The 60,664-nt window shown below is 43.2% G+C and overlaps 1 protein-coding gene across 1 annotated transcript; it reads right to left on the bottom strand.

Moving 5' to 3' along the window:
- Positions 1–13,585: 13,585 nt before the first annotated feature.
- Positions 13,586–41,596, bottom strand: synpo (synaptopodin). The gene is made up of 4 exons (XM_018745212.1): positions 41,509–41,596; positions 31,861–33,221; positions 18,118–20,105; positions 13,586–14,734 (listed from the first exon to the last, which is right to left on the bottom strand). Exons 2-4 carry the CDS (start codon positions 32,009–32,011, stop codon positions 14,183–14,185), a joined length of 2,691 nt encoding a protein of 896 aa, XP_018600728.1. The 5' UTR covers positions 32,012–33,221; positions 41,509–41,596; the 3' UTR covers positions 13,586–14,182.
- Between the last annotated feature and the right edge of the window lie 19,068 nt (positions 41,597–60,664).

Below are 60,664 nucleotides of genomic sequence, written 5' to 3'. Positions count from 1 at the left end.
AGTTTGGGTTGTGATTTTACAAGAGAATAGCTGGGGAGAAATCAAATTTTGTGTTAAAGGTTTCTTGGATAGCTGCATTTAAAACACGACGGAGATGTCCCCAGTATCATACTGTAACAACCTGCGTTATGGTGAGTTTGGGCGGGAAAATGTGTTTATTGTAAGTAGTTGAATTATGGGAAAAATGGAATTAAAAATCATGCAACATACTGATGAAAATACTACCGCTAAAATTATCGATTAGATTAGCAAATCTGATTGTGAAATGAGCGCAGACATAGATCAAATTGCTTTTGAGTGTAGTTCAGTGGTGAGATTTGTCTTAGATTCTGCGACTCCAGCAAAAACTAAACTTATTCAAACTGTAAGAAACTCGTTGTGGTTCAACGAATCAACTCATGCAACTGTGAGAGAAAATTTCATCAGTTGTTCATTTTACTTTCTGTAAGGTTCTGCATTCGTCTTTAAACTATGGATAAGGGATTGTGTGTAATAATTGCTTGCAAGAATATGTAATACACCCAGTGTTGAAGATGCAAGGCCACACTAATAACTGCACCTGGTCTGCTGCTGCGCAAAGATAAGGTGGCAACATCACATGAAGAAACTGTTCCCGTGGGATCGAAAGGAGTTAGCCTACCCACGCGTCTACATGAAGAACAAGGCACAAGGCTGAACAGTTATATTAGCGGAAATTTACTAACCCCACCCTAGACTGTATAAATATCTGTATTCTGCTTGTCCCGGGGTGACTCCCCAGGGTGACTCTCTCTGGGAGGCTCACCCATGTGCGCGCACAAATAAATGGACTTTTCTGCAATCTGACTGTCTTGCTGAACTGAGTCTTTTCTTCCTACCACGCAATATAGTTAGAATTTCGTAAGTTAGAGCATAAATGGCATCCAGCTAAACTGAACATTTATTATGTAGCCTGGTCCAATTATCTAAAAAATTGTATTAACACACTTTTTCATGCCAGATCCCAATACTACAGAAAGTTAATTGATGAAAATCAGAAGAACCCTCATTTGTTGTTTAATACCATTGCTTACTTAACAGGTAAACACAAATATAACCAATGTATTTGTCATGGTTTCCACACGGGCGGGGGCACCAGACCCAGTTGCAGTGCACATGGTAGTTTCTTTCAGGGAGAATCCGAGGACGTGGTCAAAAGAACTGGCAAGGGGTCACCGAGGCGCAGACGTAGTACCGAGGAGAAGCTGAAGACATAATTCGAGAGATAAGCCCTAGGTCAAAGATACTGAGGAGATGAAGAAAAGAACGAGGACAGGAAAGGGATCAAGGGTCGAAGGACACGAAGGCCAGAAGAGAGCCAATGCTAATACTGAAGACAGGTACGCTGAACTAAGGTTCCGCGCCCTTTGAGCTCCCTTTTATTTGCGCATCTCGTGATCCGCCGCAGGTGTTCCCAGTTGTGTGGAAGTGGAGGGCGTGACAGCATTTCTGCTTCTGTTACTAATGATGAATTTCTGTCGTTTTTAATTAATAAATGAGAGATTATCCAGGCATCCATCGTGCTCTCTAGTTCGGTCTTAGCCAGTGTAAGCCCTTCTGATGATGATAATATTTGTTGCTATTTGTACCATTTCAGTAGCTTTGGCGTAATAACTTTAGATGAAATTACCATGGTTATTTGCTCTATGAAAGGTACTTACCTGTGCTTTAGACCCAATCACCACAAAATTACTGATAGATGCAGTTTCTGTGCTTGCAGAACCTATTGTCAATATTGTTAATACGTTACTACGTGTTCTGAATGCTTTTGAAGTCGCTGTTATTAGACCCCTAAAAAAATCGGATCTAGATTGTAATAACCCAAATAATTATAGAATGATCTCCAATCGACCATTTTTATCCAAAATTTTAAAAAAGATCGTAGCTTCCGAAATTGTAAAATATCTTAATCATTATAATATATTTAAAAAATTTCAGTCTGGTTTCCACACTGGTCACAGCACTGAAATGGCACTCACATATGATATGTTGTTAATGTTATTTTCATCTCTTCTGATGCTGATCACATCTCTGTTGTTATGTTACTGGACTTGAGTACTGCGTTTGATACTGTGGACCATAGTATCCTACCGAGTAGACTTGAAAACCTGGTTGGATTAAGGGGTACCGTTCTGAAGTGGTTTGACTCATATTTAGCTGGCCGTGAACAATTTGTTTTGAAATCGGATGACTGCACCCCCTCCATCCCAACTATGATTCGATATGGTGTGTCACAGGGCTCTGTGTTAGGTCCATTATTGTTCTCAATTTATATGTTACCATTCCATTCATATGCTGATGACATGCAGCTAAATGTTCCCTTTAAGCCTGATGACCAGTCACATGTAGTGTTTTCAGCTAATTGTTTAACCGATATAAAACTATGGCTGAGTATATTGTTTTTATCTCTAAATGCCAAAACAGAGGTACATGCTCTGACTAAGTCATGCTTCCTTCAGTTGAGAAATATAGCTAAATTAAGGTGATTCCTATGTAGGCAGAATGCTGAGAAACTGGTTCATGCTTTTGTTTCAAGCAGGCTGGAATATTGTAATGCTTTATTGTCGGGTTGTCCATACCAGACTATATTTAGGCTACAGTTGATACAAAATGCTGCTGCGAGAATTGTCACTAGAACTAGGAAGTTCAACCATATAACACTGGTAGTTAAATCGGTGCATTGGCTCCGCTTATTCTTAGAGCTGATCATAAAATCCTACTTTTGATCTATAAGGCAGTACATGACATTGTTCTTGTTACTTTTGTGAGATTATTGTTTGTTATATCCCAGAGCGATATTTTCATTCATTGGATTCGGGTTACCTTAAAGTACCTGTGATCAATAAGACCTCAGTAGGAGGGTGTGCCTTTATCTATAGGGTACCTAAACTGTGGAATTGTCTACCAGTTACTGTCAGAAATGCCCCGTCTGTTTCTGTTTTCAAATCCAGACTAAAGACTTACATGTTCACTCAGGCATAATTTAATTCCAAGTTTCAAGTTTATTGTCATAGACACAGTAGCATGTACATGTATCATGAAATTCTTCCTGAATGCTTCTCCACAGACCATGGACAAGGACAGAGATAATAGAAATACTGCACAAACAAAACAGTGACAATGACAGTGAGTAGTGCAACAGCAATAGCAATAAATAATGGTAACAGTAGTAACAATAATACCAGGTGATAGCCAGAGAACTCAGAACGAGAGAATGAGAATAAGAATGCTTAAAGTCACAGTGTAATTTATCAATGTGCTTGGGTGGAGCAGTCCAACTCTAGTTACTAAGGGTGGCATATTGGTTAGTGTTGTATATTCTTACAGCAGTGGGGTAAAAGCTGTTCCTGTACCTAGCTGTGCGGGTTCGAATAGACCTGAGCCGTTTTGCAGATGGCAGGGAAGAAAAAAGTGCCCGTGCGGGGTGACTATGATCTCTCATGATGCGCATTGTCTTTCTGAGGCAGCATGTAGTGTAGGTGTCCTTGACTGTTGGTAGCTGTGTGCCAATGATTTCCTCAGCTGTTTTGACCACCCTCCGTAGGGCTTTCTTGTCCTGTATGGAGCAGCTGCCACCCCAGGATGTAATACACCCTGTGAGGACGGACTCCACAGCACACCTCTAGAAAGTGGTGAGGACTGTAGTGGACATCCGGGCTCTCTTCAGACGCCTGAGGAAGTAGAGGCGTTGATGGGCCTTTTTGATGGTCGATGCTGTGTGCTCAGTCCATGTGAGTTTGGCAGTGAGGGTGACCCCGAGGAATTTTACGTAGATGAGTGCCTGAACCGTATCCTGTTTCCTGAAGTCAATCACCAGCGCCTTAGTTTTACTGACATTGAGAGACAGGTTGTTGTCCTGGCACCACTCTGCCAGGAGCCTCACCTCCTCTCTGTAGGCCGTCTCATTGTTGTTGGTGATCAGACCCACAATGGTGGTATCGTAAGCAAGCTTTATGATGGTGCTGGAGCTGTGACTGGCCACACAGTCATGTGTGAACAGGGAGTATAGCACCGGGCTCAGGATGCTTCCCTGTGGAGTGCCAGTGTTGAGGATCAGTGGGGAGGAGGTATTACTGCCAGTCCGCACACGCTGGTATCCACGGTTTTTGATTGGGGAATGAGCGGACTGTTTTATAGGGTATGCAGACACTAACACAGTAGCGGATGAAGTCCGTGACCACTGTGGTATACTCGTCCAGATTGGAGGATGAGTTTCTGAACATGTCCCAGTCTACGGAGTCGAAGCTGTCCTGGAGCCTTTCCTCCGCTTCTGGTGTCCAGCGCTGTAGAGTGCGCGTCACAGGTTCCTCTTGCTTCAGTTTCTGCTTGTAGACTGGGAACAGTAGAATTGAGGAATGATCTGACTGCCCGAGGTGTGGACGCAGCAGGGAGCGGTACGCACCTTTGTGTGAAGCGTAGCAGTGGTCGAGGGTGTTTGAGCCTCTGGTGGGGCAGGAGATGTGCTGATGGTACTTGGGGTACACGTTCCTAAAATCGGCTTGGTTAAAGTCCCCAGAGATAATGAACAGTCCATCTGGGTGCTTGTTCTCGTACTTAGTGACGACGTGGTACAGTTCGTTCAGCGCGCTGTGTGTGTTCCCTTGGGGTGGGATGTAAATTGCACCCATGAGCTCAGCCGAGAACTCCCTGGGCAGCTAGAACGGTCGGCATTTGTTTAGAAGGTATTCGATGTCCAGAGCGCAGTTCTGTGCAATCACTTCCACATTCGTGCACCATGCAGTGTTAATAATAACGCATATGCCCCCTCCTCTCTTTTTCCCCGAAGAATCAGTCCGATCTGCGTGGTAAATTGAGAAGCCCTTGGGCTGGATCGCATGGTCTGGTGTGCTGGCGGTGAGCCACATCTCCGTAAAGCAGAAAACACAGCAGTTCCGTAAATCTCTTCAGAGTTTAAGTCGCCCTCTGAGATCATCCAGTTTGTTGTCCAGAGAATGAACGTTGGACTGGAAAATGCTGTTTCAGTTTTTCCCGCCTCTGTGTCAAAATTTATTAAACTTGTTTCTTTAAGTTATAAATGACTAACAATTTGTGAAGGTATGGACGACGGATGGAAGCAGCAGTGGAGAATTGAAGTAGTGGACCAAAAGGTTTATTTCCCTTTACTAAAAAGTATTCTTCAAACACATAAACCCTCAACCAAGTACAAAACAAACATAAAGTTATAAAGCACATGAGGCCTATGAGCCATGGGCTTAGCCCTTATATCAACATTAATGCATCACTCTCCTATTCACTGCATGAGTGTAACTACATAAGTTTGTATCAATCTCCCTCACTAGTGCCCTAATACAAACCTATATAGCAATAGCTCCGCCCTCTGATTATACCATAACAGCCTCAATTTATTTCAAAATACATTTCCCCCAAAAATTACATCTAAAATAAATACTTAAATACTAAAACATACAAACAATACTAACACTTTTTACTATAAAAAATCCCTACATACATCTTATAAAAACATTTCACACTACACAGTAAAACACCCCTGCCTAGTTGGTTGTGCCCAAGGACTCCCCCCTAGATATACCCCAAATAGTTGATTCCATCAGGTTTCCAACACAAGGCACCAAACACAAACAGAACACCAGACAGCTACATGGTAAGGAAAAGTCTACAGAAATGTTCTTCTAAAAACAATAAATACATTCACTCCACAACAGTACACATATCTTTATAAAAGAAATATTAGTTAATGACAACCAGACAGATACCGGTAGGCCTTTCCCGGCACCCAATCTAGTTCAAACAAACAGTGTTAAATGAAATACAAAACCAGAACAAACAATTTAACAATACAAGATAAAATGCATGTGACAGGCAACAGCAACAAGGTTCAGCGTTACATTGATGGTACTTTGCCGGCATCTTGCTGATTCCTTGGAACAACTTGCCTGTCACAGCTCAGTCTGTGACAAATTTCTTCTTTTTTAAGCATTGTTTCCCTAGAACAAGACCTGAGGAGGCCGACAGGCTGTTACAGAAGTACACCATGCTGACTGAAGATGATGACCAACCGCCGATACGTACCTTGCTGAACGAGACGTTCCTTGCTGAACTGGGAAATCAAGCTATAGGACAGCAACAATGCCATTCTTACCTGTAACCTGATTTAGAAGTCCTATTTAATCTAGAATGCCCAGGACGGGTGGGTGGTCACTGGCACTTGGACCCGCAGCTGATTTTTTTTCTCCCTCGACTTTCAGGTGGGAGTGTTTTTGTTTGTTTCCTCCATGGCCATTTGGCATACTTACGACTTTATAAAAGCATTTGTATTACGCTAGGCTGTTGTGAAGGTGGGGTGCAATGGTGCAGCGGGTTTGGTTGGGTCCTGCTCTCTGGCAGGTCTGGGGTTCGAGCCCTGCTTGGGGTGCCTTGCAACGGACTGGCGTCCTGCCCTGTGTGTGTCCCCTCCCATTTCAGCCTTGCATTCTGTGTTGCTGGGTTAGGCTCCAATTTGCTGCGACCCTGCCTGGGACAAGTGGTTTCAGACTGTGTGTAGTCTATAGTGTCTTTGCTTCGTTGTCTGATGAATTTGTTTCTTTGCTCTATGCCTGTGTTCAAGCGCTCTGTGTCTCTGTGTGAGAAGGGCATGCTATAAAAATAAATTAAAATGAATTGAATTGCATTGCAAGGGGGTGCAGTGGCGCAGTGGGTTGGACCAGGGTCCTGCTCTCCAGTGGGTCTGGGGTTCGAGTCCCGTTTGGGGTGCCTTGTGGCGGACTGGCGTCCCGCCCTGGGTGTGTCCCCCTCCACCTCCGGCCTTACGCCCTGTGTTGCCGGGTAGGCTCCGGTTCCCTGCAACCCTGTATGGGACAAGCGGTTCTGAAAGTGTGTGTGTCTGTGTGTGTGTGTGTGTGTGTGTGTGTGTGTGTGTGTGTGTGTGTGTGTGTGTGTGTGTGTGTGTGTGTGAATTGCATTGCAAGTGTTCAACCACTGGGGCAACAGGGAATGTAAGGAGGTGACTGTGTTTGCCAATGGGAAAGGGTGAAAGCCTGAGAGTGCTAAGAAGGCTGGAAAGGCTGACTGGAGGTATGGGTCCTTGAGGAAAAGGGGCCCTTGGACTGAAAGCACTATTTCATTATGTGCTGGTGTTCCAATAAACATTCGTAATGAATGTTGTCCATGTGTCCTTCATCACTCCATCCAAACCCTGAGCGCAGCACATTACATTGATGTCAGAGTGGGATGGTGCAGGACAATGAGAAGCTGCATTCAGGAGCTGTGGGAGACTGAAGATGAAGAAATGGGTAGTGGTGCAAAGAAAGAAGCCAGCAGAGTGAAAGAATGGTGACCAGCCAGAGAAGAGCCTGCAGCAGTGGAGGTTGATGAAGAGGAACTGTTATGGAGCACGGGTGTCCTGGGGGACCCGAGGGAAGCACACGCTCTGGCAAAGATGGCAGAGAAGAGTAGCGAGGTGCCATTGAAGATGGACAAGCAGGTCAAGTGGGGTCTCCCTCTGCCCAGAGTACAAGCCGAGCATGGGTGTTTGGGAAAGTCCCCCTGCACCCGCAGAGAGCATTGCTTCACCAAAGAGGTTAGACAACGTGCTGGATGGTGCAGAATACCGCACCTCATCCAGGCAGGGCTTCATAGCTGAGGTGAACAAACCCTCAAACACAAATTTGCTCACAGTTGAAGAATTTGCCCCTTTTCTGGAAAAGTGCCCAATCTGCCTGAAGCACCAATGAGTTTTCTCGGAAAACAGCAATGCGGCAGAGCAACTTATAATGCCACAAAAAGAGGAATGTTGGGCAACAAGACACATCTGGTCTCAGGAGCATCACAGCAGAATGGGCGTGCGGTGAGGCAGCAGAGGCGGAAGCAGCAAGCAGGTCAGCCTGCCTGGGTCCTCCGCCAAAAGGTGACTGAGCCACGGAAGGTGCGGTCCGACAACAGAGCAAGGACAGCGTACAACATCAGCGAAGAGTGGACCCGGCATTCTTGCGAAAGCCTGTCGGCTGTAGGAAGCACAAGGTGGTCGATGAAAACCATGTTGGTGCCTCCGGCCTGGCAACATGCATGTGAAGGAGCTGTGCTGGGACTGAGGGAAAGCTGACAAGGGACGAGGATGGCCGCCTTGGCCTCCAGGCACTCTGCCATGGCGAGCTATTTCAACTGTCCCCGCCCCAACAACCAGCGCTTAGCATCCGGGACCTGCACTCCCGACCAGAGGGACATCTGAGACAGTGCTGGACAGTGGGACATTTCTGGGGCAGATAGTAGTCCAGACGCTCCCTTTTTTTTTGATGGGGCAATGTAACTACATGTGTTGCTGTAAGCTTGGGCGGGAAAATGTGTTTACTGAAGTGTGCTGCACTCTGGGTCCGAATGGGACGAAGAAGGATGCATGGACAGCGTTAATTACGAATGTTTATTGTAACACCGGCAGACAAGGAAATAATGCTCTTGGTCCGAGCACCCCTTCTCTGTCACACGGAACAACGGAATGGGGGAAGGATGGACCCAAGTGCAGGATTGTTTATTTAGAACTGAGGGATCAGGCGAGTTCTCATTGCGTGACGGGTGAGGAGTCGGTTGATCAGTACTCAGAGTTGGAGCAAAGATCCAGTAGTCAGAAGCCAGGGAACAAAGATCAGGAACCAGGGACTAAGGAGAACAGAACATAGGTACAGAGGGAACGGTTGTCTCAATGAGATTCCGCAACTGAAAAGGGGAATTAATTGGGGCCAGGTGTTGCTGCTTGCAGCGCGGGTGTAGACGTGACTTTTTTTCCAAAGACCTACACCTCCAGCCAGCCTTCCCAGCCTGCTTAGCACTTCTCAGGCTTCCTCTCTTTTCCACTGTCAAACAAAGTCATCCTCTTATATTCCCCGTAAGTCCCCCCCATGCTATTCATTTACAACTGCCACAGTTAAATCTAATACTATTTATGTTCAGTTCACTTTGGCCTGGAAACAAACATTTTCTCATTGTCAGGAATAAATACATAGAAAAATTCTGTTTACTCAACCAAGTACTGTGTGAAGTTAAACCACCTTTTCTAGACAGTGCTACTGCTTGTAGTTAACATTTTGCCCACATTTATCATTTTATACATTTTGAGTAGATTAAGCAATAATGAGAACACCCACGTACACTCACATACAGTATGTGTACAATATAGCGTGGTGGTAAAATCACCCCATTAGGCAAATTCAGAATTGCTTTGGTACATTTATGAAGCAAACTAAGAAATGATTTCTTTGATATTTTCCTTGTTTTTTCTGATGTTTTTCCAAGTTATTAACGGAATTCCTGAAACTTTTTCGAAACAGAAACTCAAGTGTGTCTGCATGCTTTCCCATGCCACAGCGTTATGTGAAGAGAGTAACTTCAGTTAGCAACAATAATTCGATTTATGCAAGAAGTTGCTGATGAGACATGGCAACCCAGTAACTTCATGAGAACTCAACACTCATTTTAAATGAAACAGCACAGGCATTCAAAACGTACACATACTGTATATGCACATATGTGGAGGGAATGTGTGCTCATCGCCATTAGTCGCATCTGTACTCTGCGGTTAGTGGCATGTGCCCGTTCATGTATGTTGTGACAGAAAAGTGACCATGAAATGGTTTCTTCCCCTTTAAAAATACTGCCACCTAAAAATGTGTTCAGTTCAATCAGAAAAAAAAACTTTCATATGTGGTACTTCAACTTTCACATGGACAATTAGTTATTGAACTATAAGAGAAGTGAAATATGAAGTGCAAAGAACACATCCACTGAAAAGAAGGCATTTTACAGCACTGAAGTGAACAGTGAAACATGTATACACAGATGTATTAGGGATTTCAGCAGTGCACCGTTCTCAGGCAGGGAAGCACCAGAAAATGATTAGTATGTAGGCTATTTATAAGTTCTATATAATACAGAAATCATGTCCCTGGAATTGTTTGGTGTGATGAGTTGTTTCTCAGCTTTTGTTAAATCTATCTGTAATCTGTTCTCCTTTAAGAGGACAGCAAAAAAATGACATCGTTACAGATAAGGATGCTTTATGTAACAAGTGCCGCTGCAGAGACCCAGATATACCTTGAAAATGAAGACTGAAGGGGTTGCGTGAAGGGCAGTAACATTACTGGGGAAACTGGGGACCAGTGTCCATGTGAGTAGGCATTTGTACTCATGGGAGACATGCTATCTGAGAGCTGATCAAGGCTCTGTTGGTCTCCAGAATAATTGAAACAGTGCTAAGTAGGAGACGAGTTTGTGCTGGAAACAGATCCACTCACTTCCATGATTGGATGTGATGAAGGACCCCCAAATTCAACACCACTTTGTGGCATCTGTTAGTCCCACTCTGCAGGTTCTTGGTGTGTTGCTGGAAAGCACCACTGAAGCATACAGCAGGTGTTCTCTTTTTCATGCATAATGGTTTACAGCCAGAGATGGTAGCAGATGTGAGCAGGGGCATGTCTAGAGGGATGGCACGGGGTGGAGCCGGCCCCCCCGAAATGTGATTGCCCCCCCAACGCCACTGGGCTAGAATACTGTCAATCTGACAATGCTCAATGCCATTGGATCAGAGCGCTATCAATCACTGCCTGATTTGCAATGTGGAATCACAGTACATTTTTCAAAGAGGAGGAGAGACAGGAGCTGACCAGAGACCACATCTCTGTTCACGGCATGTATACATACATACACACACACACACACACACACACACACACACACACACTTTTCTGAACCGCTTGTCCCTTACGGGGTCACGGGGAACCGGAGCCTACCCGGCAACACAGGGCGTAAGGCCAGAGGGGGAAGGGGACACACCCAGGACAGGACGCCAGTCTGCCGCAAGGCACCCCAAGCGGGACTTGAACCCCAGACCCACCGAAGAGCAGGACTGCGGTCCAACCCACTGCGCCACCGCACCCCCCCACACCCAATTATATATTTTTAAATATGTGGACTGGGGATATTGTTCTCTGCAGTAATAATATGCATACGTGAACTTCAGATAACAGCAACAGTACTGGAGCTCGATTGCCCTCGTAAAGATGACCCTGGAATAATGGCTTCAAAAGTTCCTTAGTTAAAAGTTCCTCCCGTCCATGGGGCCCCCAAGTGGTTCTTGTTCCCTGCTGTGCCACCTCATTTAGAAAATCCTGGAATAGCCCCTGGATGTTTGGGGTAGCTTGTTTCCCACATAGGCTCTGACACCACAAATGCAAATAAATTTCTGGTCCTAATCAATCTTGTATTTTGGACAGATGTCTGGGATAATTACATTTACATTTATTCATTTAGCTGATGCTTTCTCCAAAGCAGCTTACAATGTTAAGGTTACTTAGGCGCACTCTGGTGACCTCTCAGGCCTGGGACATCAGTTGGGTACCAAAATTGTTCTCAGATTGAAGAGAATAGAGACCCTCCCAGCACAGTAGCATGTTTTGCAGAAGCTCTTTGAGAAGGACATACCCACCAGGTAGTCTTACAATTTTGAGATTTTTGTGCTGGGTCTTGTTTTTCTGTTCAAAGTTTTATTTGTTGCAGCGCAGTTTTTGTCCTGGGAATCCTGTGACCCAGCGATGTCCTCAACAGCAGGAACCTCTGTTCAGCCACGCACATTTTCAGAACTGCTTATCCCATATGGGGGCACAGGGGAACTGGAGCCTACCTGGTAACACAGGACATAAGGCCGGAGGGGGAGGGGACTCACCCAGGACAGGACGCCAGTCCGCCGCAAGGCACCCCAAGCAGGACTCGAACCCCAGACCCACTGGAGAGCAGGACCCGGTCCAACCCACTGCACCACCGCACCCCCTTGACCTGTTCAGCCATGCCAGTCCAATTTTTAAAGCGAGCACAGGTCAGTGAGTTCAATTTCTATAGCAAAAAGTGTCTTTACTTTAGTATCCAGAGCAACCATCTTACATCTGAATTTCTCCAGATTTGCACCTTTAAAAAGCTGAGCTGCCATAACATATGTTTACGCAAAGACCTCTCCAATATGACAGCTTATTGCTTGTCACTAAGCAAGTAAGGACAGTGGCTTCCAGTTTCACTTATGTAGATCTGCCCAAGCTCACTGTTCTCATACTCCCTGAAGCCCTCCTAACCTGCTTGCACTTAAAACAAGGATGTAAAACCTATTTCCTCCAACAGGCGGCAGTGCGCACAGTGTATACAGTGTATACTGTCCAGTGCTATAAAGTACCAGCACAGAATCATGCTGCGTGTCTTACAGGAATTAAACTGAATAACAGCAAACTTTCAGCATGCAAACATACAGTATATTTACATAAAGCATAAAAGTATTACAAGTCTTATTTTTTTTTATTTACTTATGTTTTATTATGTTCTGTTTGACCGTCTCGTTTAATGAGTGCGTGTATGGCCAATTTGTTGAGAAGCAACTTTTTTTAAAAACAAGGAAAACAATAGAAACAGCCGTCATTTATATTTGTATCTTTTACTTTTTATAAAGGGGTACAGTATGTAAAGTTAGAATGTGACGTGAATTTGGTCATGTGCTCATTCTGCGTTCCAGATGAAACAGATCATGTATAAAGTAGACCTTGAACAGAAGAGACATTGTTTCTGTAACTAACACATGTCAGTGAGTAGCTCATTCACCACAAGGTGCTGAGGATCCATGCAGTTCTTGTGCCCGTTGGTGGATGCATACATGACTTCACCATGTCATCAGGTATGTGCAGACTGCATCGTAGCACGGTAACAGCAACACGGAATGGGTCTTTCTCCATGAAGAAAAATACTGGTATATTGATATAGTGGTAAAAAATAGTATCATATGACTATCATAGGAATGAAATGTTTTGCATAGTCCAGGTCAATCACAAGCATTGTCACAAAACTGCTCCTGCCAAAGTAAAATGCAATAATTATAAAAAAAAGAATATTGAGTTTAAAATACACAATAGCATACTTCTCTATGAAATACATAAAGCTATACAGTTTTCCACTTTTTCTCCACCCTTTTGAGCACAGCTGTAGACAACTAATGTGCTTCTCCTGCTAAATTATTGCTCTCTTCATCTTAATTGCCTCCATGGACTCCTTCAGCTGGATTCTTTGTTAGCCATTATCATAGTCATTAGAAATTTAGTCTAAGAGTCATCATCCTTGGTTCTGTTGCTGCTTTAATCTGCTCCAGTAAAACAGGAACCTCCTCATACTGTAAATTATTATTTTAAAAATTTTGTAGACAGTTCATTGTGTCTCTCAGGGTAATATGTGTGCTTTATGTTTTTAGCCTTCTATCAGTGAATACAAACAGGACAATGTATGCAAGTCAAAGACCTCTAAGTCTTCCTACAACTATGTTAGAGTGTGCATATAAAACCAAGTGATATATGGACTTGTAATATGAAATCATGAATAGGTCACCCCCGTACACAAGAAATTCCCTTTCCATCCATATTTAGAAGCCAATGGTCTGACACAGAAAACAAATACAGTTACAGAGAACACACAAAAATCTGTTGTTTCCATCAGGATTATCTTGGCTGACTAAAGGCAAGCGGAAGGAATACAGGTGCGAGACACTAATCTTCACTGGTGTTCATCTTCAAAGTGAGTTACAGCAGCAAAAGCCAATCCTGGTCTCAATTTGCCATGTAACTGCAGCACCTTGTACATACATCTAAATCTAAGTCTAAATCTAAATAGAAATATACATGTAATGTCCACTTCACTTCCTTTTTTGAATTGCTTCAGACATGAAAACTACAAATTACTCACTCGCTCACTTTCGTTAACCACTTGTGCTGGTCTGGGTCATGAGTGTCCAGAGCCTATCCCAAAACCACTGGGCAAAAGGCTGGGAAGGGGGGTGCACTCTGGACGGAACACCAGTTCATTGCAACGCTTCAGAAATGCAGTTTATATAAATCAAAATCCTTCTCAAATTTAAACATCACAACATTTCTTAGAAAGTGGGAAAAGAGGACAAATGTCACAGAATTACATTTCAAAACTGGACACATTTTTAAAAGCATAGATGTGCAGTATAAATAAACAATTGCTTTACTGATCTGCTGAACACAGGCATTCTTGAGTCTATTTTTGGTCCATTCTGTTGCTAAGAAGTATTTGAAATTAGAGTGGAATGTTGGAGTATAAATGTTGCAGTGCATTCTGGGTGGTACACTGTAAGGACTTAGTATGTCTACAGGTCACCTGGGAAGCTCCCCCTCTTCATCCTGAAGCTGCCCCCCCACCCGCGAGGACAGGTGTTATAGCTGCGCATTCCAAGGGACCTGAGGCCCGAGTCCTCAGACTCCAGCGAAGCGTCAGAGTCGGTGAGTGAGCATGTGGCATGAAAACACATGGGTGAGTGTGTAAAGTGGGTTGGTGTGCTAGGGGGACTCATGATGGTGGGTGACTGCGGGTGGAAGGGACTGACGGCCCGGTGTCTGGAAGGCAGGGACACTGGTGATATGGAGACATTAGTCAGCCCCCCTGGGGACGGGCTGTTCTTGCGCTTAGCGGCACTGATGATGTTCTTGGCCAGCAGCCGCAGGTTGGCCTTGTCACCCTGGCTCACATCAGGGGGCGACTGGCACCTGTTCTCCTGCATGGATGACAGCAGAGAGGGTTCCTGCAGGCCACATGAAGGTGATGCTTTAACCACACTGGTAGGTTCCTCTGAGCTGCTGAACAGCTTCAGCTGAAGTGGGGTCCAGGACATGGCAACAGTGGGCAGGGACTCGGTACGGATCTGCATTGAGACAAAAGCTGTCTTTACAGTGTACGTATATTAACAGTGAAACTGCAGAATTTAGTCCTTGAGCTTCATATAATTCCAACTGTCCTGGAATGGGCTAAGTAGCTTTAAACCAAAACAGTCCTTACAGCATCAAGTTCTCTCATAGCTCACTCACATAATGGGGTGCATCAGAATGAAAAATCACTATCATGGGTTGTGGAAGTATGTATGTACCCTCTTTCCATACAACAGGCCCAAAATGGCGACTGTAAAGTCATTTAACTTCCATAAATGTGCCTCACATGTTACTTAGAAAGAAACAACAGGCTACACACATGCACCCAGCCCCACACTGCTGGCTCTGGACAGTACATCGTTAACACAATTGGACTATGAGAGGAAACCAGAGCACCCAGAGGAAACCCATGCAGGGATGGGAAGAAGGTGAGAACTCCACAGACAAAACCAGATTTAAACCTATACCCAAACAGCCCAAGTGCTTCAAGATGCCAGGGGTACCCATTGTACCCATTGCACACCGCCCAGTATAACACAACGACTTAATGTTAAGACTGTAGTGTAGAACATAACCAGCAGGAATAGATCACACCTGTACTGCAGTGACATTTAACTTCCATAAATATGCCTCACATGATACTTAGAAAGAAACAACAGGCTACACACATGCACCCAGCCCCACACTGCTGGCTCTGGACAGTACAACTTTAACATAATTGGACTATGAGAGGAAACCAGAGCACCCGGAGGAAACCGACTAAGCTGAGACTTGTTGCTAAGCTAAGCTGAGACTTGTTGATAACAAGTAATTTCAGCAAAATTACCCTTACTGTCCCTTGAAGTAATTTTATGACTTTCCAAATAACACAAAAAAACATACTGAACTAGTCATTTTAATCTGCCGTGTTCTTCTATGGTTTGTGGAGAAATCTGTGCAATCCCTCTGCAGCTGTGCTTATTGAGTAAAGGCTTTGTCAGATTTGCAGCTGCATGGACAGGTTGAGGAATGTGGTGCTTTCGTGTCAACGTTCACCACGGTAATAGGAGCTGAAGCCGGCTGTTGCATGCAAGAGGCTGGAATTTCATGGCTCATCGAAAGTTTCCAAAATAAAAAGCATTGCATTCCAGGCTCCATCACCTCACCAACATTTTTTCCAGTTCTAATGGCTTCCAGGTCCTGCAGCTCATGCACAAGAAGTTAGGTAAAGCCAGTTTTTTCTCAACTTCTTGAGCTTTTTCTAGGCCCACTCCCTACCTCACCTGCATTACATAAGTGACTGTAAAATGGCACATTTTTTGTAAGTTGTGTATTTCATTGTTAGGGTTACTTTTGTGGTGCAAACGTAGTTGCAGATAGCTGCATCATTTTTATGAGTGGTCTTTCAGTACAGCTCCAGCTCTATGGTGTAGACATATTGCATATTGCAAAAACCTGTGAGAAGCGTCTTCCGGTAGAGCCCTTGGCCAGTTATTACACCAGGGGTCAAAAGAATGTGTTTTCAAGAATTGTTGGCAGAAATAAACCTTTGCTCAAATGCAAGTACAACTGTGGCAGAAGAGACAGTCAGTCAGATGGAAACTTTAGTAATAGGCAGAAAAAAGTAGACCCAGAAAGACAATAAGGAAAAGTAAACATAGCATCTGTCTTCCATTACTGCTTAAAATTGAGACTACAAAGAGACAAGACTTCAGGCCAAAATAAACCACATCTTTTTTTAGGAACACTTTGTTTGATTTCATTTGACTTCCCTATTAATAAGTTCATAATGTACATATGTAGAGAGAATATCAAGGAATATTGTAAGAATAAACCAAATCTATCTATCTATCTATCTATCTATCTATCTATCTATCTATATACATACACAGTATGTTTTATATATACCATGTACTATATATACTGTATATATACTGTACTGATATATACTGTAATATATAACATATGCATATGTCACATACATGTGTGCATATGAACTACAGTATATGACACAAAGTATATGCAGTTCATTCAAAGAAATACACAAGTGGGTTAGTAAAGTGTCAGAAAGACAGGCAAGTCAAAGAGATGATTAGTTTAGAGCTTTAATAAGGAAAAAAGATTCAGAAGTGTAAAATACTTAAAAGATCAAATCTGAAAATAGCATACACAAAGACCATGTTACACCAAGTAAATTAATCAGAAAAATATTGAAATGAATGCTAAATATTATACTAAATAAATATACTAACCACAATTTTCTTTTAGGGCTTATAGTTTTCAGTTTTTCTAACCCTGTCCATTTCTTATGTAATTATATTTTAGGCACTTAAAAGTTGAGTAGTTTCTGTTAAATAAACTTTACATTATTACATTTTTCGTAGGATATACTGCTTCTTCCACATTTGAACACAATGCTCAAAGCATACAAGCTGAACATTTATTTAAGACAACATAGCGATGACTAAAATGAAGCCATAGTGCAAGAGGATTTATAGACTCTGGGTGTGTCTGACTAATGCACTGGACTGAACACAAAGTGAAACACTGAAGGGAGTTTCCACACTCCAGTGCTCTGCTGTGCCCAAATATGGCTTTAAATGAGACGCCTGAACGCTACAGACACTACATCTGCTAAAGTGCTTTTTCAAGGCTGAGCCTCATGCATAAAAATACTTCCATGAAATGTCTTCTATTATAAAAACTGCAGTTTGCTTTCAGACTGACATGGTACTAACAGATAATTTTGGCAGGGTTCTGCTGAAGGACTGCAAGCACTGCAGAGCTTTAAATCTTTAGTGCAAACAGCACTCCACACAGTAAGTAATCCAAGAGTGTATATGAAAGACTCAAATTACTGCACAAATTTTTTCTAAAGCAGTATTATGATCACCGTCTAGTAGAGCCCTCAGGCCCTCTATTTTATCCTTAACTAAAGCACTTAGCATGGCTCTTATCCTGACAAAGCAGAAAAAATCTAGATGGCACTTTCAGTCATAAGTGTCACAAGTTGATAAAGACTTATTGCCAAAAAAAATTCAATGAAAACATCACAATAATCAGAATTATGACTGTGAGTAATGCCATTCTATAGAAATTTCACTGCTGTTTGTAAGGCCTTACACCTCTTGTTTTCTTAGGAAAGAACATGCGCAGTTCAGAAGCAGCTATGCATTTCTCCACTTCAGAAAGTAAAAGGACCAGACCATTTTTATATTGCCCAACAGACCCAAACTTCGTCATCACATTCAATCCACTCAACGGATTCTGTTGTGCATGCTATAATGGTGACTGTCCAGGGTAGTGACAGTGCAATCTGTCAACAGTAGGAAGTATGAAAGTGATATTCATTACATGTTGTAGCATATTGTACTTAAAAGAAAGAAGATGGCCTCCATACCTGAGAATGAATTCCAGCCTTCCTGGCAGAGTACGTGGGTTTCGGTGCCTGGGTGGCATATTTTGGAGAAGCAGGATACGTAGGAGACAGAGCAGAGACAGGAGAGGCAATACGGCCCGCTTGTGCTCCTGGAAGAGCAGCGTTGTGTGGCCTGACTTCCACAGATCCCAGGCCACTGACTGGGCTTTGGGGAACATCGGAGGAGGGACCCTTAGCTGATCTTAATGGATCTGGAGAATTTAGGTGGGCGAAGGGGGAAGTGGGACTTTGATTTTTGTGATTTTTGGATAAAAACATTTCTTTCATGCAGCCTTTTTCTACAATAATGGGTTTGGGAGGTGGTGCCCCTTTTGGTAAAGAACTCATTGGATCTTTGGTTGGGTTCAGGATGAACAGAGATGAGTTAAGCTGGTAAGGTTTGTACTTGGGAAGTTCCATTGCAGTTTTGTTACATCCATTCTCCCATACTGGAATATCTCCAGCTGGACTCTTTTTTGTTGATGATATGGATGTGGCTTTGGCAGACTTTGAGGCTTGAACATTGATTTCAGAAGAACCAGACATTGCTTTATCTCGGTCTGGTATGTTAGATGGAAATACCCACGAGGGTGGTAAGGACATAGTAGGAGAAGGTGATCTAACATACCCTTTCACCACTGATGGAGTTTCGATCACATATTTTTCCATTCTGGATTGTCTTCTGGCAAAAAGCTCTGCTCCCTTTCCTGATGCATTAGTTAGCCCAAGTTCTGGTTTGGGTACAGGTCTGATCCTAGGCTCAGCTTTCTTTAAACATGAAGACCACTGAAGAACCTTAGCCTCCTCTTTGATGACTATGTCTTTGGTGAGAAAATTTGAGGCTTCAGCCCCAAGCGCAAGCAGCTCCTCCTCTTGAATGTGCTCAGGTTGAGACCTTAACTTCTTCTTTTCATCTACTCCTTGCACCAGAGACAGGAGCTCAGGGTTTGGAGAAATTCTAGGCTTCTCCTGAAATGTGAACATTGACTTTCTGTTTGTCCGGAGTGCCTTGCTTTCATCAAGTATACCTGTTTTGATGGGCTCCTGCTGTTTTCTTTCATTGATGAACTGAGGGATGTACTGTGACTCTGGAGCTACAGTTTGTGGGTACTGGGGCAAGCATGGTGAGGGTGAAGTGATATGACACAACAGAGAAGCAGAGGAGAATTCAGGTGGAGGAGAGTGAGCTGGGGTTGAAACTGGAGAAGGTAAATATGAGAGGGATGTAGGAGGGGAGGAAAATTCTGCTGTGAGAGGCTTGGAAAACTTTGGCAGAGTGTGTACTGTTTGGGAGGGTGGTGGTGGAAGACCCATCACAGGACTCCTGGCTTCTGGAGAATGCAAAATATCAGGTGATCCAAATGGTCGAGCTGTCCTATTTAAAATGGTGGTTTTCTGCTTGATCAAGGATAGTGAGCCGTTTGCTGTTTTTTGAGGACTGAGACTGATCTCTCCCATACCCTTGTTGGAGTGTAGAAGTCTGCTGCTACAGTCATCACAAGTTATTTCTTCCAGGAATTCACTTGCAGGTTGTCCTGAGACTTCCTTGTCCTTCTTGTCCAAGGGAACAAAATGTCTGTCTTGCTCTTGATTTGGCACATTTTCCAATTGAAGGACATGCTCAGTTTGAACCTTCATATTCTTATTTGCCTTGTACATGGATGCACTAGAGCACAAGGATGGCCGAGAATCACAACTTCCGTGGTTCAGTTCTCTGTCACTTGTCTTACTGTCTTCCCAAGCCAATCTGTTAAGAGGAGGATCCTTCTCATCCATGGCTTCCTGATGTCTAATTCCTTTCCCAAAGCTCACTAGAGTGAAGGCATTCACCCTTTCCTTGCGCCGATTGAAGAGATGCACACCCCTTGAGCTGACATTTGACGGGATGGACAACTGAGCAGCAATGATGTGGCTCCTGTCTCGTGCATCTTTCAGCTCTTTTTCTGATAAGCTGGCACTTCTGCTGAGGTCTGCAACGGAATATGAAAAAGGTTAATTAACACAAGGCACCAGTTACATATAGGAACAATTCACTGGCACACCATAGATTTTTCAATTGACAAGCAACAGCATCTCACTGAAAAAATTTTTTGAATCCTGTAATGAATCACAGTAAGTAAACTTCCCTTCAGAACTACACAGTTGTTTGAATGAGGACATGTCATTTTCATCATTCATATGTGAGTACTATTCTGTATATTTTAATTAATGTTGAAGAAACGTACAACAGAATATTTTGTAACGTGACAATTTAATTGACTTCACTGCATTTGATATCATCTAACTGAATTTGAATTTGCTTTCCTTAAATTTGCTTTGCAGTCTGTTGTTCTTCATTATCAATAAGGAAATTTGCTTACTGTTGTTAATAAACAAATTAGTTATTTTTTTTAATTATGCTGAGCATGCATGGATAGGAAATCAAGAGGAGGGTATTCAATCTGGGTAAGCATGTGAAGCAGCTGAAGTGCTCAGTTACACAAGTAGGTAGCTCATGACTGCTGTTGTGAAGGTAAACATCCTGCAACAGCCAACTGCAGTGGAAAGGTTTGCATCAACATATGGTGCCAGATTAATGTGCATTTGTTGCAGAAATATCAACACTTTCCTAACGAAAAAAAATCAACAAAACTAACCTGAAAAAACAGCACACAGAATATATTCTGGACATATTTAATTCTGCTATCTGGGTTTTTCATATGTTTGTCTTGTCTTTCCGAGATCTTTGCTGAGAAGACCATTAATAAAAAAGTATTGTTTGTCTTCTGGGCTAAAAGCATCCATTACTAACATTGCAGCCATTTCCTTTTCAAGAGAAGAGTCCCAACAGGCCGACAGAATGTCCTCTCTCGAACTTTAGGTTGCCTTCTGGAATTTACCATAAAGCAAACACAAATTTAATGTCTGTCTATCTATCTATCTATCTATCTGTGTGTGTGGTTGTGGTTCTGTGGCTGTGTGTTTGTGTATCATAGCTTCTCTCCATCATGTGCAGTCAGTCAGTCTGTTCTTTCAAGGTGCTCCAGGTGTTGGTCCTCAGTAGCAGCACTGTATGTGGTATGAAGATAGTCCTCAAATTCTATGTTAGAGCATAGAAAAAGTACCAGAATTCATCTAATTGATCTCAACTCAATAAAATCTAAATGGAAAACCAGCTCACTTTTCAATTTTCTCTTTTTTGTCTCTTTATATCAACTTTATTCCAAACAGATTCTTACAGGCCTTGCTGCACACACTTTGCAAACTTGCAAAACTGAGTTAATAACTTTTAGTCTGCACATTCAGCTGCCTCAGTCTATTCGTCTTTCAGTTTACCTAGGGGTGTGTTGTTTACCTCTGTTGACCTGTGTTCACCTTGGAACATGTTCTTTCCTTATGAAAGCCTCAGGTTGGGCTGCTGATGCTCACTGCCCTGTATGCCACCTCTCTGTGCTGTCTACTCTCTCTCCACTTAACACACTGTTCTCTTACTGGTGGTCACTAGATTTGTGTTTGTTAAATACATTCATGGAAAATTCAAAAGGTTCAGTTGGACCACAGTGACATACTGTTGGTTGTTACAACCCTAATACATTAGGATGTAACATTCCTGAAGAAAAAAATCCTCAGAAAATCCTTTTGTCTTGTACATTTACAATACATTTATTTGTTCAGCTGACATTTTTCTCAAAAGCTGCTTACAAGGATTTACCCCATTTATATCGCTGGGAAACTTTTACTGTACCAGGGTAAGCACCTTGATCAAGGATACTATAGAAGGAAGCAAAATTCAAAACTGTGCCCTCTGAGTGCAAGGCAACAGCACAAACCATTACATTGTCTGCTTCCTCCAGTATTTTACATGGTGTTTTCAGACAGTATTCAGCCCCCTTCACTCTTTTTCACATTTTTTATGTTTCAGCCTTATGCTAAAATTTGTTAAATTAATTTTTCCCTCATGATTTTCTGCCATTCTTCACTGCAGATCCTCTCAAGCTTTGTTAGGTTTGATGGGGACCGTGGACAGCTTTTCAGGTTTCTCCAGAGATGTTTGATTGATTTGAAGTCCGGACTCTGGCTGGAAGGTGAACCTTCGGCCCAGTCTGAGGTCCAGAGCACTCTAGAGCAGCTTTTCATTAAGCATATCTCTCCTTTGTTCCATTCAGCCTTCCCTCAACCCTGACTTGTCTCCCAGCATATGCTGCCATAAAATAACCCCACATCATGATGCTGCTACCACCATGCTTCACAGCTGGCATGGTATAGCGCAGGATTTGAGCAGTACCTGGTTTCCTCCAGATACGATGCTTGGAATTGAGGTCAAACAGTTCAGTCTTGGTTTCTCACAGTCTGAGAGTCCATTAGGTGCCTTTTTGCAAACTCAAAGAGAGCTTTCATGCGTCTCTTACTGATGGTGAGGCTTCCATCTGGCCACTTTGTCATAAAGCCTAGATCAGTGGAGTGTTCCAGTGATGGTTGTCTTTCTGGAAGTTTCTGCTATCGCTACACAAGATGTCTGGAGCTCAACCAGAGTGACCATTGAATTCTTGGCCACCTCTCTTACCAAGGCCTTTCTCCCCTGATTGCTCAATTTGCCCAAGGAGCAAGCTCTAGGAAGAGTTGTGATTCTTCCAAGCTTCTTTTATTTAAGAATTATGGAGGCCACTGTGCTGTTGGGAGCCTTAAACGATGCAGACATTTTTGTAGCCTTCTCCAGATCTGTGCCTTGACACAATCCTGTCTCTGAGCTTTGCAGACAATTCCTTGAAACTTGAACCTCATGGCCTGGCTTTTGCTCAACTGTGGAACCTTATATATAAAGGTGTGTGCCTTTCCAGACCCCCATGCTGGACCTTGCAGGTAGTGGGCCCACATGGCCCCCCCACGATGCCTTTTCGGGCTGAGCCCTGCCAGGTTACGTGGCCTGCCCAGCCACCAGGCACTCGCCTAGGAACACTATCCCCAGGCCTGGATCCAGGGGTAGGTCCCAGTGACCCTATTCCAGGCAGGGTAAACGTTCTCTTGTTTACTTTTTTCATGGAGGTTTTTGGATCATGTTAGTCTGGATCTTCACTCCAGACCTGTTCGCCTTGGGAGACCCTACCAGGAGCATAATGCTCCCGATGACATAGCTCTGGAGATCCCTAGATCACACAAGCCCTTCCGCCACGCAAAGGTCCCAATCAGGAAGGGACATCTAAAAATGTGATAAGGTTTTTATTTTGAATAAATTTGCAAAAACATCTAAAATCCTGTTTCTGCTTTGTCATTATATGGTATTGAATGCAGACTGATGAAGTAAAAATGATTTTAAATGTTTTTAGAATAAAATGGGGGTGCAGTGGCACAGTGGGTTGGACCGGGTCCTGCTCTCTGGTGGGTCTGGGGTTCGAGTCCCGCTTGGGGTGCCTTGCAACGGATGGGCGGCCCGTCCTGGGTGTGTCCCCTCCCCCTCCAGCCTCACACCCTAGGTTGCCGAGTAGGCTCTGGTTCCCCGTATGAGACAAGCGGTTCAGAAAATGTGTGTGTGTGTTTTTAGAATAAGGATGTAACATAAACAAATGTGAAAAAAGTGAAGGGGTCAAAAACTTTTCTGAATGCACCGTATATAATTGCTCAATAATTTTGAATAAACGGTATTAAACATTTTGCCGGATGTGATGTTAAGGTTTTTATCCTTACAAACTGCGCAGGAAGGTGCATGACAAACTGTGCAATAAAATTTATAGTTCACTGACAAATCTAGGTTTGAATCAGAGATTCAGTTCTTCTTCTGAGAAGTTAAGCGGTTGTAACCTGCAAGTCTGCTATGATTAATTATTTTGTGAGGCTATGATCAATGTATGCCACACATTTGTCAACATATTTGTAACCAGTATAAACTGGTTAAACTGAGTCAAATGAATTGTAAATTAATGTGTCATATCACTGCTTAGTGGGTGAAACTAGAGTACTAATAAATTTACTACCAATAAAATTACTATTATTAAATTTACTAATAAATTTACTACCACCATAGGATCCACACCTAAGTTCTCATGCTGTAGGCAGTCACTTGATATGCCTGTTGTACAGACAAAGAGGGATTCAACATTCAGTGGGGGATTTCCCTGGCTGAAAATCACTTTGTCTCTGCCTACCTCAAAAAGCATGAATAATATGGATCTGCTACTGATTTTTGAGACAATCTGGTCTTAATTTTATTACACTCCATGAACAAAGCTACAAGTCTGTAGTCAAAAGTCACAGTGAGCTTCAGACAGCAATCCTGGCCAACAACCACTTTTAAAATATGCGGTGTGTTTTCTGACAAGCTCCCTCTTAAAGCTTTCCTCCCTTTAACAATAGACATCTGCTGACAGATGTTCAACAGCAGGTGAAATCACTTCTTCATTATCTTCCTCCCTTATCCAGGCAGCGTTCTGAGTATGCATGGTTGGACACCCCTGTATGGTACCACGGTTGTACGCAACACAATTTTCATCTACCTAAACTTTTACCAGCAAAAGTCAAGCTTCCAAAACAGAGATTTATAAAGGTAAATCAAAGCACACTTGAAGGATATTTCTGAGGACCCCAGGAGAAAAGCTGCTGAACAATGTGAACAGGGTTACAGAGACATTTCTAGGTTCTGAACCTTGATGGAACCATGGTTAGGTCATGTCATCAAATGGAGAGTCTGGAAAACAGGTGAATAGAAGTGGCCAACCTGACAAAATCTGACCACAAACAAGGCATAAAATCATCAGTCAGTTCAGAAGGAACCCTAGAACAACATCAAGAGAATCTTCAAGTCTCTACTCCATGTTCATGAGTCTACAATAAGAAAAAAAATGGAAAAATTGTATACGGTAGAGAGTAGCAAGGGAAAAAAAACACTGTTCCCTGAAAATAACTAGAAGGCTCATCTAAAGTTCACCAAAAGAGTGCCTAGATACACACACACACATTTTCTGAACCGCTTGTCCCACACAGGGTCGCAGGGAACCGAAGCCTAACCGGCAACACAGGGCATAAGGCCAGAGAGGGAGGGGACACACCCAGGACGGGACGCCAGTCTGCCGCAAGGCACCTCAACCGGGACTCGAACCCCAGACCCCTTGGAGTGTAGGACCCGGTCCAACCCACTGCCGCACCACGCCCCCTAGTGCTTAGATATCTTTCAATATTACTAGAACAATGTTCTGTCGACTTATGAATCAGAAGCTGAAGTTTTTGGATGACATGTGCCTTATTATGTTTGATGAAGACCAAATACAGGCATTCCTCAATTTATGAACTGTCTTTATTTAAAATTTTGGTGTTCCAGCTCTTAGCTTTTTATACCCAATTTTTGATTCACAAAACAAAAAGAAAAACCTAGAGAGTGTCCAAATATTTTTTGAAAGTTGCATGTCGTGCATAAAGCAAAAGTGCAGTAATGTGCTGTAACTGGCATGTCTGCATCCAGATTTCTCCATTTCTCAGTGTTACTTTAAGGAAGTTGAGCATTATAGAAAGTCTATGAAATGCACAGAAGTGTCTCATGGCAGTTTATGCCAAAAAAGTGTGTAGTTTAAGAAAGTTGTTCAGAATAAACCAGAAGTGCTCAATGGATCTCTATTTGTTTTAATGTTTGTTTTGAAGAGAACCAATCAATTAAAAAGAGAAGTTATTGCCCCAGCTCAGTCATTCCAGCCCTGGAGTTTTTAGTGGAGATAGAAAACTGCCCTGGGTTCCAGGAGAGGTCTGAAGTTGGACAGCAAAGGTAGCAGGTTTAATGGATTTTCTTTATTGTTTTCTGCAGAATATCTTACTTTTGAGAAGAGCATCTGCTAAATAAACAAATGTTTTTAAATGCAAATGTTAGTGTTTTATATTGTGTTGAAGCTGAATAGGCTGATAATTACACAGGTGTTTTACAGTGTCCTAGTGATATTTGGGACAACTGGTTTGATGTTTTGGGGGGTACGGTGGCACAACAGGTTTGGCCTGTGCCTGCTTACAGGTGGGTCTGGGGATCAAGTCCCACTGGGGGTACCCTGTGATGAACTGGTTTCCTGTCCTGGTGTGTTCCCTCCCTTTCTAGCCCCGCACACTGCATTGCCAGGTTAGGCTGCAGTTTTCCATGCCCCTGCTTGAGACAAGTAGCCTCCGTCAATCTGTGTGTGGGTTTGCTGTTTTTTCAGATGGGCTTGGAAAGCATTATTTTCCCCTTTTAAAATAATGGTAAATAGGGTTTTGATATCCAAATTTTGATATCTGCACTGTTTTCAGGAAAAGATTAGTTTTGTAAATTGAGGGATGCCTGTACAGTATTTCGGAGTAAGAACCTTTTACCAAGAGTTAAGCATGGTGGTGGCAATGTCATGGTGAGTAGATTTTTTCCTGCCACAGGGCTTGGGCAGCTTGTATTGTTAAAGGAACCATGAATTCCTATAAAGGAGAATGCAAGACCATCAGTCCATGAGCTGAAGCTGAAACTCAGCCTGGCCATGCAGAAAGACAATGATCCCAAACATACAAACAAGTCAACAACAGAATGGCAAAAAAAGTTATGGAATTACCTAATCAAAGCTGTGACCTGACTCTGATTGAGATATTGTGGCAAGACATGAAAAGGAGCTCTTTGTGGCTGAAATCCTACAGATGTTGCAGTTCTGGAGGGGTTGGGCAGAATTCTCCACCTTGGTCAACAGCTGCAGGAAGTGTTCAGATCGAGTCATTGAAACTAAAGGTGATGGAACCACTTACTGACCATGAAGGCCCAATGAAATTGCACATTTCATTGCCTTCCACACCAAGTAAATGACATAAAAACAACACTGGTGTCCTTTTATTCTATTTCAGGCTCCTTTTAGATACTTCTCCAGCTAACAAAAAGTCACTGATCACTTCCCATAATACTGTAATGTGGTCACGGTTAACATGCCTTGTTCATAGGTCTGCTGTGGTCCTGCTGTGCTCTTACAGTAGTAGGGGACTACATATAGCCTTTGAAATGACCATGAGCACATCATATAAACATCCATGAACTTTTTCCATGTCATGTAAAATTAAAGAAAGACAACTAATAAAAATAGCAGCAAGTTCTCTTGCAGTGCCATCCTACTAAGCACAAAGTGTGACAAAAAAGCAAGAGCAGACATAAAATGAACATATTATTGCTATTATTATCTCATAGAACGACCAGTGAAATTATTCCATACGTTACTTAAATTCAGTTATATTCAGTTCATTTTTATAGAGCTCTCTTCTCAACAGTGGAGAAGAAAGCTAAAAAAGGGTACTGAAAATAATGCAAAATTATAGTTACAACACATAAATAAATAACAGTAAAAGCCTGCTGGCAACGAAAGATGAGGGTACAAAATCAGTGCACAGCAATGAGTAAGAGACAGTTGACCAGAAGTTCAGCTCTGAGTTGAAGAAAACCAGAAAATCAAACTAAAGTGAGACTGAAAATAATGGGAAATAATGGAATTGTCCTGTTCTTACCGTTCCGGTGTGTCTCTTCCTCTCTGTGTGTGTGTGTGTGTGTGTGTGTGTGTGTGTGTGTGTGTGTGTGTGTGTGTGTGTGTGTTGGTGGGGGGGAGGTCTCAGTGCAACATTCATTCGGGGTGACAGCTGCCTTAAAGAACTAGTTTCTTCAAGTAAATTATTTTTTTATTTACAAATTATAATCTCATGATTTATTTTATATTTTTAATGCATATAAACCTTTTGGTTTACCTTTTGCTAGTTTTGGAAAACATGGCAGATGCTCACCAGTGGATCATAACTATGTGACCATTATCTGGAATCAAAAAATAAGTAAAGTAAGCAAACGATACTGAACAGCACTGAATTGTACAACATTCTACTGCACAACTCTATACTGTATTATACTACACAACACTAAACTATACTGCATTACACAAAACTGTTATACCGCACTAAATTACCCTGCACTACACTGCATTGTTCCATCGTGGTGTGTGTAGTTACAGCTGCTGCCCTCTGCTTTGATAGTCTCTGCCATGGATTGTGCACTGCGGACGCTGGACGCCAGGTCTGATGGCAGTGTGAAGGCATTTCCTTCCTTCCCACCGGGCAGAAGGAGCTCAGCAATAACCCACAATGCAACATCAGCACTGATTCCAAGAGTCTGGGCACAAGAGTGCAGGAAACTGGGCAGCAGGGTTTGTGTTCACAATAGTGTTAGCTTCAGAGTCAGGGATTTTTTCATTTACATTTACATATTACATAAATCCCAGACACTTTTTCATCCCAGAATCTGAATTGATACAATCTGTTGCAAAGTAATAATTTTTCCTTCTAGAAGAAAAAGCTCCAGTAGAAAATACTTTATACAAAACATTTATAAGTTAAAACTTTAGTTACTTGAGCTAATAGATCAGGTCCTTGTTCTCCTTGATGGATATCAGTCTGGATTCAAAGTTAGTCACTCCATTGAGACAGCTTTCCTGGCAGTGTCTGATGCTCTCCAGTCGCCCAGAGCACTCTCCCTCTCCTCAGTCCTCATCCTCCTTGACCTGTCTTCATCATTCGACACTGTTAATCACCAGGTTCTTCTCTCCTCTGTTAGTCATCTTGGCATCAAAGGAACAGCACTATGATGGTTTGAGTCCTACCTATCTGACTGGACAAGTCACTCATTTTGCCTACCTCCCTGGCTAAGAGTCAGGCGCTGATGATTGATTCAAGTCTATCTTTCTCTCAGCACATCGAAGCCACAACCCAGACCTGCAGATACATATTGCATAATATCCGCAGGATTCGACCTTTCCCCACAATAGACCCAACTGCTTGTCGGTCCATGGTGACATCCCATCGGGACTACTGCAACTCTCTCGTGTGGCCTTCCCGCTACTGCCATCAAACTTCTGCAGCTGATACAGAACGCTGCTGTCCGAGTTGTGTTTTACTTGCCGAAGCGTTTCCATGTATCTCTACTAATTTCTCTGCACTGGCTTCCTATAGAGATCAAATATAAGACCCTGGTTATGGCCTACAAATGCATCAATACAACTGCTCCCAGCTACCTACAAGACTTCATCATTCGCTACACCCCAACCAGACTGGTACGCTCTTCCACATCTGCCTGCTTGGTGGTCCCATGCACGAAAGGCAAAGCACAGAGGTTCTCAGGTATGGCTCTGTTGTGGTGGAATGACCTCCTCTTCTCGTTCAGAACTGCTGAATCTTTGTCCACATTTAAAAAGGACCTTAAAACTCTTCCAGACAGACTTTGCCCACAATCTCTTAAGTTGATGTAAGGTAAAATTTTCATGATCATGCTTGGATCAATCCTTTACAGAGCCACTCCTGCAATGCAACGTAAATGTTTATATGTAACTCAAAAAAAACTGCAAGGCAAGTGATTAGGAATCATCGGTATTCTGGTAAAGTTTTATGCAGCTACTTGTGTAATGAACGATGGTGCATATGGTGAAGGAAACTAACTGTACTTAAGAGTAACGCATCTGCAGCTATGTCCCTTTCTTCTAAGGTAATGCACACATTCTATTTTCTATGAGATCTACGTGGCTTTTGAGAAAAGCATAAGCTAAATGAATAAATGTCAATGTAAATGTACTTAATACCTTTAAAACACGTAGGCTTCTTGCACTTTTTCTGGGATACAAGAGCCGCGTAGTAAGAGAAGCAATTCAGACAGAGAAGCACCCCGATAACTTCAGTCGAGAAGAGGGTTTCAAACTATCAAGGACCTGGACACCTCTCATTTCGAATCTTCATTCCAGACCCAGGCCAACCTGACTGCCTCACATGGAAGCTCAAATCAACGAGCCGATCAGTAACTCGAAAGATGCAGTGCAGGTGGAAAACACAGCAGGGACACCACTCAATGGGTCCACCCGCTACGACCTTCGACCCCAACTCCGCCTATAAATACACCCACCCTCATCGAACACTCCAGTTCACATCCAGTCTTTGTAAGATGTGGAAGCTCCCTGAAGATGCTTCCAACAGCGGAACCGAAATGTCAGAACCAGTTTCCTACACAACGCGGTCTCATCCAGAAGACTTAAAACCCCAGTCAGCTCATACCTTTAATTTAAAAAATGGTTGTTACTGAAACAAGAGGACGTCCAGAGACCACTGAAGCTATAATTTCTAATGTTTATTGAATTAACTGGTTGATTTGTTTTGACAGGGAAGTGATCGTGCTTTATGTCTTTTGAAAGAAATTAATTTGATCCCAAATGGCCCAGCACTACACAGAAACGCCTGGAAGCGATTCCTTGAAAGTTTTGTCCAAGCATTTGTTGATGATATACTATGTTTTACCACACTTTAGATCACTGTACTGTATAATTAGTGCTGAAATGTTGTTGAGCTCACTGTTCTACTCCAGAGGTAACTGTGCTATGCGCTTCCTTTTATTACAAGACCAAAACCACAGCGTATGTCAGGGAAAATGCAGAATTCTGCAGTCTCCTCAACTGTCACATGTTCTCTGTGGACACTCAGAAAGCAGAATGTATAACAGCTCTAATGGATAGTGGATAAAAAAGGGTTTGTTCAGTATTAATGAGAAACACTGTGTCCTAGTGTTACAAATATTTGAGTGGTACATTTTTGAAGATGCAAACATTTTTCCTTTAATTTATGGAGCCTCACCTTGCCCAACCATCCAACTGACAGTTGCACCTGAGCACCAGATGTGGTTAATTAAACATTTCAGAATTCATGGTCAAAGCCTAGCATGTTGAAGCCACACCGAGGCTGTGAAAACAAATGTTAAAGGGTTTTTGGCTTTGAATTGACTTTTTTTAATGAAAAACATTTGTTAGTTTAATTTTTCACTTCAAATAATTGTTGTTCTCTTAATTTAGGGTCTTTTCTGCTTTTTGATCAATTTCACTGGAGAGTTTTGCTTTTGGTTTTGTGCACATGTATTTCTCAGTATAAACACCTGGAATCCCAATCACTATTGCCTCACTCCCTGGAATGTCACAGATATTATTATAGACCGTTTGCTAATTATTGTTATCTTTCCCTTTTTAATCCTTGGAGAAAATATCCGTTCTGTAAAACAAAACAATCATTTATGCATTCTTGTCTTGAACCTATACCAACATGTAGTGGATGTATAAGTTTAGAATATTATTCATATGCCGTATATCATATTTATCACATTACATACGCAATTTAGCATATCAGTTATTTTTAATATGCACTCTGTTACTCCGCTATGCCTTTGTGGCCAAGCTGTGTTACTGTAACTCCTTCCAGCCATTAGTGTCTGACTAGCTGTATATACAGTGGGTGGAGACTCCTCTCTTCTGATCACACAGAAACAGACAATATGATTTCTTCAGTGAAAAGAAGTTTTTCTGCACTGAGTGATAAATGGAGGTTCACTGAGATTAGCAAGGGGCGGATCCAGAGATGCCTGTATCCCACATGTTTTTCTGTGTGTGTGTGTGTGTGTGTGTGTGTGTGTGTGTGTGTGTGTGTGTGTGTGTGTGTGTGTAAAACACTCCCCACTGCACCGGAGAATCTGAAATGCAGAACATGCTGCCACAGCCCTTAACCCATTTATTTAGTGTATGGAGGTACTTATTAATCAAGTAATCTTGTGAGCATAAGTGTTATCTGTGCTATTACTATGTGCTCTTTTTGTGTATTAAAATTCTAACCAGTTAAGATAATTTCAATGCAGTCACTAGGGTGATGTTGAAATTCTTATTTTTTTCAAGTTGAGAAAGAAAGTAAGAGGAAAAGAGAGAACATATTTACTCGTCTTTCTGCCTCGAAGATCACTGCTGCAAGGCCGTGTTGAGTCACCGCTGAACGCTGAGCTCTCGCTCTCCTCCTCATGAGGCCTACGCAGAGTCTCGGAGGTGCTGGGCTTTGACCCAGTCCAGGCCACTCCTTGTCCACTCTCCATCTTGTGGTGGCGAAGCAGTCACTAAAAAGCAGCTTTGGGTTGAAACCCACTTATTTCCTGTCGTGTCACAGCTTTGCCAAAGGGGAGGAGTGCTGCGGCGACGGTGCAAACATGCAGCCGTGCCAAGACTTGCGACACGACGGAGGAAGGCAGATCCAGCAGCACCATCAGCAGGCGCTCTGGACAAAACCAGGCATTCCTGCGTAGATCTTTTTCAATCTGAGGCTGGGATCTGTTGTCTGGCTTCTGATTTTTTTTTTTTTTACCAAGTTCCAGTCATGGACTTGCCACTTTGGTGCACTTCCATTGATTTTGTATGCTGTATATTTCTGGATTTATGATGCTTCTCCAAACTGCAAGAATACTGGATGAGCTCCCAGAAGAAATGCCAGTATTGCACAAGTGCAGTGCACTCCACTGCAGGTCCTGTCAGGCTGAAATACTATCACCTTTGCCAGTCATGTTGAACAGTTTTCTGGAAGCAGTGCTCATGCTTCTCCTGCCCTGCTCTTAATCCAGCAACCAAAACATAACCCTCATATTATAGTTATGCTGAGTCCCTTGTCTTTACATAACCCTCAAATCATAGTTTCTCTTGAGCCCATTGTCTATATGTGCGTTGGACTTTGTAGATGAAAATTGATGATTTGGAAGTGAGGAAATGTTTTAATGGTTCCTGCTTTACTTTCAGCCTGCAGTGCACTTCAGGTGGCTGAAAGTATTTCAGCCTATTAAATTTGAATTAATTGATCCTCATCAAAATAAGGCAAAAATAAAGCATGTATCTCCAGTTTTTCTGGAGTTCACTGGGTGTAAATAGGAAAATGAGGTCAGCTGCTTAATTTTTGTAGAATCATGAAAATAATAAAATAATATTTACATTTTTTCCCAAAAACTCTGTTATCATATGGTCTGAATAACCCTTGTTCTTAAAATTACCCAAAGTTAATTCAAAGAAAAAGTGTGAGGGGTATGTTCTAGACCATATTTGTATGTTGATTTGAGATTCGTTGATCCCTGCTCAGAATGTCTGTTCACTGTCTCAGAGGTTAGTGTCCAGTCCAGCTCCCTTGGTTCCTTCACTGCACTTTTTTCCTTTGTATCATTCGATGGTCTCAAAAAAGGGGAAGATGAGTGAAGATGTTTCTGATGTCAATTCTGTGTTCGTTTCTTCAACTCTACAGTGTGTTAAATGGCAATCCAGAGGTGCCTGAAGGAAAGAAAAAGATTTATTTTTAATACATACATTATATATGAGGATGCAAAGTGAAAAGATTCATTGAAAAAGATATGCAAAAAATGTTAACAGTCAAAGAAGTAAACCAGGGTATTGTCAGCACAGTACACAAAGAGTAAACACATAGATTGATTTCTGACAGAACCACAAGTTTACCAGATCAGAACTTTCTGCTTGGAAGATGTAAAAATTGTAAAAATTTTCAGTGTTCGTTTCAACAGTTTTCTGCAAATCAACATTTTCATCTGAAGATTTAAATGGAATTATTAGGCAAAAGTTGTAGACATTAATTTGGGGATGTGATATTTTGAAGAATCTTATGCTCAGGCTGAAAAACAAATTTTTCTAGCACATTTGAAAATCCATATGTTTTTGTTATTCAGCACACACACACACTGACTGAAACTGCTTGTCCCGAGTGGGGCTGAGGTGAGCCACAGCCCAATCCAGCAGCACAGAGCATGGGGCTGGGGGACGAGGGGACATGCCCAGGATGAGACACCAGTCTGTCACAGGGCACCCCAAGGCTCAAACCCCAGATCCACCAGAGAGCAGGCACAGGCCAAACCTGCTGCACCACCACACCCCTCCTTGGTATTTACCATAGAACTTAAATGTTTGTGTAATGTGGTTAGGGGCGCAGTGGCACAGGGGGTTGGCCTTGTGATGGACTCGTCCTGGGTGTGTCCCCTCCAGCCTTACGCCCTGTGTTGCCGGGTTAGGCTCCCGTTCAGACCCCGTATGGGAGAAGCGGTTCAGACAATGTGTGTGTGTAATGTGGTTAGTAAGAACTCTTGCACTTTAAATTTGATGAAAACATCTGCGCCCAATCTTGCTGTCTTTATTGTGCTCTGGAGCTGTTTTTACCATGCCAGCGAGATAAAAACACAAAACTCCTGTGTTACACACGCTTAGTGTGCTTTGCTACATACACTGAGATCTCTAAATCAGAGCAGAAAAAAGTTCTGCCATGTTTATTTTGAATAATTAATTTTGAATCCACACAACTGAAACATGGGGGTGCAGTGGCGCAGCGGGCTTGGCCAGGGCTTGCTCTATGGTGAGCCTGGTGCTCAAGCCCTGCAGCAGACTGGCGTCCTGCCTGGAGTGTATCCCCTCAGCCCTGTGCTATGTGCTGTCATGCTAGGGTCTGGCTTGCCACAATCCCGCTCAGGACAAGTGGTTGTAGACATTGTGTGTGTGTGTGTGTGTGTGTGTGTGTGTGTGTGTGTGTGTATGACAAATTAAACATTAAAAATACATTTTAAGTTATTAAAAATAAATAATTTTCCTTTTGCCCCATTTTGATGAAGTGAAGGGCCTTGAGTGACACAAAAATGACAGAAAGATGAAGAAAATCTATTCTGGAATAATGACATACTTCAAGAATCAGGAATATAAGGCAGTCAGTCTGCCTTGTGACATTAAAATTGTCACGCCTTTGAACCAAACAATCGCTCCTGTTGTGAATCAGGGCAGCGGGATATAAAAGGAGTCGGCTCACCGGGTCGTGGTATCTCACTGAGACAACCATCCTCTTTGCTCTTATGTCATGTTCTATGTCATCCCTGGTTCCTGTTCCTCGTTCCCTGGCTTCTGACCATTCGCCTCACCCTCTGACTTCATCTACGGATCTTCGCTCTTACTCTGACTGCTAATCGACTGACTCTTTGCCTGTCCCCAACAATGAGAACTTGCCTGATCCCTCGGTTTCAGATAACCTCTCCTGTACTTCGGTCCAATCTTTCCCAGGTCCTACATTCTACGTGACAAAAATGTTAAACAATGGGTGAATGTCGGCTATGAACGTTTTTGTTCACACATTCTCCTTTTAAGATAACTGAATTTCAGTTGATGGCATAATTCACTCTCTTGCACACAAATATGTTACTCCAGCAAAGTTTTTTTCTCTCTCTCTTTTAAACAAAGAATTTAGGAGTTTTGTCAAAGTGCTGTTGAATTCATGTTTCACTTGCAGAACCTGGGGTTGGACTGAATTCCTATTTGTAAGAAGACAAATTTACGTTACACCAATTATCATGAAATGTTCCTTTTGTAAATGATACCTGTAATGGACATGTTTCCGAATTATGTTTCAAATAGACTTTTCTCAGTCCAAGCACTCATACTTGACACTCTTCCTCTCCAGCTCTGCTCATGATTGTCCTGGGAGCATGTGAATGTTGTTATGAAGCATATGTGCTCCAGAACAGTTAAATGTACGGACATCCCAGATCCTGTTAATTCGACACAGGCTGTAATTTATGGAGTGGTCTTTTCCCCCCATTTCCCCTTGGCAACGCAACCTGATATCACTGGCTGTGTGTGAACATGAGGAGCCATGAGGCAAGCCACTGGCTCCTAGTGATTGTCCTGGACCTGTTGCTTGACGTCAGTAGTTGCCCCCGTCTCCTGCTGCTCCAGTTTAAACATATGTTTCGATAATGAAGCTCCATCAGTTATCCATACCGGATCATATCACACATCTCGGCATCACGAGTCCTAATCTGCTGCTTTACTTTAACCACCGTGCGGGTGTCTTTACCCTTTTTGTGCTTAATCATCTGCTGAGCAGCAGCAAGACAGAAGTGGTGAGGCTGCTGTATAAACGACAACTACCTGCATGTCAGACACCAGCAGTCAGTTGCCAGCAGCGAGAAACGTGCCAAGCCCTGTCACCATTATCTTTTGGCCCTGGAACACAAAGGCGTGTAGCGTGTGAAGAAAGCAATCAGCTGGAAGACGGCTTATCATAAGAGCACACGCCTTTTCCTCTGGCACTTCAATGCAACTCAGATTAATGGCACTGAAAATGGGCCCAAATGAGGTCATGGGGCAAATTAATTACTTTAAAAAAGCCATTTTGACAGACTGTGAAATCCAGAATGTGGTTAAACTTTAAAAGGGCAGCGAATTAATAAGTCTTCGCAACATTGCACTTTTCTCATCTGTAACTGAGAAGAGATTAATAGGCTGAATCATAAGTTTGTGTCAGTCCCCCTTGTCTCTCTTATGGCATCATAAAAATCAGTATCAGAACTTGTTATTTTCAGATAGAGCTGAAATATAAAGGCATTTTTGAATCAAAGGTAAAGATGTTTACAGCCTCCTGGCCTATGAGATAAAATCACAAGGAGGAGAGGTCCACTAACACTGCATGGTACTCCTGAGTTCTAGTTGCAAATGATTCCCTGGATCATACCCTACCAAACCAAACGTACAAAGAATCTACTTCTAGAACTAAGTAATCACTTGTTTAATTTCCACAACCCAACAATGAAATCTCATATTAGGTAAAGAAGCCCCAACTATTTGGTTGGGAAAGCATTTGAAGTTTTATTATTGCCCTTTTATTATTTCAGACAGTCTTGTCTAGAAATCAAGGTCAAGAAAGGTCTAGAAATCAAAATCAAAAACTCAGCAGACAAATAACAAGAAAAACTTTCAGCTTTGCTAATCTTAAAACCAAAATAGTATAATATACTGCTATCTTTCATTATACCACATAATGAAATAAGATGCCCACAGAGCAAGGTCATATTGAACCCTTGTAATGAACAATAGATAACCATAGAGCAAGTGACTAAAAATTTGAAGTAACGCAAATTCTCAGAAAAATAAAAACAGGTTTGTGAACAGTACAGGGTTATAACAGCATAGATGTACAGTGAAAATACAAAGAGAAATTACAAATACATCCACATCCATAGAGCGAGGGGTCAGGTCAAAAGGTTAAACTATATCACAGGTATGATTATGCTGCACTTCCTAATAACTTCCAGACGAGTATCCATATAATTGAGAATTCATAAGAATTGTCATGCAAATGAACTGCCAGTTTTTTAATAGGGAGAAATTTTAACACTTAATTTACAGAGGGAACTTCTGGTGTAGATAACAACTGTCACATTTCCTGAATAAATTTATCAAGGTACTTGGAGAAGTTGTGTATTTAAAACACTGCTGAAATGTCCCTGGAAACATCCTATGAAGATGCACTGGAGGAGGAGTAAGGAAAATTCTGTGAATGAGCTTAAAAGTTTTGTTCCTGGATGCTGAGGGACATGCAATCAGGGATGACTTCAGCACTTACAGATGCCCATTCATAATAGCTCCAAGACAAATCCAAAACCTATTCCTTAATCTCCCTCAGCGTACTTTATAAAATAGTATATCATGCAGAAATCAGATAGATAAAGAAGCTATAGCAAGTCCAATGTGATCAGGTTTAATGGCTTTTGGGAAGTGATTCTCCAGCCAATGCACCACAGAGTTCATGAAAATCCTGTTTAAGCAAACTAATCAGACAAAAGATGTTTTGTCTCTTCAGGACGAAGTGGGACATTTAGAGAAGTATGTTCCTCTTCTGAGACACCTGGCACAGATTAGCTTTCCAAATATGAAATATGTATTTTATCAATCTTATTCCTGAGGAGTAAAAGTAGATGTGTAATACTCTCTGAAAGTGTTTTAATTGCCACGGGTTCATGTCTAACTCCACCTGTGGAGTACCTATGCAGCATTAGGAGACCTGTCATTGTATTGTGACTTCATCTGACAGGCCAGGAGGTAGCTGGGATTATTTCAGAATTCATGATTACTTTGGCACAGGTATGGAACAGATTTTTATAATCCATATTAATATTTGCCTTTACACTAGCTGACCGGTTCCAATTTGGCTGGGCTGGTGACTAATTATGATCTTGTTATATATGCTTTAGACCAGAAGATTTCTCATTTTTTCTCCTTTTTTGCTTGTTGTTTTCTGTGATTGAAAGGTCGGTCAATAAAATGTCCTCGAAATTCAGGTTTTTCTCCTCCTCAAAGAGTAGCTGTGAAACTTGGTATTGCAGATGTTCTAGCCTGTACAGAGACAAATTTCCTAAAACATCTGCAAAAAAGAGGTCATTATTCAAACTAGATAAGTTAAACTTCTATTATTTTGTCTTTTAAAAGTGGACTTCACTATACACTGGTCGACGATCTGAAAGCACCATACAGCCAGTCTGGCGGGATGTGATTATATGTAAAAAGTTAAATAATGATTAATAAATACATAAAATGGCTTTTCTTAAAATTAGCGAATGAGGTATATTGAGTTATCGAGAAGATGCTACCTTGGATTGAAGAATACGTCAGGATGAGCCATAGATAACTTCACGTCTACAACTGATTCACTGTGCAAACAAGAAGAAAACTGTTTACTGTCTATGTAATCCCAAGCCCTGCCCAGAAAAATTTATTAATTAATTGTAGCACGCCAAGGCCACGCGGGGAGGGGGCGGAGACAGGGCAAAGCAGCCAGAGCTAGGGCTGATTTCACTCCCTATTTCTTCCACGGTGCCCAGCAGTAGAGGGAAGAGACTGAGGAGGAGAACGAGGCGAACCCGAACCCGATCCCTGAGATGACGCCCGTGTCCAGACCGACCCGACTCTCCCAGCCCCCCTGACCAGCACAAAACCTCTCCCTACCTGTTCCCTGGTCCCCCTTTCCCGTCTCCTTCCTTCTTCCCTGTCTAAGGACAAATAAAAGCCCACAGCAACGGGCGACTGCATCTCCTGTCTCCTGCCTCGTCTCTTACATTAATTAATTTAAATCTTTAAAAATAAGATACACCCTCTGACGCAATGGATGTTGCATGAGTGTGGCAAGGCCTGACTGAAAAGACAAATCAGAAGTGTTGTGCATAACAGTGAAACAAGTGGCTCTATTGTTTGAACAGCAGAGCAGGTGAAAGGGCCTTTGATTTCTCCAGATCTCAAAGCAAGGTGTGACTTCCATCAGTGCCTTCCTTCACCTTGTAGCTTCTTCACACTCCTCTAAAAACCTATTTTACTCTTGGGCATATTTTCACCATGCTGTCATTGTCAAGGCAAACCATGAGATTTTCAGTGGCTGCAAGCAAAATTTGGGAAGGTAAAGCCAAGTTTTTACCATATTGAAAACCAGTCCCTTGCTAGGCAAACTTCCAAAGAAGTCAAAGAGGGAGTTCATTATTTATGTTTTTAATGTCTCATTGTAGTGATGTACTGACATATGATTCCAGGACAACAGGAATAATATGAATTCTATGCTGATTAAACTTAAATTTATTGCGTACTGAAGACAAGATGTTACATTATGTCACTGCATATCATGGCTTCCCATGACACATGACATCTTTAGTATCAGCTTTTGCCAGAAAATGTGAATGACACTGAGGCCGTCACATAAATGCAGTTACACATGAAACACAACTGCAATACTGTCTGCTTGGAAAATACTGTATATCCTTTCAAGTATCAACATAGGACATAAGAATAGTAAAAAGTAGTTTCTTCAAGCTTTTGTTTGACATGTGTTATTGATGACCTTCAGGCGAAGTGGCATGCTTCTTTCATACATTCATTTTAGGACTGGCCTGATATTCATTACTGCTTGGCAAGCACAGGCCAGTAGGAAAATAACATTTCTGAAGAAGAAGGACCTGTTCTCACTGAAACAAAGCCTCATTCAAAAACAGCCAGAGTAGAGTCATTTTGGGATTCTGATTAAAACATGACATCCCTTGTGCTTAATTTTTTGTGAGCTGCTTTAAGGACTATGCTTTGCTTTGCTGTCCTTTGCTTTGTTTTGCTTTCCAAAAGGTTTTGATCACCATCAGAAGCACATGTTGTCGAATGCACACGGCACCTCACATCAATTACTGAAGCAAGGAACTGAAACAAGAACTGCTGACTGTCCTGGCTTAAGATCTTTTGTCTCCGAAGATACTTGAGGTAAGACTGAATATGTTCCCAGGTAAGAGGAAGTTGAAAATGTATTGAATCCAATCAAAAAAATGTATTGTATGCAATCAATAAACGGTGGCCCTATATCTATGGAAAATGCAAGTTGCTAAGAGCAATGACTGTAAAATGAATGGTTCTTTTTCCTAACAATTTAATATTATATATGTGTGTGTGTGTGTGTGTGTGTGTGTGCGTGTGATATTAAATTGTTGTTTATGTCGTTGTTGTTTAAATAATTGTAATTGTAATTGACAATTTTGTTGTTGTTTAAATAACAACAGCATGTTTAAATAATTTTGATTTGTGTCTAAATAACATATCGCAATGTTCACTATTAATGTTCTTTTAAGTTTAGGATAAAAACTTACTGGTATTACTTTATTTTAAAATATCGCTGTTTGATGATGTGCAAATTTTTAAAAAATTATAATCATAATCTGCACAACTAGGCAATGGATACTAGACTTTCATTAAGTAACTATTATTTCAGCCCACATGAAAGATTTGTTTAAAATAATGTCTTGAGGGATTTTTATGATTTTTCCAGACTAGTTTTTGCCTGTTCAATTTACTTGTGCGTTTTAAAGGAAAAAAATAATTACAAACCAAAGCGTAGCATCTAATGAAAGGCAAGATCCGTCACCTTAGGCAGTGTATGATCTCTCTCAAGTAGTCGAAAGGAATAACTTGCATGGAAGTTGTTACCACAACTCATGTACCTCGACTGGATATGGTGTCTGTGTGGTTCTCTGTGGTGTTCACTTACAGAAATGTAAAGGAGCCACACAAGCTTAGGCAAACACACTTCTCCACATGAACAGCTACTCAGTTTTGTCCCAACTTCCCAAAAAATGAACTGCAGTAAATCTTTGAAACTGGCAGAATCTTAGTGTCCAGATCGATACGTGCAATGACTTCTCTTTTTAAAAATGTATGGAAAAATATCTTTTGAGGTTTATCTTGAGTTTACACTGAACCTTCCCGAGTGCCTTGAGATAGACATGCTCTCCAAGCACATTTTTCACATTTTCCCTCTTGTTTTCACAGTCACCTCCTGAGCGAGGTCTGCAATGAATTAACAGCAATCACAACAACTCAAGCGCTTGACCTCACGCTGACATTAAAGTGCCATGAAAAGACGAAGGGCCAGCTAGTGTAGCCAGCACTGTGCATGTGGAACAGTCACACACACACACACACACACACACACACACACACACACACACACACACACACACACGGACCCTGTGCAGAATAACCAGTACAGAGCACAATACATCAAGGCTCACTGTGTTTCTTGCCCTATTCCTATGGTGGTGTTCAGAGCACCGTTACATTCTGTCACCAAGTCCTGTGGCAGCATTCCATTTCGCCAAAATTTGCTGTACGTGCCCCACTACGAGCCATGTCTCCCCACACCGGAGCCCAAGCACACATCTCATGGCTACTGTGGCCTCTGTGGTCGGATGTCTGTGGCTCGAGAGCTCACCTGTACTGTGGCAGCACGATGTAGACCAGCAGGAGACCTTGAGTGCACGGCGTCCCCACACCTATCCTCCTCTGCCTCTCCGTTTCTTGTCCGTGTCTCTGTCGAGGCGCAAGAGGAAAGGGGGTGTGGAACTGCAGCTATTGGAGAACAGTGGCCCTTTGTCTGCCTACATATGGTTTCCTTTGAACACACTGAACACATTACACCGTGTACATATATTTTCATAGTGAAAGCGCGGGCAGTAAAGTAAACCCACACTCCCACAGTTATTTTCTTGTGAGGCAAATACACTCGGTATCATAACTGCAAATGGAAACAAAGAAGAAAGCAGATTTTCTTTTAAACAAAGGACAGGATAACAGAAATAAGTAGAAAGGGGACCATAAATCTTAAATGATACTTTTTACTGCTCCTGTCTGAGTTCTGACTCATAAATATGAAGAACAGAGAACTGTAGCACACCAGTAAAGAAGACATGGAAGTTAAATAATGTGCAAAAGGGACTCGAGATGGATTGTGCACAAACCACTATGATGAATTGCACTGAATAATGAATAATTTAAGAAAACACTGTGAAGCTGCTGGACCCTTCATTCGATATGATGTTTTCAGTGTTCAGCAGGAAGTTTCCCTTTCAGCAACAAAAGAATAAGCAGCTTGGGGAAGCTACTCAGAGACCAGAGGATTTCATGGTGAGCACTGGAAAATTAATTCCTGTTGCCTTTCCTTTTTCCCCAGTGCTACTGATATCATGGAAATGTGTGTCTTTTCCTTGTGTTTCTTCTCCATGGATTTTACTGTCTGGGATGTTAGAAAGGAAGAATAGCTACAAACTTTTCACCAAATATCCATGTGCTGACTTTCATTTCTGAAGGTTTCAGGTTACATGAGTCTTGGGTCTCAGTGCCCTCCATTTATCCTATTCCAGTTCTTTAAAGACGTCAAAGTAAATCACTCTATTGCTTTAAGGCATCTTCAAGAGGTCATTTCAGGAACAGTGACAAAAAAGTGTAAGCTGGACATTTTCAAACCTCTAATTATTTCTAGAGCACTTTAGAGCTTTGATTAATAATGAATTGCTTTATCATACTACAGGGTCACAGTAAGTGCTTGCCATGCTGTAAAAGTAAATTTCTTGTTATTTTTCATAATGGTGCTCTGAGGTGCAGGTATTTTCCCGAAGAAATGTGAAAAAGAAACATGAAAAATCCTGATGTGATGCACAAATTGTATTTTCTATGAGATGTGCGTCGCTTTGGAGTAAAGTGTCTTCTAAATGAGTAAAAGTAAATGTAAAAATCTGAAGTTTTTTCAAGAGTACTTTTGTTTTTGTCCTACCCTGAAACTAAATTGCTGCATACACATTTGAAATAACATGTGGCAGCCTTCAAACAAGTTGTTGCCACTTTCCTCAGGCACATTTATATTTATGGTTTTTCAAAGTCATTTGTCTGGTCTTTCTGAGTAGTAATTGAAAAGAGGGTTCCCAGTGCCCCCTTTCTCAGATTCTATCAGCCCTGCATCATGAGGCCTGCTTGCATGACCTCCACAGGAGGCAGCTGTGTGTGGGAGAGGGAACCAGAGACATTTTAGACAACATTCCATCACATGTGGACTGGAGAGCAGCATGCTTTTATTGAAGCAATCTGGTTGAGATCCCCTTGAAGGAGTCTTGCCGAAGACAACTGGAACCAACTGGTGTAATAAAGATCATAAAACCTTGGCTTTTTCACCGCCACATACATTTACTTGAAAGTTGAACTGTATCGTGACTTTAATACATGTTAAATTTGCCTCATACAATGTGTAACAACCACCTTTGCATTTCTCACAACAGTCAGTTCTACTGCATATACAGTAAAAACGGTGATACTGGACACATTGACTGAATTTAGACAATTGTGTGTCAGCATCTGATGCCCTGTGTCTGTTCTTCATGTGCTTTTGTTTACTTTGTGTTGCTGTACAACCTTTTTTAGAGGAAAATGTCTGCTAAAAGAATACGTTTGTTCGGAAATCTATGAATACACGAGAGAATGGTTTATCTAACCCCAATATGCAATTTAGGCAGTGGTAGATTTGCAATAATACAGTCTAATTTTAATTAATATTCTATTTTCATCTTCACATTTGTGTAGTTTTCCACTTCTTTTCCATGCAAATTTTGAAAGCTTTTTCTCTCCTTCAAATGGATTTTACTGAGTGCTCTGATGTCCTCCCCCAGTCCAAAGACATGCATTTCAGGTGAACTGGTAACTCTCATCTAACCCTTTGTGTGTGGGTGTGGATGAATGTCTGTGCATGTAAGCTCCCTGAGATGGACAGGAATCCCAGCAAGGGTGTACCTTGCATACTTGCAGGATAGGCTGTGGACCACTGTGACCCTGCTCTCGACAAGCAGTTACTGATAACAGATAGGTGTTCATCTTAAATGGAATTAAGCTGTGATTATTAAAACACTGTTTCACCCACAATATTTCAATAACCAGAAACACACACACACATTTTCAGAACCACTTGTCCTATACAGGGTCACAGGGAACCAGAGCCTACCCAGTAACACAGGGCATAAGGCCAGAACGCTAGTCCATCACAAGGCACCCCAAGCAGGACTTGAACCCCAGACCCACCGGAGAGCAAGACCATGGTCCAACCCACTGCACCACCTTTAACTGGAAACAGCTTTCTTAAAATGTCTATTAAATATCTACAACAAGCTTCTCAATTCATATGTAATGCTCTTGCACTACAAAATAGTATCAGAGAGCTTACTTGAAGCTGTTCAAAAACATTCCCTAAAATGTTGTTTTATACTCTTAAAACTGAAACATGAAATGTAAACTGACACTGGACTTGCCAGATCTCAGACTCCTCAGGCAAATGTGATACTTTCCTCAAAATGAAACTTTGTTTCTAGCTCATGCAGAAAGGCATGAAATATGTGGTACACATCCATGCAAAACAGTAACAGGACAATGATCAAAGGTGATCAGTCCCTCAACATAAAACTTGAGGTGAAAAATGATAAATATGTGGCACTTCAGATGCCGTTGTGATTTAGAGAAATTCTGTAAGTGCACAAGAAACACCATAGCAAGAATAATTCAATATTAGAAAATATTTATTTTCATATATGTAAGTCAGTTTCCGCAGGCAAAAATAATGTCAAAATGAAAAAAATCAAAAGTAAAAGTAACAAATGGAGGTACTCGGCATCCTGTCTCTTGGCAGGCTCAGGCAGGACCATAGTCTGGAGAGGGTGTCCTATTGCAGGGAATCCTGTCGGACACCTTCCACCCCGTGACCTGCAAAACCCTGCATGGGCCTGAGCATTGAGGAGCCGAGTAGGAGGAAGCGATATAAGAAGTACGGTCCGTCGCTGACTCTCTCTCTGAGCTCAGTGTGAAAAGCACACAGCACACCAACACCATGTGCCTGACTTAGCGCTCGTCATTCCATTTAGTGATTCCCCTTTCAACTGTCAGCCTCTGGTTTTAGATACTCAGGTATCTTTGTTACTCCCGATCTGAATCGCCTTTTACACACCAACTCCTCGTTTCTTTTTCAGAAAATTAAAGAGGACTTAGGTCCTTGGACTTCTTTACCTATTTCAATATTTGGTGAAATTACCACTGTCAGATGAATGTTTCCTGATCTGAAACAATAAAACTAGAATTAGGCTATTCAAATTCAACAAAAGGATAAGGGTGGGGCTTCTGTAGCAAATATGAAATTTTAATATTGGGCAGCACAGATTGAACAAATTAGCAATTGGTTCTCAGCTTAACCAGAGTCTCTGTGGGTGAGTATGGAGTCCACTTCATGCCACCCGAGACAGTTAAGATCTTTGCCTTTCTTTCAGAACTTATATAAGATCTCATCTTTATCCAAAAACTTTATCATATTTAACACTTCTTGCTTGGAAAGATGTTAATAAAGACCAGAAGATGCATCATGGTCTCCTGTTGCTCTCACTCCAGATCTCCCCCCAGCTATTTCACAAATAGGACCCCAGAAACAGCTGACTAAAAAGCTATTGAATTATACAGATCAATTACTGGTGAATTTCAAACTTTTAAGAAATTATTTCTGCCTTTCCAATTCACACACACACGGTATCTCAAACCGCTTGTCCCGAGCAGGTTCTCGGCAAGCCGGAGCCAAACCCAGCAACACAGGGTGCAAGGCTGAAGGGGGAGGGGACACACCCAGGACAGGACACCAGTTCATCACAAGGCACCCCAAGCAGGACTCAAACCCCAGACCTACCAGAGAGCAGGACCCAGCCAAACCTGCTGCGCCACCGCACCCCCTAGCCTACCCAATACAGACAGACTTGTATAAAAATGTACAACTCCATCAACAACTTTAGAGGCTTGATTTCTGCCTTAGATATCATTTTATGAAGCACTGATACTGGCTCTTTAGATGCACTGAGGGTGACCTGGGAACAGGACCTAAGTATAAAATAAGTATAAATAAATGGTCATGTAAATGTGCTAAAGATTTCCCTGCCTGCTCCACCCTCAGTATCCAGGAACAAAACACCAAATTCATTCACTGAATCTGCCTTCACAGGATGTTCTTGGGGACATCTCAGCTGCATTTTAAATATAAAGCCTCTCCTGGCACTTTGATACAATTATGCTGAGAATGTGGTAAGATACAGAGGTACTACACTGGGTGATCACACAATGATCCAGGACCCTTTAAGAAAAAAAAACTGATTTCCCCCCAACAATGTTGCTGTTAAATCACAACCCAACTCCTTTCTTGATGATGTTATGGTACACAAACTATGTAGTATTTGGTAAAGAAATGTATTTTAACTTTGTGGTCTTCACCTGAGGTTCCTCAAGGCAAACATGTGGATGACTGAAGTGTTTAAATTTCTCCAACTTGAAAAACTGACATTCGATTTACATGACAACTCCAATGAATACTGGAATATCTGGACACCATTCTGGGAGTTCTAAAAATTGCTACATGATCATACCTGTAATAAATTGTAACCTTTTGACCCCGAACCCTCGGTCTATGTATGTGCACATACTTGCTCTTTCTCGATGTACTGTCAATCTGTATGCTGTTTTGTCTCTGTGCTGTGTGTAACACCATTAAAAACAAACAAGCAAACAAACAAATGTTGGAAAGGACCATATTCACTGTGAATGAAGTGGCCACTATATTCTATTGTTGCACATTTGAAAGACAACTTAATATTGACTGGAGTACGAAAACAGGGTAATTATCACAAATTTCAATAAACCATAATTATTAAATGTGATTAATAAAATACATTGGTGCAAACAATAGCTATACTGCAAATTGTGTTTTCTCCTGTAAACATTTTATTATTATTATTATTATTATTATTATTATTATTATTACTTAGTTAAATCCATCCATCCATCCATCCATCTTCCTCCGCTTTTATCCGGGGCTGGGTCGCGGGGGCAGCAGTCCGAGCAGAGTACTCCAGACCTCCCTCTCCCCGCACACCTCCTCCAGTTCCTCTGGGGGAACCCCAAGGCGTTCCCAGGCCAGCCGGGAGACATAGTCTCTCCAACGTGTCCTGGGTCTGCCCCGAGGCCTCCTCCCAGTGGGACAAGCCCGGAACACCTCCCCAGGGAGACGTCCAGGAGGCATCCGGAACAGATGCCCGAGCCACCTCAACTGGCTCCTCTCGATGCGGAGGAGCAGCGGCTCTACTCCGAGCTCCTCCCGGGTGACTGAGCTCCTCACCCTGTCCCTAAGGGTGCGCCCAGCCACTCTGCGGAGGAAACTCATTTCTGCCGCTTGTATCCGCGATCTCATTCTTTTGGTCATGATCCAGAGTTCATGACCATAGGTGAGGGTAGGAACGTAGATCGACCGGTAAATTGAGAGCTTCGCCTTACAACTCAGCTCCCTCTTCACCACAACAGACCGGTACAATGACCGCATTACTGCGGATGCCGCACCGATCCGTCCGTCATCCTGCCGCTCCATTTTTCCCTCACTCGTGAACAAGACCCCGAGATACTTAAACTCCTCCACTTGAGGGAGCGGCTCCCCCCTAACCTGGAGGGGGCAATCCACCTTTTTCCGACCGAGAACCATGGCCTCGGATTTGGAGGTGCTGATTCTCATCCCCGCCGCTTCGCACTCGGCTGCAAACCTCCCCAGTGCACGCTGCAAGTCTTGACTTGATGAAGCCAACAGGACCACATCGTCCGCAAAGAGCAGAGACGAGATCTCGCGGCCACCAAAACAGACACCCTCCGTTCCCTGGCTGCGCCTAGAAATTCTGTCCATGAAAATAATGAACAGAATCGGTGACAAAGGGCAGCCCTGGCGGAGTCCAACATGCACCGGGAACAGGTCTGACTTACTGCCGGCAATGCGAACCAAGCTCCTGCTCCGGTCATACAGGGAACGAACAGCCCGTAGCAACGAGCCCCGAACCCCATAATCCAGAAGTACCCCCCACAGGATGCCACGAGGGACACGATCGAATGCCTTCTCCAGGTCCACAAAACACATATGGACTGGTTGGGCAAACTCCCACGAACCCTCCAGCACCCTAGTGAGGGTATAGAGCTGGTCCAGTGTTCCACGGCCAGGGCGAAAACCGCATTGCTCCTCCTGAATCCGAGGTTCGACTATCGGTCGGATTCTCCTTTCCAGTACCCTGGCATAGACTTTCCCAGGGAGGCTAAGGAGTGTGATCCCCCTATAGTTGGAACACAATCTCAGGTCCTCCTTCTTAAAAAGAGGGACCACCACCCCGGTCTGCCAGTCCAGAGGCACCGTTCCCGAACTCCACGCGATGCTGCAGAGGCGTGTCAGCCAAGACAGCCCCACAACATCCAGAGACTTGAGAAACTCGGGGCGGATCTCATCCACCCCCGGAGCCTTGCCACCGAGGAGTTTTTTGACTACCTCAGCAACTTCAGCCAGGGTAATGGACGAGTCCCCCTCCAAGTCCCCGGCCTCAGCTTCCTCTACGGAAGGCGTGTCGGAGGGATTGAGGAGATCCTCAAAGTACTCCTTCCACCGCCCAAGGACATCCTCAGCTGAGGTCAGCAACGCACCACTTCCACTGTAAACAGTGTTCGTGGAACACCGCTTCCCCCCCTCTGAGTCGCCGGACGGTTTGCCAGAATCTCTTTGAGGCTGACCGAAAGTCTTCCTCCATGGCCTCACCGAACTCCTCCCAAGCCCGAGTTTTTGCCGCGGCGACTGCCAGAGCCGCGCTCCATTTGGCCCGTCAGTACCCGTCAGCTGCTTCAGGAGTCCCATGAGCCAGCCAGGCCCGATAGAACTCCTTCTTCAGCTTGACGGCATCCCTTACCTCCGGTGTCCACCACCGTGTTCGGGGATTGCCGCCGCGACAGGCGCCGGAGACCTTATGGCCGCAGCTCCGAACCGCCGCCCCGACAAAGGAGGTGCAGAACATAGTCCATTCAGACTCGATGTCCCCCACCTCCCTCGGGACCTGGTTGAAGCTCTGTCGGAGGTGGGAGTTGAAGACCTCTCTGACAGGGGCCTCCGCCAAACGTTCCCAACAGACCCTCACTATGCGTTTGGGCCTGCCAGGTCTGTCCAGCTTTTTCCCCCGCCATCGAATCCAACTCACCACCAGGTGGTGATCAGTTGACAGCTCAGCCCCTCTCTTCACCCGAGTGTCCAAGACATATGGCCGAAGGTCAGAAGAAACGACTACAAAGTCGATCATCGACCTCCGATCTAGGGTGTCCTGGTGCCAAGTGCACTGATGGACACCCTTATGCATGAACATGGTGTTCGTTATGGAGAAACCGCGACTAGCACAGAAATCCAATAACAACTCATTGCTCGGGTTCAGATCAGGGAGGCCGTTCCTCCGAATCACGCCCCTCCAGGTATCACTGTCACTGCCCACGTGGGCATTAAAGTCCCCCAGTAGAACGACAGAGTCCCCAGTGGGAGCGCTTTCCAGCACGCCCCCCAGGGACTCTAAAAAGGCCGGGTACTCTGCACTGCCGCTAGGCGCATAAGCACAAACGACAGTGAGAGACCGTTCCCTGACCCTAAGGCGTAGGGAGACGACCCTCTCATTCACCGGGGTAGACTCCAACACATGGCGGCTGAACTGGGGGGCTATTAATAAGCCCACACCCGCCCGCCGCCTCTCACCTTGGGCAACGCCAGAATAGTGGAGAGTCCACCCTCGATCGAGAAGAGTGGTTCCAGAACCCAAGCTGTGAATGGAAGTGAGCCCGACTATATCTAGACGGTATCTCTCAACTTCCCGCACCAGCTCAGGCTCCTTCCCCGCCAGTGAGGTGACATTCCAAGTCCCAAAAACCAGAGTTGGCGCCCGAGGTTTGGGTCGGCCGGGCACTCGGCCCCGACCACCGCCCAAATCACAATGCACCGGCTCCTTACGTTTTCTCCGGCAGGTGGTGAGCCCACCGAAGAGCGGCTCCACGTCGTGGCTTCGGGCTGAGCCCAGCCAGGCCCCGTGGGCATAGACCTGGCCACCAGGCGCTCGCATGCGAGCCCCCCCCCCCCAGGCCTGGCTCCAGGGTGGGGCCCCGGTGACCCCATACCGGGCGGGGTAAACGAAAGCCTTGATTTTTTCTTCGGAAGGGGTTTTTGAACCACGCTTTGTCTCGTCTGTCATCCAGGACCTGTCTGCCATGGGAGACCCTACCAGGGGCATATAGCCCCAGACAACATAGCTCCTGGACTCATTCAGGCACTCAAACCCCTCCACCACGGTAAGGTGGCGGTTCACGGAGGAGAGAGTGTGTAGTTTGAAAAACAGATACCTTGAAGGTCCTCAATTGGTAAACAGTACATTAGAGTACACACCAAATACCAGTGTCATCTGTAACAGTGAAGAATTAGACTCATCCATTCATAATACTCTTTTCCAGTCATCCACCATCTAATGTCTGTGTTCTTTTGTTCATTTTAGTCTATTCTTTCTGTTTGCCAGTTTCAGACATGACTATTTCAGTGATAATCTACCTCTAAGGCCAGCATGCCAGAGTTGTCTTTTCACTGCAGATTACACTGGTATTTGACTTGATTTTTAATTAATTTAATAGTACCTTGATTAAAAAAGTATCAGTTCTTTCAAAAACATGAACATTTCTGTTTGTAATATCTCTTTATGAATTAAATGAAATCCTCACTGAAAACAGCTGGGGCATCTGGTAGCGTAGTGGTTAGAGCTGTTGCTTTTGGACCCACATGTTTGAAATTGCTCCAGTAAAAATTACGCAGCTATGTTAATGTGTAAATAATTGAAAACAACTTAACACTGTAAGCTGCTTTGGAGAAAAATGTCAGCTAAATGAGGTAATGTAAACAAGCCTATGTGTTTATGAATTTTACAGTGTGAGTCACACAATACAGCATGTTTTTGGACTGTGGGAGGAAACACATGCAGACATGGGGAGAACATGCAAACTCCACACAGACTGAGCAGGGACCGAACTCACACCACTCTGGTACTATGAGACAGCAGCACCACTCACCGTGCCACTATGTTACCCTTTTGGGTGTGGGACCACCTAGCAGGCAAAGGTGGAGGAGCGTAGCAGTCTGGTTGAAGCATAGGGATTGATCAGGTCCTGTTCGTATTGGTGACCAGATCTATTGATGGTCTGATAGGCCATAACCAGAGTCTTGAAGCTGATGAGGGCAGCTACAGAGAGCCAAAGGAGAGGGATGAGGAAGGGAGATGTATGGGAATGCACAACTCATGCAGCAGTGTTCAGTATCAACTGGAAAGGTTTGATGGCAGAGGCCAGAAGACCAGATAGGAGGATGCTACAATAGTCCAGGCAGAATATTACTGTGATCTGAGCCAGAAGTTCCATAGTTTGTTGTGAGATAAGGGTGGATTTCAAGTCAAGTCAAGTCAAGTCAAGCTTTATTGTCATTCCACTACATGTGTGGACATACAGTGGGACGAAATGTCGTGTCTCGCAGGACCACGGTGCTGTGTAAAATAAGCATAAATATAAACATGCAACACTAGACCTAAGGACAGCTTTTAGACCTACATAACTAATTTACTAAGTCGATAATCTGAAATTAGTGCAAATATACATATACTATAAACAGTTAACTATACAATACAAGTACTTACATAATAACTGTGCAGTAGAGGTATTTAAGAAGGAATAGTGCAATATGATTTGTAGTGCATTCACAAGTACATGATATTGTGCAACAGAGGTATTTAAGAAGGAATAGTGCAATATGATTTGTAGTGCATTCACAAGTAAACATTTGTGTTATCTTGTTAAGTCCTTGTAACATTGGAGGTTTTATAAGAAAGTGTCTGGTGCATATAGAGAAAATAAAAAACAGTTGGTTTGCATATGGAAAGGAAAAGAGTGTGTTTCCACAGGAGGTATCCAACAGTTTACATGTGGTGCGTGTGATATGGTGGGTTGGGGGGGGGGAGAGTGGATCCTGGTTTCAGGAGCTAAGGTTGTGGATGAGGTTTCAGAGGGTGGCAAGGTGATTGCAATTGAGGGCTCTCACAGCCTGGGGGAAAAAGCTGTTGAGCAGTCTGGCAGAGCGGGCTCTGATGCTCCGATACCGTCTTCCTGATGGCAAGAGCTGGAAGAGACTGTGAGAGGGATGAGTGGGGTCTTTCACGATACTGGTGGCTTTACTGGAGCATCGTGCAAGGAAAATGTCCAGAATGGAGGGGAGAGGGGCACCGATGATCTTTGCAGCTGTGTTCACTGTCCGCTGTAGGGTCTTGCGGTCCCTACATCTGATTTTGTGGATGTTATGCAGGATGTATCTGCAGGACCTCGTTTTGGCATCAATGTGCTGGGAAAAGCAGAGATGTAAGTCAATTATTACTCCCAGGCTCTTAATCAATGAAGCAGGTGAAATAAGAAAGTTGTGCAGTTTGCCAGACAGTTCTTGACAGGATGACAAACCAGCTGGGAGGTAAAAGATCTCTGTTTTGGAGAGGTTAAGTTGTAGGTTGCGATCAGACATGTAAGGAGAGATGTATAAGGCTCCAGAGGGAAAAAAGAGTAAGACTTGGGTATTTTCAGCAGTGATAGCAGAATCAACGGGAGGTGATAATAGGGCTAAAGCAAAAACATGTTGATGGAGAAGAGTAGGGGGCCCAGCACTGAGCTCAGTTGAGCACCAGTTGAGAGAAGCTGAGGTGATGACTGGGAACCATACTAGATGACTTGATAAGGTTTTCCTAATAAATGTGACAGGCCCATGCTGCAGGAGGGGTGAGGAGGTGGGAGGTCTTCCAACAGTGAGGGGGCACAGAGACTGTAGCCAGAGCTGTCCAAGACAGGAGAAAAGAATCCAGTCGTTGACAGTGTCAGATGCTGCAGACAGATCAAGGAGGATGAGGACTATGGAGAGAGAGGCTGCTCTAGCCAACTGGAGAGGATCTGATACTGCAAGAATTGCAGTTTTATTGAATGTCCAGCTTTGAATCCAGACTGATAACAATGAAACAGATAATTCTGGGTGAGGAATAAAGATAACTGGTAATTGGTTGCTTTTTTTGACAAAAATGGAGAAGGGAAACTGGCCTGTAGTTGTGGACTGGGTCTGGATCCAGAGAGGGTTTCTTTAACAGTGCCGAGATGCAGGCAGTTTTTAAGGCAGATGGGAAACAACAAAACGAGGGTTGTTGGGAAATGTCCTGTAGAAGAGATGCAGGGATGGTATCAAGGGAGTAGACAGTGGTTCTGTGTGACAGCAGGACATAAGAGATTTTGCCTTCTAACAGAGAGCAAAACTTCGCAGGGAGACCTGGAACATACAGGAAAGGTCCGTGTCAAGAACTTGTCCAGGGTGGAGTTGTCACGCCCCCCTCGGCGCAATGAGGATCACCTGCGGCAGATCAGGGGACAGGCGCATAAAATGGAGGCTCAGAACGCACACAGACGTGGAACCTTGCTTCAGCCTTTCTTATTGCTCTTTGTGTGTGTTCATTGCCTTACCTACCTTCCTCGTTCCTCCCGTTCCCTACCCTGTTCTCCCATCTCCTCTCCTGTCTTTCTCTTGATTTCATGGATTCCACGATCTCTTGCTTGTTTTTCGGATTACAGCTTTTGGACTTTCCCTTTGGTTTTGTTAGTACATCGGCAACCCTTGGCTTGTTTTTTTGACCACGGTGTTTTGGATTCCCCTGTTAAACTCTGGCGCTCTGCACTTGGGTCCGACGGCTGGTCCGGTGTGCCATCATGACAGGAGTTAACTTCATCTCTGAAGAATAAGGCAAAATCCTCAGCAATGAAAGAGGAGGGGGGGGCGTGGTAGCACAGTGGGTTGGACCACAGTCCTGCTCTCCGGTGGGTCTGGGGTTCGAGTCCCGCTTGGGGTATCTTGCGACAGATTGGCGTCCCGTCCTGGGTGTGTCCCCTCCCCCTCCGGCCTTACGCCCTGTGTTACCGGGTAGGCTCCGGTTCCCCGCGACACCGTATGGGACAAGCGGTTCTGAAAATGTGTGTGTGTGTGTGTGTGTGTGTGTGAAAGAGGAGGAAGCAGGGGGCAGAGTAGGGTTTTAGCCAAGGAAATATCAGAATTAAAGGATGCCAGGAGTTTTTGTAAACTGCTAAGTCTGTGAGAGACCTTGATTTCTACCAGCAGCACAGAGTTGGGTTTATATGGGTTGGAATTTGGTTGTGCTGGCCTGGATGTTGGAGGACAAAAAGTGTCTGGAGTGGAGGGTAGGGCTGAGAAGAAGACATTGGCTTTATTGTGTCTGGACAACTCTAAGATTTGTGCAGTAGAAGGAAGAGAGATTAGTTTGGCATAGAAGAAGGGAAGAGGTTGGGAGAGATTTTAAGTTGTAACAGAACATGGCAGAGGGTGCAGAAACAAGACAGGGGCTTGTAGTGGCAATAGAGGGCTGGGATTAGTTAAAAAAAATGGGGGCAGCTGGTAGAGTAGTGGTTAGAGTGACTGCTTTTGGACACAAAGGTTGCAGGTTTGACCCTCACCTCCAGCTGTAGTACCCTTGAGCAAGGTACTTTCCCTGAATTGCTTCAGTAAAATTACCCAGCTGTGTAAATGGGCAAATAATTGTAACCTTAACATTGTAAGTTGCTTTGGAGAAAAGTGTCAGCTAAATGAATAAATGTAAATGTACATGGCCATAGATGTGCAGGGGAGTGATAGAGAGGACAGGGCAGACACATCTTCTAGAGAAGATGAGGCTGAGGTGAGTGCCAGCTTTGTGAGTAGCAGAGGACTGGGGCATACAGAAGTCAAAGGACAGTAGAGTAACAGAAGACTTCTTGCATGAATGTTCACAACATGCAGGTTAAATCACCCAGAAGAATCAATGGGATGTTATCCCCTGGGAGGGAGCTTAAGATGTCAAGGTAATCCAGGAAATGGCCAGGAGGGCAATAGAAAATGACCACCAAAAGTGTGGTCAAAGCAGTGATACTGACACTGTGGAATTCAAAGAAGGACAGATCAAGCAGGTGGAGAGGGAGAACAGGATATTCCTACCGTGGAGAGATAAGCAGACTTCTGTCTCCACCTTTATAGAGGGATAAGGGGTATAGGAGAAAGAGAAGTTGGTGTGGAGTATTGCAGGTGTGACAGTATTTTCCACTGTGATCCACATTTCAGCCAGGTCCGGGAGGTCCAGTACAAGGTGGAAGGTGTATCCTCGAATGAAGTCAGCCTTGTTCCCAGGAGACTGGCAGTTCCAGAATCAAATGGACTTGACAGAGAAGGATACACCAGGCTGCCGTTGCAGCAGAAGCATCTGGGTCAGTGATGACAGTGATACCATGAACAACTTATTCAACAATAAGTTTGATCTTGTATAAAAGAAGAAAAGTGCCTGTAATAATAGATAAGATATTTTAAGCAATATATTTTAATTACTATAGGGGGGTGCGGTGGGGCAGTGGGTTGGACCTCGTCCTGCTCTGCAGTGGGTCTGGGGTTCAAGTCCCGCTTGGGGTGCCTTGTGACAGACTGGCGTCCCGTCCTAAGTGTGTCCCTTCTCCCTCCAGCCCTACACCCTGTGTTGCCGGGTTGGGCTCCGGCTCCCTGCGACCCCATATGGGACAAGCGGTTCAGACGATGTGCATGCGTGCGTGTGTATTTTAATTACTTATAAAATACTTCAGAGATTTAATCTTTAAACATAATACTAACAGTAGACCTAATTGTAAATGAGTTGCTTTAAACCATGTACTGCTGTTCAAGTGTCCATATAAACTAATCAAGGCAGGGGGGTGTGCAAGAATTCAGATTTTGATAAGGAACTTTCCTCCACAGGGTTGTCAGTGCTTTCTCAGCCAGATGCCATGTGCTGGGTGGTACCAGGATGCTGATGTGTGCAGCAAATACCCCTTGTCAGCAGCCCCACACCCCTGCAGACAGTGGAGTGCGTAGACATGCTCTGACCCGGGTACGCCTTTCTGCCTGGAGACTTGTGTTGCATCGCAAGTTCCTATCCTGCCAGCACAGCTCCCTTCCTGAGAGGCCCCTTCCTGCTTTTCCTGGTACAGCTTTCACTTGCTAACATTTCCTATTCTGTACATAACTTCTGCCAAGACAATGACAAAAAATCTTTGTTTCCTTTGTAATTTCAGGCTTGCAGCCATTTATATACAACTGAGAGAATGACCACTGGAATAAAAATATACCTAACTACCCTAATGTATCCCTAAGAAATTTGTATATAACTAACAATATGACCAGTAAAATATAAAATAGTCCTTAGTTATTATTATTATTATTATTAGCTATTTTAACATTCCGATGCGATTGAAAGGGTTCTTAGTGAATTAATTACTTTTTGCTGTGTAGAGAAATAATTAAGGGTGCCACAATGGTGCAGTGGGTAGCACAGGGATGGTGCAATGGGTTCGACTCCATCTCACTCTGTATGTAGCTTATACTGTATGCTCCCACTATGCTTGTGTGGGTTTCCTCCAGGTGCTTTGGTTTCCTGCGATATCGTGTGCATGTCTGTCATGCATTTCAGATCATAGTAATAGGTGACTCTAAATTGCCGCAGTGTGACTGGCATCCTGACCAAGGTAGATCCTCACTGCCCTGTCACCATGTGCTTCTGGGATAGACTCCACACCACCGTAAATTTCACTTTGAGAAGCAGTTAATGGCAGTGAATGAGAGACCATCAGAAAAATAAATATGCTTCAGGACTGTTCTAACAAGTTTACATTTATTTATTTATTTATTAGATGCTTTTCTCCAAAGCAACTTCCAACAGATACTATCTAGTGTTATCAGCCCACACAGCTTATTTACCACAGTGACTTACACTGCTAGATACACTACTTACACTGGGTCACTCATCCACACATCAGTGGAACACATTCTTTCTGTCACTCACACACTATGGGTGCCTTTGGGCTGTGGGAGGAAACTAGAGCACCCCATGGAAACCCACAAATACATACGGAGAATATGTAAACTCCACACAGCCTGAGCAGGGATCAAACACCCTGTCCTCTCGCACCACCCAGGCACTGTGAGACAGCAGTGTTACTCGCTGTGCCGCCTCTAAAGTTTAAAACTGGTCATGAGCTATTTATTCAAAATCTTGATTACTGTATATTTGCTGCTGTAGCCTAATTTATTTTGGGATTAATGTTTTATCAAAGTATTTATCTAAATACTTTTCCAGCGGAGTTAAGCTATAAATCGCAATGACTTTGAAATGTTGGGCCTAGTATCAGCTGACAATACAATAGATAACAAAAAGAATTATACCAAGTCCAGAAAGGAAATGGTTGTATAGTGAAGAGTCAGGATTCCACCCCACACAAAGTGTCGTCTCCGTTTTATTTTATTTATTTTACTTGTTTTATTGGGAGCGCAGTGGGCTTGGCTTCTGCCTGCTCTTGGGTGGGTCTGGGGTTCGAGTCCCATTTGGGGTGCCTTGTGTTGGACTGGTGTCCCCTCCCCTTCCAGCCTTACGCCATGCGTTGCTGGGTTAGGATCTGGCTCACTGCGACCCTGCTTGGGACAAGCGGTTTCAGTTTGTGTGTCAGAGTGATTTATTTTATTTTATGTTCCCCATGGAGAGAAGTTTCCTGGTAAAAACAAGCAGGATGTTACAAAAATAAATAACAAGAAGTCATAGCAGCTGCAGCAACTCAGAGAACTACTCTGAGGTACAACTCAGAGAAAACAAAACTGCATTTCACCAACATAAAAAGAGACATACATCCAGACACACTATTCTCAAAGTGCAATTAGTTTTTTGGATGTTACCAGTTTTGCTCCTATATCTAGCTAACACTTATTTGAATTTCTTCATTTACTTCTAAGCATCAAACCATCACCAGACACTCTCTGAAATAATTGTCTTACTCCTTTGCTGCATCTTGCATCATTTCCACACCATATGGGCATTTGTGCCACGATGTGAGGCTGGCAGTAGACATTCAATAGAAACGGTGAAATTCCTTTCACTTTGCACTCAGAGGGAGGGCAATATGAAGTTGATTTCCTTTTGTCTGTGCTCCCCTAGACCTCTGAGAAGCTATAGAGCACTAGGTTTGCAACAGAATGATGTGCCCTATGTAGGTTCTCCTGTCCTACAGCTGCATGTCTTACACAGTTAGAATAGTCTGTTTGGTTTAATCATTCAGTCACTACTGTTAACTCCTTGCCCGAGGAAAAAAATCATGTTGTGTAGTAAGTGAACACATTCAGCTTCTCTCCGATGTTTTCCTTTGGGTCAAGCAAATCAAACATTATCATAGGTGGATTGAAAGACCTGTTTTGGATAGATGTGTAGAATATAAAACTGCAAAACAGCGGCGCATTAGTAACATGTATTTCATAGGGTAGGGCAAGTGGCATCAAAGTGGCACAGTGGTGCAGCAGGTAGCGCTGGTGTCTCAACAGTGCCTAAGCTGTGTGTTGGGGATAGGTTGGAATCCTGCACAGGGTGCAAGGTGGTTTTCCAATTTAAACACATGTGTGGAAGAAGGCAACAATGAATTCCACTCCATAACACACCCTACTCTAATAGTCATGAAATCATAGCTAACACTTGGAGATCACAAGGTTTTCAGTTTAGAGAAGATTACAGAAATGGTATCATGCCCACATCCGTGAGTCAAGCGACAGCACCTGTGGCTAATCGGCTCAATCTGGTATAAAGGCAGAGCCACCATGGCAATGGGTTGGGGAATCTACAATGCCCACCTGCCTGGCTTGTGAATTCAGTGCACTGTTAACCTGTACCCTTTCCTCGTTTGTTGTTCATGGATCTCCTGGCTTTCGACCTTGGCTTGCCCCCCATTTACTGAGTTTTGCTTTGGCCTCAGTTTGACGTCCACACATTGGGAGACCCCTGCCTGTCCTCAACTTCCATCCCTGGTTAGCCCCTGCGTTTTGGCATGGAAATAAACACACCTGCACTTGGGTCCAAACCTTATCTCCTGTCTCCCGACATCTGTTGTGACAAATGGTTTACTATGTTTTTGGAATGTGAAAAAAAATGCGTACAAACATGATGAGAACATGTGAAAGACAAGCAAGCAGTTGGACATGAAAGCACAGACCAGGAGGTAAGAGTTACCCTTGTAACCTCTTAGATATTGTATAACTTCTCTGTCTTTGATATTTATGTACATTTACTATGATATACATGTATTTAAGGTGTATAATAAATGAGTAAACAAAGCAGTGTACTTATCCTTATATGAAATAAACATGTCATGTAATTGTGAACTTTGATTAGAGAATCTTATAGCCCTAAAATTTTAAAAGGATCTATAACGGCCACCAGGCTAAAAATCAGATGAGTCACTCAAATGGTGAGATAGCCCATTAAGAGAATATGAATGAGTCCCAAAATAGTTTCTATGTTCTTTGAAAGACCAAAGGAAAGAATTTGTTCCAACTCAGCCTCCCTGTCATTATTTAATTTATCAGCCCTGCACTGACTTGCTCTCTGTCTAAACTTGTACAGGGCTTTTGTATAAATGTGTGACACACATTCCAAATCCATATTTTCTAGTTATTTCTTTAACTGTTCCACACATGTATTTTGTAGCTTTTGGGCCTTTTTTTCTTCAAAACGACAATCTATTGCAGCATCAAAAACTCTCATTTTTGCTAAAGTTCTCAACATCCAATGAAAACGGGAACCATAGTGAGGTTAGGTACTTTAAATCATGCCTTGTGACACAATCTGCTTGTCCAGGTTCAGATCCTGTCCAGACAAAAAGCTATTTCCCTTGGCTCCTGCCCAAGTTGACCCTGGAGCAGCTGGACCGGCGCAGAAAAGCTCTGGAGAGCAGCAGAACCCCAGAGCAGGAATGTGCCACAAAGCATGGAGGAGATGCAATGTGGGATAAGTTAATGGGGGACAGAAAGGGCTGGAAAACTTCAAAGCTTTGACTGTCTGCCATCTACTTCTTCAGATATATGTTTGGGAATCGGAGCTTTTCTACCATTGTCCTCTTTCAGTGCTTAAACCCAAACTTCAGAATCAGAAGTCACATAAAGGTCTCTGCACCACTACATAGTGCTTTCCCCAAATCCTCAGAGATCTCATTTACGGACAAGGGTGACAACAAAGGCTGTTATTAAATTTGGTATATTTCTGGGGGCATTGAAAATTTACATTATGTATACATTTCATTAGGTCACCTTATTTTCATATAGTGCTCTTTCCAGCAAAGTGGCATGGAGCAGTGAACAGCAGAGCACTTATGGTCAACACATAAGTGACAATAAAAAAGCAAAGAGAAAATAAACACAGAATGCAGTGCAATTTGCTTATGTCCATCCATCCAAACAACTCGCCCCATACGGGACACGGGAGCCTAACCCGGCACACAGCGCATAAGGCCGGAGGAGGAGGGGACACACCCAGGACGGGATACCAGTCTGTTGCAAGGCACCCCAAGCAGGACTCGAACCCCAAACCTACCGAAGAGCAGGACCAGAACCAACCCACTGCACCACCACACCCCCTATCATTTGCTTATGTACTGGTCTGAAAATAGAAAAATAAACCTTCTGAAACTGAAACATCACTGTTTGCCCACCTCTCCTGGGCAACTTAATATAAATGAACTGAGTTCATATATGAATACTTGAACTAGAGTTTCAGTACCACATTTCAGTACCCACAGCGTGGCTCATTTCTATGTTCTTACAC

Source organism: Scleropages formosus, chromosome 13 (genome assembly GCF_900964775.1).
Source record: "Scleropages formosus chromosome 13, fSclFor1.1, whole genome shotgun sequence".
Classification (NCBI taxonomy): Eukaryota; Metazoa; Chordata; class Actinopteri; order Osteoglossiformes; family Osteoglossidae; genus Scleropages; species Scleropages formosus.
This window is presented reverse-complemented; position numbering and strand designations above follow the sequence as displayed.

Excerpts from the sequence above, each read along its gene's own strand:
- synpo (XM_018745212.1), bottom strand. The coding sequence starts at position 32,011 with ATGGAGAGTGGACAAGGAGTGGCCTGGACTGGGTCAAAGCCCAGCACC. Across the intron at positions 20,106-31,860 it reads TCTTCGAGGCAGAAAGACGA|ACCTCAGCAGAAGTGCCAGC; the intron begins GTAAATATGTTC and ends ATTCCGTTGCAG. Across the intron at positions 14,735-18,117 it reads AGGCTGGAATTCATTCTCAG|ATCCGTACCGAGTCCCTGCC; the intron begins GTATGGAGGCCA and ends GTCTCAATGCAG.